At 43.6% G+C, this 60,948-nt stretch overlaps 1 long non-coding RNA gene and 1 pseudogene across 1 annotated transcript; one reads left to right on the top strand and one right to left on the bottom strand.

Annotated features, from left to right (window-relative positions):
* Positions 1-465: 465 nt before the first annotated feature.
* LOC143998295 (uncharacterized) lies at positions 466-34,022 on the top strand. Its single transcript, XR_013277831.1, has 3 exons — positions 466-568; positions 27,003-27,099; positions 33,633-34,022. It is a non-coding gene; the product is annotated as an uncharacterized LOC143998295 (long non-coding RNA).
* On the bottom strand, positions 19,769-25,857 carry LOC143998293 (large ribosomal subunit protein bL19m-like; annotated as a pseudogene).
* Positions 34,023-60,948: the final 26,926 nt, after the last annotated feature.

Genomic DNA, 60,948 nt, shown 5'->3' with positions numbered 1-60,948 from the left:
TATTTAAAGCTGGCTCTTCTTTTATTTACATTCTGCTGTAAGTGGGGAATCCTGCTGACAGCAGATAAGTCATGGTTGTTAAGGACACAGTGAATTGTGGTCCCTTAACCAGCTATTCACTAACCAGCTGAAATTTCACACATCCCTTAATATTGTATGCCTGGCCAATTATTTCTTTAACACATGCATTTATTTATTTATTTATTTATTTCCTTTAATGAATTGACTTTAATGCTGTTCTGAGCAGTGTTTACCAAGTGTTTGTGCTCTTTGAGGCAAATACTACATAAAGGTTTAGTGAATTGACATTTTCAGTATTGTATGCAATATTTGGGAAAAAATATGACATGTGACCCAAATACTGTCTGCAAAAACAGAACTAAAAACAACAAATAAGGAAGGATCTTTGCATGTCTCTTCTGCAAAAAAATATGCATGCATGTGCTGAAGTCATGTTATCCCGTACAGGCCAGTTAAGATGGTTGAAGACTGGCACTTATAAAAAAGCAGAGGAGAAGATCCCGGTGCTGATAATGGACCTCACAGGCATAAAACTGTTGGAGTATAGGTGAGTATTCCGGCCTTTAGTTCAAATAAAGTGGAACTAAACCCATTAATTTAGCTATTTCCCAAAGCAGTTACCTTCATTGCATGCCATAAATGATAACTGTTCCATTTTCTTGTGCTACAGGTATTAACCAAACATGTGTTCAGTTATGAAGCCACCAAATGGCTGGCGTCAGAACTGAACACATGTATAGCACCATGGCAACTGCAGATCAAACAGAGGCTAGGATGGTAGCTTCCCTGGCTGTAAAGAATAGAAGGGTTTAGATCCACTTTTAAAACAGATCAAACTCAATGGGGAATGGAAGTAATCAAAAGTAGGCTTGCGAGTCCTACCTGCCACTGCCACCACTGAATGTGTTAGCAGGTACAGTATTTAAAGGGTGCTGCAGCACTGAGTTAGAGAGAGGGGGTTAAGCATTTGGAGAGCAAAGGTGAGCAGGGGTGGCGTTGAGATGCACAAAGAAAGGCATGTAGAAGTAAGCAGAGGTCAACAGGGGTGATTTAGGATGCAAGAGTTAGATTTTAAAAGGGGGTGGATAAGGATGTGGAGATTTGTGGGGAAGAGAGTACTGTACATACCTCTGGTATGCAGCAGTTCTTCATGAATTGATTTTCAAAGAGTGGTTAAGAAGTGGCTGGGAGGCAATATGTTGCCTCCTCCTCACCTGCTTTAACTCTAAAAAGCCTTATCACTTTGCCAATACCTTTTGCATTGCACTAGCCAAAAGTGACAAGGGTGAAATTTTTGCTGCAGCTATGAAGCAACACAGTACAACAGTGGCTCAGCCATCTATCTTTACTGCCTCCTGTCCTCAAGTGCAAAAATGTTTCAGTTATATTGGTCAGTGTAAACTCCCATTTCATTTGTGATCAGTGTGAATGTCCCCGTTAAATTGGAGGTCAGTGTAAATATTCCTGTTACACTGATGGTCATTGTAAATCTTCTCATTACATTGGTGATCAGCATAGAAATCCCCCCAGGCTTCAAAATTCCAGTACTATTGGCAACTATTTAGCTAGGGCCTTAAAAGACACAAATGAAAGTCCCATGGGCTGCATGCAACTCTCAGCCCACCAGTTGGACAGCCCTGATATAGATTTGCCAAAAAATTGAATTCATAAAATAAATGATAGTGGACAAAGATCTTGGTTGCATATTAATGCCAATGCAAGGTAACATGAGTAATTGTGGCTAGTGTGTCGCTAATGGTTCAGGAGGCACGCTGGCTCATTCCCTCCCCTTTCCTGACCTGCATGCTCGGATAATGGTCTGGTATACATTTTGGGGGGGGACCCGACACCTTTTTTTGACATACAGATTTCCTGTAAAATCTATACCAGACCTCAAAGGCCTGTTATGGATTGGGGGGGGGGGGGGGGGCACGCCATTTATTTTTCTTAATTTTTCATTGCCGTCATTTTACTTTTTGTTTTTCTGGTTAAGGTTGCTGGTTCCTTAAAATCTGTATGCCGGGACCACTACTTATTTACAGCAGGCATATTTTTCCTTTTGTGAATTGACTTTCACTCCTGATTTGAGCGGTATTTACCAATCCTGTTTGCTTTTGGTAAATACTGCATAAAGCAATAGTGAATTGACATTTTCAGAATCGCTATGCAGTATTTGGGAAAACATCTAAATAGTGCATGCAGTCTGGTTCTGTGAATGGAGCTCACCATCCCATTTGCTTAGATTTTTACTGGGTCATTTCTACAGCAGTTCTTGTTTTACAACCAGTAAAAAACATTTTACACACATTCATGGCGAAAGGCTGCTGCAGAAGTTGTGGATGCAAGGACTAGGCAAGAATATATGAGCATTGGTAAAAGTGCTAGCGGGCAGTAGATAGTAAATCGGTCTGTGTTTGCTGTGGTAATACTTAAGGATTGGTACTAGGCCAAGTTCTTTTCAATGACTGGGTATATTTATTGGGACCTATGTCGATGGGTTTGAAAGGGCAAACGCAAAGTGCTTTTGACATCAGTTTAGGATGCTTCTGAGATCATTCAAAATTTACTGCAGGTGTAACCTGCTTCAGCTGTTTTTGCATCCCCATAGACACTATCCTGAATAATGTGAAATAAGGATCTTGGCAAAATGACAACATAGGTGGTGTAAAGGCAAATTTAATTTAATAGGGATAAATGTATGAATTTGCATTTCAGATGTACTAATGAATTTACCGACAACAGGTTTGATCTTATGTTGAATTTGTATGTAAGTTGGAATAGGTAAATTTTTTAAGTGTAGCTCCAGCCAAAACAATAATTTTTAAGTTTTTTGGATAGCATAGGGAAGGGTTACCAGCCCTGTAACATTTCTTTTGCTGTCTGTGCCCCTGTTCAGAAGATTTTGTTCAGATAATTCTGTAAATTAACCACTTAACGACCAGCGCACGCCGATGTACGTCCTATTTTGAAGAGGGATATCTCGGTAACGGCATCTCTTCAGGCGCCGGTCGTCTGTATGAAAACGTTGGTCTCCATGGCAGATTCGCCGCGAGATCCCCGCTATCGGCGGCGGGAGAGGTGCCACCCCCCTCCCGCCATCCTCCCGCACCTTCCGCCACTTACCGGAGCCGTCGGTAGCGGCGGAGGCGATCAGGTCCTTTTCCTAGCTGGGTATGGAGACGAGTGAGGCTAAGATGGCCCCCACTCGTCTCTATACCATAGGAGGGCGGAAGCGACGTCAAAATGTCACTTCCACCCATACCTCTTAAAGGTATATATTTTTTAAATGTCATTTTTTCTTTTTTTTTTTTTTTGCATTTTAGTCCAAATATGAGATCTGAGGACTTTGTGACCCCAGATCTCATATTTAAGAGGACCTGTCATGCTTTTTTCTATTACAAGGGATGTGTACATTCCTTGTAATAGGAATAAAAGTGATCCATTTTTTTTTTTAGACAGTGTAAAAATAAATAAAATCAATTAAAATAAATAAGAAAAAAAAAGGTTTTTAAAAATACCCCGTCACGTTGAGCTTGCGCACAGAAGCGAGCGCATACGTTAGTAGCGCCCGCATATGAAAACAATGGTCAAACCACACATGTGAGGTATCGCCGTGATCGGTAGAGTGAAAGCAATAATTCTAGCACTAGACCTCCTCTGTAATGCAAAAAATTCAACCTGTAGAATTTTTTTTTCCACGAGCGGGCGCAGTTTTGAAGCGTGACATGTTGGGTATCAATTTACTCGGCGTACCATTATCTTTCACAATATAAAAGAAATTGGGCTAATTTTACTGTTGTCTTATTTTTTTATTCAAAAAAGTGAATTTTTTCCAAAAAAAGTGCGCTTGTAAGACCACTGCGCAAATACGGTTTTAAAAAAAAGGATTTCAATGACCGCCATTTTATTCTCTAGTGTGTTAGAAAAAAAAAACAATATAAAATGTTTGGGGGTTCTAAGTAATTTTCTAGCAAAAAAAACTGTTTTAAACATGTAAACACCAAATCTGAAAAAGAGGCCTGGTCCTTAAGTGGTTAAGGGAATTCCTTGGGGACCCTCAGGTCACCAGAACTAGTGTCCCAATTGGAAGATTTCCCTTCTATTAGTTTTATGGGGAGTGGGGACAACCAATAAATTTGGAATTTTCTTTTCACTTTCAATGATAATGGAAAACAGGACAAACAGAGAGAGTGAATCTCCCTAAAGGGGACACAGATAGCAATAAAAACCGACAAGCATTCTAATCCCTCTCCTATCCAAAACTAAAGAAAAAGTTTTGCCTTTAGCTATACTTTAATTTATTTTTACTTGAAATAAAGTTGGGAATAGCTGGGAGTGTAATGCAAACATATTATTGTCCCTGTACAAATCAGCTATAATACCCTACATTGAATATGTTAAATAGTTTTGGGGATCACACTGTAAGAATGATTTTGAAAATTTGGGTTAATTAATATAAGATATGGGAGGTATCATGCAAAATGGAAGGGTAGACAAATTAACTTGTTTCCTTTGAAAAAATATACATAATGGCAAATTATTATGTATACATTATATACTGTAGCCATAGATTAGAGATCCAATAGACTAGACTGATTACATTTTTTCCCTGAACACTGGACATACAACAAAAGGATATCAGTTAAGAAAAAAAATAAGGTTTTACCATAAAATAATTGGATGCTTTTTTTGTGGTAAAAATGTTTGGGCTGTGAAATGGCTAACCACAAGAGAACTTAATACCAAAGTAAGTAAAATAAAAAAATAGGTTTGGATGATTTTCTTAAATGGAATCCAGAGTTGTAATTACTAAGAAATAAACTGTAATATTTTGATCTCTGGAATTTCTTTCATTCCTTGTGGCGTCAGAAAATAACTGTTTCCATCCCAAGGGGCAAAAGTGATTATAGTAACTCAAAGAGTTTTGTTTTGTCTTCCTCTAAACCAAAACTGCTAAAATTTTCATGCAATGGATATTTTTTCCCAACCTAATTAACTCATACAACCAATTTCACATAGTTTTTAAAGCATTATAGCAATATTAACCACTTCAATACAGGGCACTTATACACCTTCCTGCCCAGACCAATTTTCCGCTTTCAGTGCTCTCTCACTTTGAATTGCTCAATCATGCTACACTGTATTCAAACAAAAAATGTATCATTTTTTTCCTTACAAATAGAGCTTTCTTTTGGTGGTATTTAATCACCACTGGATTTTTTATTTTTTGTGAAAAAAGAGCAAAATATTGAAAAAAACACCCTTTGTTAGTGTCTATTAATAGAAATTTAGTAATTTAGTAATTTTTCTTCATACATTTGGGCCATTTATACTGCTACATATCTTTGGTAAAATAACCCAAATTATTGAATATTATTTAGTCTGTGTGAAAGTTATAGAGTCTACAAGTTATGGTGCAAACCACTGAAAATTGATCACATCTGATCACACCTGATGTACTGAAGGCCTATCTCATTTCTTGAAACACTAACAATCCAGAAAAGTACAAATGCCACCAAATGACCCCTTTTTGGAAATTAGACAGTGCAAGGTATTTAGTAAGAGGCATGGTGAGTTTTTTGAAGTTGTCATTTTTTCCCAAAATATTTGGGAAATGAAGAACATTTTTTTTTCACAAACATATCGCATTGACAGGTTATTTCTTGAACACAGCATATGCATACTTGCAACTACACCCCAAAATAAATTCTTCTACTCCTCCTGAGTATGGCGATACCACATATGTAAGAATTTTACATAGCTTGGCCACATACAGAGGCCCAACATTGAAGTAGCACCTTCAGGTGTTCTACAAGCATAAATTACACATCTCATTTCTCAACCATCTATTACACTTTTGTTTTTGGATCAATCGCTGATACACTGAGCGCAACATTGGGTGAACACTTTTAGCTGCAGCTTCACCCTCTGAGACCTAAAGAGTGAGTAAATGTCAAACCAAATCAGTGTTCGTCACCCACAATCATGGAACTCCAATTAGCCCCCAGAGGGCGGGGATATACAATGGCCAATGTGTCAGAAGTTTCTGGCTGCCTTACAAAAGTGTCAAAAACCATGAATCAGACCGAGACAGAAGTGCAGTTAAATCACACTTGTTTATTAAATAAAAATAAATAGGTAAATAGAGTAAGTGTAGTCAAAGCATAGCCAGAGTTCAATAACCAGATCGGGTAGTCAGCCATGCTAGAAGTCAGGGATCCATGTGGAGGAACAGCAAGCAGGATAAGGCGCCAGAAGGAATGTCAGCAAGCCAGTCTTTAACCACAGGAGATGGTTTCTTGTGATGTGATCAAGGCGAAGGCAGAGATGAAGGGAGCTGGACAGCTTTAAGTAGGCAGGTCAGACAGGCAGGATCAGGAACATTTAGGTAACTGTGGAGAGAGATGAGAACTGACAATTAGCCAACAGCTGAGCAGCCAGCCCAGAGAAGGAAGGGCTAAACCAGCCCTGACAAACAGATGGGCAAAATTCCAGCTTGACTGGAAGATATCCATCATAGGGGAGCTTCTTAGTTTCTATACCCCAGATCTCTAGACTTTCTAACTTCTGCAAGGGCAGGTGTTTCAGGTGTTTCACAGTAAATCACAGTAAATTAAAGTCACTTGGGTGCCAGAGTCTAGAATGACTTTTGTGTATACACCTTCCACCTGAACTGCCAATATAGGAGAAGAACCCACCAGCTCATCAGGAACTTGCTTGGCTGTTTTGGTGCAGCTTGCTCGGCTGTTTGGGCTTGAATCCCTCCTTTGGTCTGTGCCCTTTTCCTTTTCCATCTGGACTGATGGTTTTGGGTGTGGTGTGCACCAATCTCCCAGGATCTGGGACCCGACTTTGAGAATAGCTTGGGCAGCCTAACTGAGGCTTTTGGTGAGGCTTGGTACAAAGGTTTAGGCCTTATCCGCTCTTTCTTTAAGACTTGGGAACTGGAGTGAGTTGACTAATATGGGCACCCGGCTGGTTCCCTCACCAGGGCCCACCAGCTTATGATGTTCTCTTCATGGCTTTGGTGGGCTGGGACAGTCACGTTGATAGTGACCAATACACCCCACAATTATAGCAGACCACTGAACTAGAGGGTTCTCCAGCAGGAAAATTCTGTGTTGCCCCTGTCCTGTTTGGTTTCAATGTCTTTTCCCCCTATGGTATGGCAATCCTGGCAGACAATGATGTCATCAACTCCATCATCTGTGACATCTGCGTTTTCAAAGCCATTACTTCCGACTGGACTTCCACTATGCCCAAGGTTCCTACTTCTACAGGGAAAGTTGCATGTGAAGCATTAGCAGTTTCTTTTAGCCTTAATCAAAGCCTCTTCTTAAAGGATAGCTTTGACCAATTTGGAATAAGTCAATGGCTCGTTCTGATCTCTAGTTTAGAAATTTCAGCATTATGGGATAAAGTGGGAGTGCTCCTTTAAGAATTTGATCCAACAAAGCTTTGCTTGCATGTCTCGGCTCTATGCCCGCTTTAAGAATGACCTGATGAAGAATTTTATCCAACCGCCAGGTATAAGTCGATAACTCTTCTCCTATATTTTGATAGGTGTGTAAGAACATATAAATTAGCTCAGCACAGTCCTCCACCCCTTCAAAAATCTCTCGTAAACTTCTAGACACTCAGTGGCTGTCCAGGCCGGCTTGTCCCTTTTTAGGGTTCTGATTACATCTGAAGCGGGAGCTCTTAGGTTCCCAATTAACCTGCACTGCCTAATCTATCCAGGTTTCAAAGTCCTCTTCCCCAGATTGAATAGGGACCTTCCTGGAATAGAATCACAACTTGTGATATCCATAATTGTCAGATGTGGCTACATTTTGGGCCAAAGTTTTCACCAACTTTCCCATAGAATGTAGCAGGAGGGAACCTTGTAGTTGGGGTGAAAGTAGTAGCTGATATTCCTGGTCCTGATTTTGTTGAGCTAGCCTTTTAAGGGCGATCATCCAGCATACTTGGCTGTATAAGCTGAGCTTCGAGGTCCCCTGGTAACTGTATGCTAACTCCCTGGAAACAGGTCTGGATCCCTCTTTTCCATTCTAGCAAAGCATAAGTGCGAGAGGCTGTCTGATCAACTTTCAGGTTCAGTATGAATGTTTTGCGATCAGGCATTAAAACTGACACTACTTGCTGGACCTGATTCTCAGTCCAGGTAGCACCAGTGAGACTCATAATTACACAGAGCCCCAACCTGCCATTTTGCTCTTCACGCCACTTGGCAGCAATGACAGGGTCCATCACGGTGACTTGACTGATAGAGGTAGTCATCATTCTGTGACAGGGACCAGAAGGTATCCCGGACGAGAACCCCCATGTGTAGCACTACCCCCACAAGGGCCCGCTGTAATATATGGGGGACTATATATATATATATATATATATATATATATGATGACTTGCCCTCACTGGGATCCAAATAACACTAGTACATCATTTAAACTTTTATCTGGGCTATATTACAACTCGCAATAAGCCCTGGAAAGAGATAAACTGATTAACAAGGTACCAATATTAAATGCAATGATTTAATACAACCGTTCAGTAAAATAAAACAGGATTGGTGTTCATTCACTTTAACCGCCAATGAGAAGCCTTGCCTGACATGCACTGAGTGAGTGGTTGGCGAATACTGTCAGTTGCACAACACAAAAATATGATGTTCTTTAACCACTTGCCGACCGCCGCACGACGATATACGTCGGCAGAATGGCACGGGCAGGCATAAGGGCGTATATATAAGTCCCTGCCTTCCCGCGGGTGGGGGGCCCGATCGGGCCCCCCCCCCCGTGCCTGCGGCGGTCGGCATTCGCTCGGGAGCGATCCCGGACGAGGGGACGGCCATTCATTCATGGCCACCCCCTCGCGATCGCTCCCGACGAATGAAAATCCTCCGTGACATCACTTCCTCTCCTGTAATGTAAACACAGGAGAGGAAGTGATGTATTCTCTCCTCCGTGTCGGTATTTTTCGTTCCGGCACCGAGGAGAGAGCATCGGTGAGTTGCACCAACACACCACACATACAGTAGAACATGCCAGGCACACTCACACCCCCCCCTTTACCCCCCGATTACCCCCCCAATTACCCCTGCCCCCCCCCCCCCCCAGTCACAGTGACACCAATTGCATTTTTTTTTTTTTTTTTGCATTGGTGTCATTTGTGACTGTAATAACTGTTAGGGCAGTTAGGGTTAGCCCCCTTTAGTTCTAATGTACCCCCCTAACCCCCCCAATAAAGGTTTAACCCCGTGATCACCCCCCGTCGCCAGTGTCACTAAGGCTGGGTTCACATTGCAGCGGTTTATGAGAACGAATGTGATTCGCACCGCACTGCAGTGCAAATCACATCCGATCTCTGTGCGATTCGAGTTCAGCCATACAGATAGTATGGCTGAATTCGCGCCGCACCCGCCGCAAATTCGCACGGGACCCTTTTTTTGGTCCGCAGCAGAATTGGATCGCATGGGTGTTCACACCATGCGATCCGAGTTTGCAGATCGCACTGCGATATGCGAACTGATCTGGGGGTGTCATTAACATTTCACTGACACTCCCAGCAGTTCGCATAGGGCAGTGTGAACTGCCGCCGGGAGGCATGCGATGCGGGAACCCGCCACGGATTCGTGGCGTTCCCGCATCGCTCCAGTGTGAACCCAGCCTAATAAGCGGTCATTTTTCTGATCGCTGTATTAGTGTCACAGGTGACGCTAGTTAGGCAGGTAGGTATTTAGGTTCGCCGCAACTTTTTATAGCGCCAGGGACCCCCATATACTACCGCATAAAGCCCCCTGATTGCCCCCTAGTTAACCCTTTCACCAGTGATCACCATATAACTGTTACAGGTGACGCTGGTTGGTTAGTTATTTTTTTATAGTTTCAGGGCACCCGCCATTTATTACCTAATAAAGGTTTAACCCCTTGATCACCCGGCGGGTGTCATTTGTGACTGTAATAACTGTTAGGGCAGTTAGGGTTAGCCCCCTTTAGTTCTAAGGTACCCCCTAACCCCCCCCAATAAAGGTTTAACCCCGTGATCACCCCCCGTCGCCAGTGTCACTAAGGCTGGGTTCACATTGCAGCAGTTTGAGAACGGATGTGATTCGCACCGCACTGCAGTGCAAATCACATCCGATCTCTGTGCGATTCGAGTTCAGCCATACAGATAGTATGGCTGAATTCGTGTCGCACCCGCCGCACCCGCCGCAAACTCGCACGGGACCCTTTTTTTGGTCCGCAGCAGAATCGGATCGCATGGGTGTTCACACCATGCGATCCGAGTTTTCAGATCGCACTGCGATATGCGAACTGATCTGGGGGTGTCATTAACATTTCACTGACACTCCCAGCAGTTCGCATAGGGCAGTGTGAACTGCCGCCGGGAGGCATGCGATGCGGGAACCCGCCGCGGATTCGTGGCGTTCCTGCATCGCTCCAGTGTGAACCCAGCCTAATAAGCGATCATTTTTCTGATCGCTGTATTAGTGTCACAGGTGACGCTAGTTAGGCAGGTAGGTATTTAGGTTCGCCGCAGCTTTTTATAGCGCCAGGGACCCCCATATACTACCGCATAAAGCCCCCTGATTGCCCCCTAGTTAACCCTTTCACCAGTGATCACCATATAACGGTTACAGGTGACGCTGGTTGGTTAGTTATTTTTTTATAGTTTCAGGGCACCCGCCATTTATTACCTAGTCTCACTAGTGTACCCCTAAATTTAGGGGTGTCTACTTTCCAAAATGGGGTCATTTGGGGGGGGTTTGTGCCATCTTGGCATTTTATGGCCTTCAAAACTGTAACGCCCTTAGAAAGCCTGAAGGCGGTGCTTGGTTTTCGGGGCCCCGTACGCGGCTAGGCTCCCAAAAAGTCCCACATATGTGGTATCCCCGTACTCAGGAGAAGCAGCAGAATTTATTTTGGGGTGTCATTTCACATATGCCCATGGCATGCGTGAGCAATATATCATTTAGTGACAACTTTGTGAAAAAAATAAATAAAAAAAAAAGTTTGTAATTTTCCCGCAACTTGGGGCAAAATATAAAATATTCCATGGACTCAACATGCCTCTCAGCAAATAGCTTGGGGTGTCTACTTTCTAAAATGGGGTCATTTGTGGGGGTTTTGTGCCATCTTGGCATTTTATGGCCTTCAAAACTGTAATAGGTAGTGAGGAGTGAAGTCAAATATTTACGCCCTTAGAAAACCTGAAGGCGGTTCTTGGCTTTCGGGGCCCCGTACGCGGCTAGGCTCCCAAAAAATCCCACACATGTGGTATCCCCGTACTCAGGAGAAGCAGCAGAATTTATTTTGGGGTGTCATTTCACATATGCCCATGGCATGTGTGAGCAATATATCATTTAGTGACAACTTTGTGAAAAAAAAATAAAAACAAATTAAAGTTTGTAATTTTCCCGCAACTTGTGGCAAAATATAAAATATTCCATGGACTCAACATGCCTCTCAGCAAATAGCTTGGGGTGTCTACTTTCTAAAATGGGGTCATTTGTGGGGGTTTTGTGCCATCTTGGCATTTTATGGCCTTCAAAACTGTAATAGGTAGTGAGGAGTGAAGTCAAATATTTACGCCCTTAGAAAACCTGAAGGCGGTTCTTGGCTTTCGGGGCCCCGTACGCGGCTAGGCTCCCAAAAAATCCCACACGTGTGGTATCCCCGTACTCAGGAGAAGCAGCAGAATTTATTTTGGGGTGTCATTTCACATATGCCCATAGCATGTGTGAGCAATATATCATTTAGTGACAACTTTGTGTAAAAAAAAAATAATAATTTTTTTTTTGTCATTATTCAATCGCTTGAGGCAAAAAAATAAAATATTCAATGGGCTCAACATGCCACTTATCAATTTCCTTAGGGGGTCTACTTTCCAAAATGGGGTCATTTGGGGGGGTTTTGTACTGCCCTGTCATTTTAGCACCTCAAGAAATGAGATAGGCAGTCGTAAACTAAAAGCTGCGTAAATTCCAGAAAACGTACCTTAGTTTGTAGATGTGACAACTTTTGCGCAAACCAATAAATATACAGTTATTGACTTTTTTTTTTACCAAAGACATGTGGCTGAATACATTTTGGCCTAAATGTATGACTAAAATTGAGTTTATTTGATTTTTCTAATAACAAAAAGTAGAAAATATCATTTTTTTTCAAAATTTGCGGTCTTTTTCCATTTATATCGCAAAAAATAAAAATCGCAGAGGCAATCAAATACCATCAAAAGAAAGCTCTATTTGTGGGAAGAAAAGGACGCAAATTTTGTTTGGGTACAACATTGCATGACCGCGCAATTACCAGTTAAAGCAGCGCAGTGCCAAATTGTAAAAAGACCTCTGGTCATTTACCAGCAAAATGGTCCGGTCTGAAAGTGGTTAAATTGACCAGCATACAAATACCGTCAGAGGGACGGGCTTTCCTCTTACATTTAATGTCAATGAAGCACTGTAAATGGTACCTTTTGTTACATTTAATCAATGTGACAAAAGCTTGCATCCCTCTGTATTGGAAACAGGTGGCAGCACCACCCATTAGTTACCCATTAGTCTATGGTTCGCTAAGCTGAATGAGATCCACCAAATGGAATCACTTGTAGCAGTCAACCAGCAACACTGTTGTAAAATATGGTTCTACTAGACTGAATTTACCTGCTCTTCTAAATATCGAGATGTTGTAGGCTCACAGAAGTAATTGTGTGTTCTGGATCTTTTGCTGGAGTGGGATAATATCTTCTTTTTTTAAGAATCCAGGCCTTGCACACTCCCCAATGCCAGTCTTTTCCCTTTCGTTTTCCCTTCTTGCCTTATCCTCCCTCCATCCACCCCCTTTTTTCAAGAGTTCTTGACCTGGGCCTGGTGCCTGACTGGCTATGGTGTATTTTGTGAGATTTCCATTTGCTTATCCTTGGGCACATGTGATTGCTTCCTTCCTTTATATATTGCTAGATGGCTATATCAGGTACAGAATACTGGTTTGACAACCTATACTATACACTGTGTTTTCTGGATATGTTGAGACTTTATTCTCCTGTATGTTTTATTGGAAAATATAAATAAATAATAATACAAAATACAAAATCCTTAAAAAATGTTTATTGGAGGAAAGAATGCATATAGTACAGTACTCTTTCTGCACTGGAATGCTAAGGTCTTTGACCTCAATTCCATTTATTTAAAGCAGCAACATGCTACAATAATAACAAAATGGCCAGATAATGGTATGAACTTTTTCAGAGAGGAGATGTAAAAAAAAAAACATGTGTTTAATCACTTTAACTCTGGAAGATTTTACCCTCTTCATGATCAGGCTATTTTTTGCTATTTAGCATTGCACTAGTTTAATTGCTAGGTCAGCAGCGCTGTACCCAAATTAAAATTATGTAGCACACCCCACATAAGAGATGCAAATGAACAGGGATCCTCCACTCCTGGACAGCCAGGCACACCAAATCTTCATAGGCATGCAGAGTCAGGAAACAGTCTCTAGCTTTGAAAAAAAAAAACAATATTTTTTACTTTTTCTATAAAACAAAATATACAAAAAGGAGGTATAACCTGGATGACTCTTAGCACCACATCCCAATATATATGGAAAAACACAACAGGGGCAAGGGATCTAACCCTTAGGGACTTTCAAGGTGCTGATATATCATAATAGAAACAATATCAAGTGGAAAAAAATTGCGTAAAAATAACACACATTTTTATTATACACAAAAGATACAAAACAATATAAATCATAAAAGCACTTAATCACATTGTTTGATTAAGGATTTTGATAGAGTTTATGGAGCATATAAAATATACCACTCAACATGTTTCGCTCCGAAAGTGAGCTTCCTCAGGAGTAGTTGGTATATCTAGTAGATAAACTGTAAATGAAATAAATACATACATAAATCAAAATAAATTGGATGCATGCATGGATATAATTCATGCTAACTAGCACTAAGACAAAATAGTTTGAAGTTACAGGATACAATAGAGTATATACAAAGGTCAGGAAAAAAGCATTGAAGCACATGTTTATCGTATAAACAATATATGTCCAAAATGTGATCTCACCTACACATCATATTAGTAATACAGCTGCGCGTCCCATTCGACTATGTTCTAATATGTTGGGATCAAGGTCAGAGCCCAAGAATTGATGCATAGGCGGTCCATATCGGAGGTCATAGGAAAGCTGCCAAAATAGGACCTAAACAAACATAAAAGGTCTAAGTATGTGTATGCATATAAATCGTACCCCATTCAAATATAGGCAAATGTGCTGTTACCTAAATCTAGTAGAGCAATAGGGTCAGCCAAGGCTCAGCTTATAAGAACGTGCTGGTTAAAATTCAATAGTTGAAAACGTGATTTGTGCAGTGAAAAACAGATGGACAGGAACCCCTGCAATATTGGTTGAGTAAATAAAAAGATGAATCAATAAAAAGGAAACAACACACAAAAGGAAGATATTGTCCTAGGTACAGGGTATTCACCCATATAGGGGACACCAACTACCTATTAAACATACCTGACAATCAGTGCACAAGAGTTCTGCTGGGAGCACAATAAAGTCTGCTGGGTCACAGAGTTCAATCTCCTCCAGTTGCAAAAAACAGACAGGCAGAGCAATGGCGGCCTGAATGACCGCATTTAAGCAGCCTGATCAGCCCGGCGGCGTCTGACGTCACCACCGGGCTGCGGACAATTATTAAGGAAAAGCTGTGTGGGGAGGATGGATCGAAATGGCGTCGGAACAGCGTCGAATACACATATAGTAAAATATGTTCAAATAGTGTCGAGCAATATCGAATAATTAAATAGAAGAGTATGGCAAAATCTATCATAATGTTTCGCTCACGAGGTACAAGAAGATGGCGCCTAATCTGCGCCAATGCCCGGAGTCCCCATGTCTTAAGTAGCCAATCGAAAAAGTAAAGTGAGAAAATCACACCGACAATACCGATACTGAAACGAAACGTCAACTGCCAAAGGAACAGCCTACCCCAGAAATATTTAGCATATATACCAAAAATCCAACGATCAAAGCGAAAAATAAAAACCAAAAGACCCCTAAAAAACAGATCACCGTTCTAACCACTCTTAAACGAATTAAAAAATTTGAATCTAGCTAGGGACTATCCCCCTGCCCATATTGAGTTACAACAAAGGTGTTCGATTGGTCTTTTGTTATCCAGCCATAGATCCCAATGACCTCACCTAACAGACTTATCCCTATTAAAAGGGCAAACCGTCCAGAGAAATGGTTGACCCCTCATTACCTGACAGAATGCCTGGGTTGTCCGTATGACCTCACATTGAAAAAAGGACACATACCCGCATCAATTTGAAAATATAGGAATGTAAACTTAGAATCGGCTATTCGGTGGGGTATATAGATCACATTAAGGAAAAAAAAAAGAAAAGAAAAATTCTCTACAAAAAACATTTGAAACTCATCACACCATTTAATCCAGGATATTGCAAAGCAGATAATTCATATATCCATTTGGTTTCTCGTTGCAGCACAATTCTGTCATAGTTACCCCCTCTGGGGCCCGGGGGAACATACTCTACTGCAAAGAAATGCATTTTCTTACTATCAAAGCCATGGTTCATGCCAATATGGCGACTTATTGGTGTTTCCATGCATTTTTTGGCTATGAGAGAGACGTGGTCTCTGATTCTGCAAAAGAATTGTCTTTTAGTTTTACAAACATAAAATGCGCCGCATTCACACTGCATTATATAAACAATGCCCGTGGATTGGCAATTAACGGAAAAATTGGGCTTAAATCTGCGACCATTGGGTAAAGTATAGGTGCTTGCTGCATGGATGTACCTGCAGAAACTGCACCTATGGCACGGTCTTGAGCCTAGACTTGAGGTTGAAGCCCTTACCTCTGAAGGAGAAAAATGGCTCTGGGTCAACTTATCCTTCAGGGACCGAGATCGTCGATATGTAATCTCCGGATATGCATGGAAACACCAATAAGTCACCATATTGGCATGAACCATGGCTTTGATAGTAAGAAAATGCATTTCTTTGCAGTAGAGTATGTTCCCCCGGGCCCCAGAGGGGGTAACTATGACAGAATTCTGTTTCAACGAGAAACCAAATGGATATATGAATTATCTGCTTTGCAATATCCTGGATTAAATGATGCGATGAGTTTCAAATGTTTTTTGTAGAGACGTTTTTTTTTCCTTAATGTGATCTATATACCCCACCGAATAGCCGATTCTAAATTTACATTCCTATATTTTCAAATTGATGCGGGTATGTGTCCTTTTTTCAATGTGAGGTCATACGGACAACCCGGGCATTCTGTCAGGTAATGAGGGGTCAGCCATTTCCCTAGATGGTTTGCCCTTTTAATAGGGATAAGTCTGTTAGGTGAGGTCATTGGGATCTATGGCTGGATTACAAAAGACCAATCGAACACCTTTGTTGTAACTCAATATGAGCAGGGGGATAGTCCCTAGCTAGATTCAAATTTTTTAATTTGTTTAAGAGTAGTTAGAATGGTGATTTGTTTTTTAGGGGTCTTTTGGTTTTTATTTTTCGCTTTGATCGTTGGATTTTTTGTATATATGCTCAATATTTCCGGGGTAGGCTGTTCCTTTGGCAGTTGACGTTTCGTTTCAGTATCGGTATTGTCGGTGTGATTTTCTCACTTTACTTTTTCGATTGGCTACTTAAGACATAGGGACTCCGGGCATTGGCGCAGATTAGGCGCCATCTTGTTGTACCTCGTGAGCGAAACATTCTACGCTGTTCGACATCCTTATGGTACATTTCGCCATACTCCTCTATTTAATTATTCAATATCGTTCAACGCTATTTGAACATATTTTACTATATGTGTATTCTACGCTGTTCCGTAGCCATTTCGATCCATCCTCCCCACACAGCTTTTCCTTAATAATTGTCCAAAGCCCGGTGGTGACGTCAGACGCCGCCGGGCTGCTTAAATGTGGTCATTCAGACCGCCATTGCTCTGCCTGTCTGTTTTTTGCAACTGGAGGAGATTGAACTCTGTGACCCAGCAGACTTTATTGTGCTCCCAGCAGAACTCTTGTGCACTGATTGTCAGGTATGTTTAATAGGTAGTTGGTGTCCCCTATATGGGTGAATACCCTGTACCTAGGACAATATCTGCCTTTTGTGTGTTGTTTCCTTTTTATTGATTCATCTTTTTATTTACTCAACCAATATTGCAGGGGTTCCTGTCCATCTGTTTTTCACTGCACAAATCACGTTTTCAACTATTGAATTTGAACCAGCAAGTTCTTACAAGCTGAGCCTTGGCTGACCCTATTGCTCTACTAGATTTAGGTAACAGCACATTTGCCTATATTTGAATGGGGTACGATTTATATGCGTACACATACTTAGACCTTTTATGTTTGTTTAGGTCCTATTTTGGCAGCTTTCCTATGACCTCCGATATGGACCGCCTATGCATCAATTCTTGGGCTCTGACCTTGATCCCAACATATTAGAACATAGTCGAATGGGACGCGCAGCTGTATTACTAATATGATGTGTAGGTGAGATCACATTTTGGACATATATTGTTTATACGATAAACGTGTTTCAATGCTTTTTTCCTGACCTTTGTATATACTCTATTGTATCCTGTAACTTCAAACTATTTTGTCTTAGTGCTAGTTAGCATGAATTATATCCATGCATGCATCCAATTTATTTTGATTTATGTATGTATTTATTTCATTTACAGTTTATCTACTAGATATACCAACTACTCCTGAGGAAGCTCACTTTCGGAGCGAAACATGTTGAGTGGTATATTTTATAAGCTCCATAAACTCTATCAAAATCCTTAATCAAATAATGCGATTAAGTGCTTTTATGATTTATATTGTTTTGTATCTTTTATGTATAATAAAAATGTGTGTTATTTTTACGCCATTTCTTTCCACTTGATATTGTTTCTATTATGATATATCAGCACCTTGAAAGTCCCTAAGGGTTAGATCCCTTGCCCCTGTTGTGTTTTTCTATAAAACATCAAATATATTTTTTTAACAAAAGTAAAATTTCTTCATAAATTTAGGCCAAAATGTATTCCCCTACATGTCCCAAAATGTGTATTAATTATTTGTGTGAAAGTTATAGCATCTACAAATGATGGTGTATGTATATTGGAATTTCTTTAAATTTTTTTATACTAATAATGGTAGTGATCACCGAATTATAATGGGACTGTGATAGTGCGGTGGGCAATCTGATACTAACTGATGCTGGGGGAGGAACTGAATGGCTGACTCTGACATCACCAGTGACACTAATGCAGTGATAAGTTATATAGTAATATATACTGTCACTGTACTAATGACACTGGCTGGTAAGGGGGTAACATTTAGGGGCCATCAAGGGGTTAACTATGTGCCTAATAATGTTTACTTTGTGCTGTTTTTACTAAGCAATGTGTCGGTTTTTGCTCTTTGCAGGGAGGAACAAAATGACACAGCACTGCTGTCTGTAGAGAGCCCAGTGTTGTTTACCAACACAGGGCTCACTTCTCTTATTCGCTCAGCCAATCAGCAGGTTCCAGCCATAGATTATGGGCCAGGAACCGCTGATTGGCTTGTGCTGTAGAGAATGACAGTAGGACAAGAACTCTGCTGCTCCAGGCCTCAGACTGTTTATGTGATCTTCAGCTACTTACTGGCCACACCTCCCCAGGGATTGGTTGAAGTTCCATAAATATTCAGACTGCTTATTTGACTTTCCAGCCCACTTGCTGTGCCCCCCCCCCCCTCGGCTGTCTACATGTACACAGACCGGAGGAGGGACACTGCTGTGCATGCTGAGCTAAGGTCTATACTGTACACTATTGTAGATGGAGGAGAGGCACAGAGTGTGTACTGAGGGAGGGGGCTCCGTACTTAGTGGGGGAGTCTGGACTTTGGGAAGGGTGTCTGTACTAAGCGTAGGGGGTCTGGACTGGGGGAGGGGGTCTGTACTTAGTGGAGAGGGGGGTCTGGATTGGGTGAGGGGGATCTTTACTTAGTGGAGAGGGGGGTCTGGACTGAGGGAGGATGTCTGTACTTAGTGTGGGGAGGGTCTCAACTGAGGGAGGGGTGTCTGTACTTAGTGTAAGGGGGTTTGTACTTAGTGTAGGGGGGTCTGTACTGGGGGAGGGGGGTCTGTACTTAGTGGAGAGGGTATGGACTGAGGGAGGATGGTCTGTACTCAGTGTATGGGGGGCTCTACTTGGTGTAGAGTGGGTCTGGACTGAGGAGGGGGATCTGTACTGAGGTAAGGGGGGCCTATACTGAGGGTGGGGGTCTGTACTTAGTGGAGAGGGGGGTCTATACTGAGGGAGGGGGTCTGTACTAAGGGGGACTTTAATAATGAAGGGGATCTGTACTTAGTGGAGGGGATCTAGACTGAGGGAGGGGGCTGGTCTATACTTAGGGTTGAGGGGAGAGAAGGCCTATACTGAGGCAGGAGGTCTGTACTTAGGGGAGGGGTTCTATGGTGAGGGATGATGGTCTGTACTTAGTAGAGGGGGTCTGTACTGAGGGAGGGGGGTCTGTTTTATTATTATTATTATTATTATTCACGATTTATATAGCGCCAACAGTTTACGCGGCACTTTACAATGTATAGGGGGACAACACAGTTACAGTACAATACAAGAGGTACAGGAGGGCCCTGCTCGTAGAGCTTACATTCTAAAGTTTTTTTTTTGTTTGTTTTTTTAGCAAAAATAATTTTTATTTTTCATGTATTCATACAGCACTGAATTAGAAATACCATAATAAGCTTTTTTTATTTTTCATAACTGTCCTCAGCATCCTAGTCCTATTTGTTAGCATCCAGTTTGGCTTTAGATTTTGCCATTTTCTGGTCTATGTCTTGCAATATGTCTTGCTCGATCTTGGTTGGTTGTATCATATTCCTTCAGCATATCAAACTGTTCCCAAGGTTCAGCAGACTTCTTAGCTCTCTTGATGTGTTTCTCCAGCAGATATTGTTAAAACCGAATGCCTTTAATGTTGAACTTTTCCAGCGTTTGGACCACGGTCGGGGCTTCATCTGCACCTGCATTGGATTGACAGGAACTTCAGTGCCCAGTAACATGACTGGCTTCATGTCAACATCAAACTTTCTGTATTCAGAAGGTGTGTCACGCAGATACATCAGGTTGCTGTCCAGTCTCTTCTCCAGTTTGAGGACTTGGATTTCATGCATCCGAGGACTGTACAGATTGTGGAGAACAAAGGTGGCACCAAGTCCTTTTCCTGACCTCTGGATACAAATCGCCACAAATCTATGGCATTTTCCCCCTGCATGGGGATCAGACATGGTCACAGCAAGAATGCTTCCTATGTAGAATTCTGGAATGTTGAAGGTTTTTCATCTTTCACTCATGTCATCCCTTTCAATCTGAAAATAAAGTGGATCTTTGCTACATCGGCAGGGTATAAATTCTGGGCTCAAGAACCTTCTCTGAGATTTCGGCAGTGTTTTCTTATCTACAAACACTGGCTTCACAGACGGCTGTAACTTGGTAGACTCTCCATCAGAAAGGAACCTGGCCGGCATCAGGAATTCTTTCTGGTACCGGGCCAGCAGCACTGACCTCCTGCACGCCGCCATGCTTGTCCCATAGGCAGAGCTCTATTCCATTCTATTCTAGTCTATTCTATTCTAGTCTATTCTGAGGGAGGGTGGTCTGTATTTAGTGGAGGGGTTGTGTACTGAGGGAGGGGGTCTATACTGAGGAAAGGTGGTCTGTACTGAGGGGTACTATATTTAGTGGAGAGGTGGGTGTATATTGAGGGAGGGTGTCTGTACTTAGTGGAAGGGGGGTCTTTACTAAAGGAGGGGGGTCTGTACTGAGGGAGGGTGCTCTGTAGGGATGAGCTCGGTGTTCGACTCAAACTCATGTTCGACTTGAACACGGGCCGTTCGCCTGTTTGGCGAATTCAGAACTTTGTGGACTGTTCACACCATATTCGTGTGATGCGAATGACCCACATTGCACTACGCCATCGCAGTGCATTGCTGGCTCATGATTCGCCAAGCATGCACTGTGACCCTGCATTCTTAGCCAATCACAGTGCCGGCAGCGAGGAGAGACATAATTGGCCACAGGCAGGATGCCTGTGGCCAATTATAGCTCAGGGGGGTTTAATACATGCCCTACACTATATAATACTGCCAGCGCGGCAGCCTTGTGTAGTGTGTTGGCGTGCAGGGAAAGAGCAAGATAGACAGGGACAGTGTCTTTTTGCTTGGGAACCTAGCGCTGTTACAGTGGGTGCTGTGTGCCTCCTGCACAGTATACACCTGAAGCTACCCTTAATTGCTGGTGTTGTTCTGTTTCTGTAATACAGGCATCTGCAGCAGTTAAAGTGGGTGTTGTGTGCCTCCTGCACAGTATACACCTGAAGCTACCCCTTATTGCTGGTGTTGTTCTGTTTCTGTAACACAGGTATCTGCAGCATTTACAGTGGGCATTGTGTGCCTCCTGCACAGTATACACCTGAAGCTACCCCTTATTACTGGTGTTGTTCTGTTTCTGTAAAACAGGCATCTGCAACAGTTAGAGTGGGTGTTGTGTGCCTCCTGCAAAATATACACCTTAAGATACCCCTTATTGCTGGTGTTGTTGTGTTTCTGTTATACAGGCATCTGCAGCAGTTAGAGTGGGTGTTGTGTGCTTCCTGCACAGTATACACCTGAAGCTACCCCTTATTGCTGGTGTTGTTCTGTTTCCGTAACACAGGCATCTGCTGCGGTTAGAGTGGGTGTTGTGTACCTCCTGCACAGTATACACCTGAAGCTACCCCTTATTGCTGGTGTTGTTCTGTTTCTGTAAAACAGGCATCTGCAGCATTTACAGTGGGCGTTGTGTGCCTCCTGCACAGTATACACCTGACACTACCCCTTATTGCTGGTGTTGTTCTGTTTCTGTAACACTGGCATCTGCAGCCATTAGAGTGGGTGTGGTGTGCCTCCTGCACAGTATACACCTTATTACTGGTGTTGTTCTGTTTTTGTAATACCGGCATCTGATGCAGTTAAAGTGGATGTTGTGTGCCTCCTGCACAGTATACACCCTGATCCTGCAAGGCCTGCAGAAGGATCCTCGTATTCTTCGGATCAAGGAGAGGGACCATTACTGGCTGGCCACTCTCCTTGATCCACGGTACAAGGGTAAGGTTGCGGACCTTATCTTGCCGTCGCAGAGGATGAGACATCTCCGGGAGGCCTTGCAGAAAGGTCTGTGCAAAGCGTTCCCAGAGACTGGGAGGTTACAAACTCCTGGTCCTGGACAACATATTGCTGAGGCTTAGGTCAGTCACAGAAGGAGCGGTAGAGAAGGTGACTGTCTGACTGATGCGTTCAGACAATTTTTTAGTCCGCAGCCCCAAGGTATGATCGGTTACAGCAACCATTGCCAGCGTCTGATTTACATGGTGCAGGAATACCTAGGGGCAAGGTCAGACTGGGACACTTTTCCCACCGAAAATCCTCTGGCTTACTGGGTCTTGAGGATGGATCACTGGACAGAGCACGCACAGTATGCAATTGAGCCACTGGCCTGTCCTGCATCCAGCGTTCTTTCGGAACGCACATTCAGTGCTGCTGGAGGCTTTGTAACCGATCACAGGGTGTGCCTGTCCACCGATTTGGTTGATCGACTTACCTTCATAAAGATGACTCAGTCTTGGATTACCACCAGCTACCAAGCACCTGAAGCTGATGTAACCGAATAATTTTTTTTTAAATGTCAAATCCCTTCAAGACTGCCTATGCTGATGCTGAGTGACTGTCCTGTTATGTTGACTGACTAACCTTTTCCTCCTCAATGATCTTGCTGTTAGCTTGGAAGAATATTTTTGGTTCTGGGTGACGCCACCAGTGGCTAAGGCCCAATTTTTCAGCCCCTGTTTAACAGGGGTGTGTAATTATGATTTTCGATGCAATGCTTTGCAGCAGGGCTCATTTCTGCACTCCAACTAGAGTATCTGGGAGTGGTTGCAGTGTCGTGGCACCAGCACCAGTGCCTAAGGCCCAATTTTTCAGCCCCTGTTTAACGGGGCATGCAATTACAATTTTTGATGCAGTGCTTTGCAGCAGGGCTCATTCCTGCACTCCAACTAGAGTATCTGGGAGAGGTTGCAGTGTCGTGGCACCAGCACCAGTGCCTAAGGCCCAATTTTTTAGCCCCTGTTTAACAGGGGTGTGTAATTACAATTTTTGATCCAATGCTTTGCAGCAGGGCTCATTCCTGCTCTCCAACTAGAGTTTCTGTGAGGTGTTGCAGTGTTGTGGCACCAGTGCCTAAGGCCCAATTTTTCAGCTCCTGTCTAACAGGTGCATGTAATTACAATTCTTGATATAATATTTCACAGCAGGGCCCGTTCCTGCGCCCACCAAGAGTAACTGTGAGGACTTAAAGTGTTGTGGCACCACCACCACAACCACCAAAGGCCCACTTTTTCTTCCACTGTTCAACAATGGCATGGAGCTACACTTTAAAAATGTACCAGTTCAAAATTACAAACAGATTCTACTTAACACAACAAACCTACACAGTCCCTGTCTTGTTTGCACCGCCTGTATACTGCTGTTCTGAGTATATAGGGCCTGGGGGCCCCACGCCTTTACTTTTTGTTTAATTTGGGTACGGGGTTCCCCTTAATATCCATACAAGACCCAAAGGGGCTGGTAATGGGCAGGGGGCTGCCCATGGCATTTTTCTCAATGATTTTCATCCGTATTGCCGGAACCAGACATTACATTAAAACCGCAAAAGACAGACTTTAGAAATGGAACATGTTTCAAATTTTTCCGACAGAACTCTGCCGGACCCAGAAATCCGCTCGTGTGTGTGCTAGTCTGACGGACTAAAACCGACGCTAGGGCAGCTATTGGCTACTGGCTATGAACTTCCTTATTCTAGTCCAGTCATACGTCATCACGTTCTAATCCGTCGGACTTTGGTGTGATTGTGTGTGGCCAAGTCCGTTCATTCGGAAAGTCCGTCAGAACTCTGTCAGAACTCCGTCAGAACTCCGTCGAAAGTCTGCCGGACTTAAGTCCTGTCGTGTGTACGCGGCATAAGGAAGAAAAAGGGTAAGAAAATAGAGAAAAGAAACACAGAACTCAGTTACAGCTGAACAATGTCAGGATCAGCTATGCAGGCACAATTGGCATAGATTAAGCAATGTCATCACTATTTGAAAACAATACAAACAAAACAGTATTGCCAGTAACAACAACTATTGTTGGCAATGCTGAAGTACTGTCTAAATCTGAGTATAACCAGAAGCTATCTAATATTTACAAACTTCTTTACTGCTCTCCTTCTTTTCCAGTGACTTTGCACAAAACAACATTGTTGATAAAATACAACAGTGCTTGGAACCAGATGCCTACAATATTTGCTTCATGTTTCCGTTACAATAAGACATTATTCAACATGATAAGTATTCCTTGTTAAACCTTTCATAAACAATGAAACGCATTTTATGTTTTTTATTTACCACACTATCTTGTGATAGTATGACAAGTAATTTTTAGAAGGAACAGCTTTGAAATGCATTATTCTTTGTTTCCTAAACAGTCCTGACAAGGAATGAAGAAAGATTAAGATTAGCCAGGTTGACTGTGACTTATGTTGCTTCCAGGATAAATACAATGTGATGTTAAAATCATTTTAATGGCATTTATTATAATTAAGGATAAGCAAATCGATTTACAAGGTTTGGAGGCACACAAATCGAATTTGCTTCCGGCAGACAATGAAAAATTCTTTATCTGTGCAATACATAGTCCACTGGCTTGTTTCTTTTTCATTTTGTTTTAATCAAACAATGCATTGTATTCACACTGCTGGAAATCTCACAACTCATTATATCTCTTTATGAACCAATACCAGAATTGCAGGTGCCACTTGCAGCTCCGACAGGTCCTCTTCTATAAATCAATTGCTTGGAGTGCAGGCAAGGAGGGAGCTCGTCCCAGCTCCAAATATTGATACAGAGGAAAAAGTATTCTATAAGCCACACATCACTACAAAACCCTCTTTATAGAGTGTGAAACAGCTTCAGCCCGGGCTCCAGCCAGGCCACATTCCCAATGTGTTTTGCCCAGGGGCTTAGTTATGGGGACCAATCCTTGGGAGCGGGGCGAAACATGTTGGGAGTGTAGCCTGGTTGGAGCCCAGGCTGAGGCTGTTTCACACTCTATACACAGGGTCTAGTAGCAATGTGCGTCTTATAGGACCTTTTTTTTCCCCTCTGTATCAAACTTTACATCCCTTGCATTGCCGATACCATAATACAGCACCAAATATGCATGGACCAATAAATTTTTCTGGCAAGCATGAGATGATCACTATGTTCTTCTGCCCATTTGGTGCAACAAAATGAGGAACAATGGATGGGTAGGTGCAATTTTATGGCACGGTAAGTTGCTTCCATTCCCACTGTGGACTGGTAAAGGGATTTCAGCTGTCATGCTTATTCATCTAATGCACAGAAAAAAAGTTAAATAAAAACATGAGCTTTAAGGGTAAATCATTCAAGCAAGAAATACAGGTTCTTCTCACTTTTAATGACCAGGTCATTAAACAAATTGGTTGTTAAACGAGGAATCACAAGTAATCAATATTTTAAAGTGGTTGTAAACCCTTACAACACACTTTGACCTACAGGTAAGCCTAGATTAAGGCTTACCTGTAGGTCCAAGAAATATCTCCTAAACCTATATGCGCGGGAGTGACGTCATTGCGGCTTCGCCGAATGACAGTGGCGGAGCTGCGAGACCCCACCGACAACATGGATGTGCCGGACTACAGGGGACAGCGGTGACATCGCTGGCTCCTGTGTCAGGTAAGTGACACATAATGGGCTACTATGCGATGCATAGTAGTCCATTATGCTTTGCCTTTGCAGGGAATGAAAGAGGAAGTAAACTCATCAGGGTTTACTTCCTCTTTAAGCATACTGTACTGTATTGTGAAAAAAAGGTCTAAACACACAACTCCAGCTCAGTAATGTTGTTTTCATTTGCGTAAGTGCAGAGCACAAATTAAAATTCTGTACTGTACTGTACATTACAATTATATATAGCGCGTCGTTCGAGTGGGGAGAGCTGGTCGTAAGTCTAAGTGGTCATTAAACAGGTAAGTCGTTCAAGGAAGAGTATCTGTATGTAGGCTGCCAATGCCCACTCATTCAAAAATGCTAATTGCCTTGGTGTCATGCTTTTGCTTTGACTGCCATGCTGGCAGGAAATTTAGATGTAAGGATTTTTTCCTGGGTGGCGTGAATTGGCATCACATTTTGTCTCTATTTAAACACAGTAGTTCCCCTTATCAGCACAAAGCTACTGAAGAAACGTCCTCGGTCAAGCTACATTTTCCATAACTTGGTAATACTTTCTCCTTTATACAGAGTAACATTTACCATCCTTTAATTTTTGTTCTGATACAGTTGTTGCAGGATTATACTGACTTCCTAATATTGGTATTACACATTTCACTATACTGATTATTTATTAACAGCTATTCTGGCAGAGACATGTAGATAAGATATATTTACTTAAGTTGTATCTTTCTATAAACTGGTTTTATTACAAAGACCCAGGTCTTATCAGACTCTGCTTGCATGGTCTTAAAGGAGTAAGAGCATAATATTGTGCATAAACTGTAAATAGGGTATATGCCTGTAGCTTTGTGTATATCATGTGTTAATGGCAAGGAAATATGTTTGATTTTAAGCATTCTTGAGAAACAAAATTATATATATGATGTAAATATATTGAAGAGATCAAATAACCATTACACAATACAGGGAATTCAAGCGCTTTTAAGCTCAAATCTGGCTGTATTTTTTCATATGGGCTGTAATTGGGTATTACATTTACCCTTGTGCACTTTATGCAGCTGATTCTGTCCCTTGGATTTATTATCTGTTAACACAGGTCTCTCTTTGTGTGTTTCCACCTCTGTTCAATACCTGAAGGCATTTAATATTGAGGACCCTGTTTCAACGGATGTGTCTCTGAAGCCATGAGTCAGGTAATTGATGACCATTTGACACCCAATGTTATGAATTTGATGTCCTACATCAAGGACACAATTCATTTTTACAGATTTTGGAAAATTTCAAAATTCCCAGTTCAGCTTTGTTGCTCACGATTGATGCTGAGTTTGTTTACAACAGTATTCTGCATGATTTGGGTGTGGTGGCTGTTGGAAGAGTTCTCCAGCAGAGATTAACACATGAATAGAAATACAATAAATTTATACTCACCATGTTGGAAGTTATTCTAAAACATACTTTGTTTTTCTTACAAAGGCTCCCACTACCTCCAGGTACAAAGTGTGGTTATTGGAACATGCTGTGCCCTCTCTTACGCCAATCTGTACCTGTGGGAGTGGGAGAAGGAATTTTTGGCCAGTGAGGAGAATTCTATGTATACACAACATATCGTCATGTGGCAAAGATACATTGACGATTTGTTATTGATACGGGATGGTCCTGAAAGTAAATTAATGAGTTGCCTCAACCATATGAATCGTAACAATCTTAATCTCTTTTTTACAATGACCCATGATCTTCAGGGTTTATTTTTTGGGTGTCAGTATTCTAAAGGACAGAGAGGGCAGAATTATCACCAAAATATTCAGGAAAGACACTGCTGGTAACACGTTGTTGCATGCTAACAGTTTCCATCCTGTGTCTTTAAAAAAATCTATACCCTTCAGCCAATACCTGCGCGTTAGGTGTAATTGCACCACAGACATCAACTTCCAATTGGAAGCCGAGGCACTTACATTACTTACACTTAGATTATTGGCTAGAGGCTATACAAAAACTAGCCTAAGAAAAAGCATTCAATCATGTCAAAAACATTGAAAGATATGATCTTATCTTCAACATAAAAGTAAAAAAAAGTAAAAAGGGAAAGGATGAGGAAAACAATACAACCAGGATAATTCTACGATACTCCAATGAACATGATAAAATTAGATGGATTCTCACAAAATACTGGCCAATTCTGACTGAAGATCCCATTTTGAAGAGTTTAGTAACCAAGAGTCCACAAATTATAAAAAAAAAAAGGTTCAATTGGTGAAAAACTTGTCCAAAGTGAATACAAAGGGACTTGAGGGGGGACCCTTGGAAGACCTGGGGAACCTTCCCATGTGGGTCATGCTCCCAATGCCCTGTAATTGGAAGAAGGACACATTTTTCTTTGCCCAATGTTGATTCTTTTTGAATGAAGCACTTTGCCAATTGCAAGACAGGTTTGGTGTATCTTATGCAGTGCCAGTGTGGGGCGTTCTATGTGGGCAAAACTAAACAAGAACTAGGTCAATGGGTTACCAAACACATGCATAGCATGAGTATTGGTAATCTATACTTACCACTTGACCGATATGTGGCCAAGGAACACAATTATAGGCTGCCCAAAGTTAACTTTACCGTTCTTGATAGAGTACATGTTTCAGCTCGTGGAGGGGAATGGAACAAGATACTACCCCAGCGAGAAATACGCTGGATTGGATTCCTTAAAGTGGAGGGCCACCCTGAAAAACAAAAATACATAAAAATTTAGAAAAAAATCAGGAAAAAAATTAATTTTTTTTTTTAACTTACCAGAAATGCCTGTTGCTAGGCACATCGTCCTAATCTGCCTCTTCCTCCTCCGCGGTGATCTTCTGTCTTCTCTCCTCTGTGCGGCATCTTCTGGGTAATGGTTCGCGCTGTGTTCTGGAAACTGTGTGTCCCAGAACACAGCACGCCCCATTCACAAAGAGCTGCGCGACTCGTGCATGAGCAGTAGGAAACCGGCAGTGAAGCCGCAAGGCTCCACTGCCTGTTTCCCTTAGCTAAAATGGTGGCGCTGGGACCCGAGAGCCGAAGGACGGGTCAGCCTCGGGCGGCCGACATCGCGGGCTCCCTGGACAGGTAAGTCTGCTTATTAAAAGTCAGCAGCTACAGTGTTTGCAGCTGCTGACTTTAAAAAAAAATTTTTTTAAAACTGGCCCTCCTCTTTAAGGCAACTACACCTCCAGGCCTCAATGAGTGTGAGAGTTTTAGACCTTTTCTGGATGGGTTTTCCTCCGGAAAAACTGATTGATGACCATACATTGTGAATACATGTTTCTGCATTCTTGTGCCCCCTTGTTATAGAATACCATATACATACATGGCTATATCCTTTCATCTTTATTTCATTTCTGTTTTGTTTTTGCTCACAATTATGGTTTAATGACATTTATTTAATTTCTATTTTGTTTTTGCTCACAATTATGGTTTAATGTCATTTGGCCTAAATGATGAGCAACATATGGATTCTGGGGGTTTCTTTCTTGTCCTAACTTTCTGTGTGGACTTTCCATTAGTGCAGGGGTGTCCAAACTACGGCCCTCCAGCTGTTGCAGAACTACACATCCCATGAGGCATTGTAAAACTCTGACATTCAAAGACATGACTAGGCATGATGGGGATTGTAGTTCCTGAACAACTGGAGGGCCGTAGTTTGGACACCCCTGCATTAGTGGGTTGCCTATTTTGAACAAAATGACTCATCTTTTTGGGTTTTTCCAGAATATTTGTATATATTATGTATAGCATGTAATGGCAGAAGCCCTTTTCCTCTTGGACTATAGGAGACTCTGCATGTGTAACAGGGCCTTTGGTTGGTTGCCTGTTTCCATTTTTTCCTCCGCTGTAATTTTAGGAACGCTTACCGCCATGGTTGCTGGGCCCCCTCCTCCCCCCCCCCCCCCTTTTCAGGTTTTCTGAGCCTGTTGTGGAGTGTGGGGTGGGTGCAATGGATGTGTGGCTGTGCATGTGGTGGTGGGTTGCATTTTTTCGCTCTTGCCCCTGCGTTGTGCGGACCCAGAATGCCGGTGGTGGACTTTTTTGAGTCATACCAATCATGGCTGCTATGCTGGTCTCTGAATGTTTGTTTTCTGGAGACAAGAATGACGGAGGTGGAGGGGACATGGTCGCTTTGGGTGGCAGCCCACATCAGGCAACCAATGGATGCTAATTTGCTAACTCTTTGGAGGTCTTCAATGGTTGATGTATGGTATTCTTGCCACCTGGAGGAGTGCTTCTGCTAAACATATTTTTACATTATAAGTGCATGTGGATGCCCCCCCCAAATCTAGGCCTCCCATCCTCTCACCTACCCTTTCCCATTCCTGCTCCCTGTGGGACACTCTTCGTGGGTTACCGTCATTGGTCTCTGCTGTGCGCCCCCTAGCTCATATCTTTCGCAATCCTGCTTTCCCTCCTGGCCTCAACATTATCGCCTTCAAATGGTGGTTAAATAAGGGACTATACCGGATAGGACACTACTTCATCTCCAAGGGCCCAGTCCCTCTCTCCCATTGTATTGAATACTTGGAGCTCCCTGATTCGGAAACATTCCTCTTTCAGCAAATATCACATTTTTTTGCACTCGCAATGCCAGAATAAGCCCCTTCCACCTGCTTTTACTGAATATGAAACTTGGTGTGGTAGGGTTGGGGAGCAGAGGGGCGGCATATCGGTAATCTATTCGGCCCTCACTGGCCCAACGGGCAAAACTCCCTATATGACAGCTTGGGAGGCCGACCTCCAAATCACAAACAGTCTGGAGACCTGTCAGGTGGCCCTGACTAGATCCTTTCAGGGGATCCAAAACATATCACTTATGGAAGCTAGCATCAAATTGATAACCAGAGGGTATCTCACTCCCTCCAAATTGGCTAAAATTTACCCCACGGCAAACCCTTTATGCTTTAGAGGGTGTCAACACCGTGGCTCCATGATCCATATTTGGTGGGAGTGCCCCAGGCTCCGATCATTCTGGAGCAAAATTTTCAACATGATCCTCAGGGTAACAAGCTGCCAGGTCCCCAGGACTCCGGAAGTAGCGCTGCTAAACACTCGTGTTCCTTCACTCCCCAAAAATGCCCAGAAACTGACCCACTTTATTCTCCTAGGTGCCAAAATTGCAATAGCGACTGCATGGAAACAACCCTGACCCTCTCTCCTTGCAGCTAAGAGGAAGATATCCTGGATTATGTCCCAGGAAAAATTGTCTGGCATCCTGATGGACACCACACCAAAATTTTGAAAGGTGTGGGAACCATGGGCCAGGTACATAGGAATCTTCCTCGTACCAGGAGTGCCCCCGGGCTCCCCCCGGGCATTAAGATCTAAACAATAGATGTGACAATCACCAATTGAGTGGTGGTTGATCCAGACCTCTACCTCTCCCCCTTATTCAGGGGTAGCTTTTCCTTCCCCCAATCCTTTGTCCTCTCTCCTCTCTATCTCTCTTGATCTCTTTCTGATGATTGCCTTAATAGGCAGATAAATAACGCGATCATAATGCAGATATAATGCATAATGGGGAGCTCCTCCTTTGCTGCCCCTCGGATACCCTCATCCTGACACAGCAAGATCCCTTTTTGGGGTGTCGGGGGGGACCCCTGGTCTCTTCCTTAGTTAGCCTCTATTCATGGGCCCCAGATAGGGTGACCCCCATTATTGTTCATCTGGTTTTTGCCCTCTCTGAGAGGGATGATGTCTGTATCTCTAGCTGCTATTGTTTATGGTTGCACTTTTGATTGCCTGTAGTATACTTAAATACTGGCAGCAGGCCTGCCTTACTGCCAATTGTTTGTTAATGTACCCATGTATTTGTAAGTGCCTATTCAAAAAAAAAACTTTTGAAAGAGATAAGTGCATGTGGATGATGATTTACCGGCGTATAAAATGTGCCTGCGTATAACACGCACCCCAATTTAACAGGGAAGTTTTAGGGAAAAAACTTTTATAAATAAACCACTTTGAAGCAAAATAATGGTCAGTGAACATCAATGTAGCCTGATTAGTGGCCAATCTGCAGCTTCAGTTCAGCCTGATCTGTGCCCATCTGCAGCCTGATCTGTGCCTATTGATCTGTGCCTATATGCAGTCTAATCAGTGCCTTTATGCAGTCTAATCAGTGCCCATCTCCAGTCTAATCAGTGCCCACCTGCACTCTAATCGGTGCCCACCTGCAACATTGCTCAGTGTCCATCTGCAGCCTTGCCATTGTATATGCTGCCATTGAGGGATAGGTGGGGACGAGCGCTACCAAAATAGATCCGGATATCCTGTGTACTTGGACGGCGCCACGCCCAGTCCCACCCCTTGGCCCAGAGCCTATGATGGACATAACGCCGGTCCAATGCCACGAAAACCATGCTAGGAGTCATCCAGTGGGTGGGACTGATCGTGACTGCGAGCCGAGCCGAGTACACATGAGAACCGGCTCTATTTTGGCAGCGCTCGTCCCCTCCTTCGCCTCGGTTGCAGCCTATATCAGCGCATAACGCGCACACGCGATTTTCCCTCTATTGTAGGGGGGAAAAGTTGCGTGTTATACGCTGGTAATTATGTATCAATGGCTCACTAATTTAAGCTGTTTTTTCAGAAGTGGTATTATTCCCCGAAGAGTCATTTATAACAGTATAGTTTGAAACGCGTTGGATACCCCCTCTGCTGTATTCCTCGGCACAATCAATGAAAGGGAACAGTAAGCAGATGGGGACTACCACTTCATGGTTAACAATCAATTGTGCAATATTGATAATATCATTAATGCAATATTTTGTAATTTCAATTTGAGATTTTTAATGTAATTTTTCTACAATAAATATCAATTTTATATATATATATATATATATATATATATATATATGTATATATATATATATGTATATATATATATATATATATATATATATATATATATATATATATATATATATATATATATATATATATATATATATGTGTATATATATATATATATATATATATATATATATATATATGTGTATATATATATATATATATATATATATATATATATATGTGTATATATATATATATATATATATATATATATATATATATATGGCATTTACTTTTAATTGCCTATAAAATCCCACATCTTTGAGGTTTATTCTAAGGACTCCTTTTCCTTCCTGTGTGTCTTAAACTGAATTTGGCAGGGAAGAAATATACCAGCTGTCATTGTGGCCCTGTTTTTGAATTGTTATGAATATTCTGGGGATGTCAGTCTTAGCACTGCTTTACAATGTTATCCCTGAACTGGATATGCACAAGCATATTCATTTTTTAAAATCACTATGTAATAATAAAGGGATGAAAGGATGCATTAACAAAAGATAGGCATTACACTTTTTATCACAATACTTCTGACACTAGCCCTTCTGATCTCAGCTCCAACAGCTATATGGTTGCATGCAGCTGCTATGTACTTGAGTCCTTTTATATTATGTTAGTTTGCAACTCCTTTGGGTGGTTTGACTAGGAACCTTTTTCTGATGGGTAGTAGTGTACCACAGTTATTTTCAGCATCACCAGGGCCTTTTATCCCTGTGTTGTGTGACCAATGACTGCTCCTAACCAGTTTGTGCAGTTACATAGTCAGTGTATCAATTTGAGATGAAACAGATTTAGATACTGATTTAGATACTTGAATAATATGAATCTGAACTTGTGCATTAACTATGCTTTTTCTCTCCCAAAGGCTCACTCCATCTTCCATGATATACGGGCTGGGTCCCTAGGATTCCCTGTGCTGGTCCAATATTGGGACTCTGTTTACCAGGGAAAGGGGTTTAAGCACACATGCTCCTTCACTACCGGCGCCTGCCATTGCCTATGCCAAGTCACCACCGTTTCTTGCCCGGTCGACTTCGTGGATGCCTACTGTATGCACTTGACACTAGTAGTCATTGGCAATGACAATATAGCCTCCTCTGAAAGCTTCACTGTGCATTCGACATATGTACTGTAGCTATCTCATTTTGTCCCCAGTAACTTCAGACCAGGCAACGTTAAATATCAACAAATGTTATTTTACTAAAGTTGTTTAAGATTAATATATGAACAGTTCAACAAATCTGTCTTCAATACACATTCCTTTACATGATCTTCTAAGTGCCCCTTCATTATTTTTCTGGTGCTTCCTGCCCATGGGGTAGTCATACCCTGAAAAGGTGTGAAAAGTCATTAAAGCTAAAAGTATGAGTCTATACCTCTGGAACCCTGGCTGTGCTCCCACAGAGGGTGGTTAATTGCAAATGGTGGATGACGTCCTTTGCAGAATACTTGTTCCTTGGATGGGGAGACCTGGAGCCAAACCTCCAACTGTCTTACTAACTGCGGCATCCCCAAGAAGTGGTTCTTTCACTTTTATGTGTTTGGCCCAGCAGAGGATGATAGTTCCCCAAAAGGCACCTGGAAATCCTGGCTTATGAGGTTACCCTTACCTCCCAGGGAGTACCACCTCAGTAGGGTAAACACAACTAAACAATGCAACATACTTACACTATAATACAGAAATCTAACCACATAGCTAAATTAGGAACAGTAAAACATTTTCAATAAAACTTAAAAGATTTGACATTCACCTGCTTACACTATATGTGACTGATTGCAATAACCTGAGGAATATATTATGTTATTTCAAATGGCCCTTTATTTGGACCTTGCAGGCTGTGATTGGTAATGAATAATCACAGGTACATTACCTAAACTTTCTCCTATATGTTCCTTTAGATTATCGCTATAACAGTTCTTAAGTGTAAACTACATATGTTACAGATTTGTAGCCTGTAATCACTCTTACCTTCTTGGAGACTTTTTTTTTATTGTGTACTTCAGCAAGAAATCTTACAAGAAGCAGATGATAAAAAACTCAGAGGTGTAGCCATTAACACTGTACAATCAGAGCAGAATGAATCACAACGTACTGCAAATACAGAAACTATATATGAGAATAAAGCTTATCCAGCATGTAATACAAGAGCAGCAACTAGACCAAAAATATTTACCTATTGGGAGAAAAACCCCTTTAATGTAAATGGCTGTCATAGCAGTATGCCATGTAGACATACGATTTCAATAATTCTTAAACAGAGTCTTGCTTACATACTTAGTATTTTCCAAGGTAGAATTTAAAGGGTAACTCCACTTTCATGGGGAAAAAAAATAATATAATTGTGACACTAATCATATTGTAATTGAATGTTATTAAAAATCGCCTTTCTTTTTAAATATGCAGCCACTGTAATTTTCTGAGAATGCATTGCAATATGGCTACCCGGAGTTGTTCTGTACACAGATTATGTACTGACCACCCACCCCCCCAGAAACATAATTTCCCGCTTGTGTGATTGGCTTACCAATTTTCCAAGAAGTCTGCCTAAGATATAAGTCAGATTTCAGGCATCCCCTGCAACAAAAATTTCATTTTTGGAGAGATACTGACAATAGCAACATGTCTAAAGGGATGCAGACCCTGCAGATTTCCTCATTAGTGCTCTGTATTTGCATACCAGACATTTAATTATGAAACCACTCCCAATAGACTCCCATGAAACACAGAGGGATTTCTTCAGAATAACAAAAGGTAGTAATCTGCAATAAAGTTTATTATAATCCTTGTAATGTATATAGATCACCCCAAGGGGAATGTTTGTTTCTCGACAAAAGTGGAGTTACACTTTAAATGTATAAGAAGAAAATAAAAAAGAAAGAAAAACCCAACAAAGAACGGTAGCACTACAATAGAGCTTTGAATTACTAGCAGGTTATTTGTCTACTGACACACATCAAGTAGTGTGTCCTACAATTTATGGGTGTTCTTGGAGACCTTTTAACATGTCTCTCTGGTCCTGTTGCAGGCCCTGGAGTTGAGAAATTCTATATCATTATCCTGGTATGACAAATACAGACCAATTAGTAACATGCAACTTTTCATTTGGATGTTTTTTTGTATATTTTTGGACACAGTAGATGTTATATGCTGTTCTTTAATTCTTTAATATGGGTAGTACTCACCCATATACCCCTGAAAGAAGCAGAACGTTTTCTGAGAAACTCATTGTGTATACCTGCCCATCTTCCAGCACTCATCACACGTTAATGGAAACTAGTGGATCTGTAAATTGACCATGCTAGATATTTATATAGTGGGTGATTCAGGCAACTCATATATACATGTTATTACAAGCATGCTTTATGCATTTTTAACTATAACAATATTTACAATATTTGTGCCAAGTGGGTGCCCTAAAAGTCTACATACTTTTCTCAATTTTACCTATAGATTTAATAAACAGTAGTGCAAATATTATTTGACTATAAAAATTGGAACTGCCCCCATTTTATTCCACATGCCCTGTAAAAAAGATTTTTTTGTGGGTTATAAGTAATCTTCAGGTATAAATGTGCATTTTGCCATGTGTACAAAAAAAAAAAAAATACAAAAGTTTAAAATAGTGATAGGCGAATCATCCTAGGTTCAAGTTTCCAAGGTGTTTGGTGAATTTGATCAAAACTCTTTTAACCCAAATATAAAGACAAATTCAAGTGAAGAAAAAAGGTGTAAATCTTGTAGTTTAAATCTAGTCTTTTTAAAAGGCATCCTCCTGTAGAACAAGTCATGGAAAACTGGGTACTGTCATGGAGGGCAGCCAAGGAGAATATATTTTCATCCAGCTTTGAGGACAACATTGAATATACAAAAATACTTTAAACAGGGGCGTTGCTAGGTAGGAAAAACCCCTCCCACATTTTAAAGTAAAATACGATTTCCTACTTTTTTTGTGCATTATTATCTGTAAATAATACATTTAAATTATTATATCCATTAGTTTACTACTAGATTTATGTTTTACCACTTGGAGCCCATGCACACCAAGCCTAAGGCAATCTATTGCAGTGTTTGATACCTGTTATGTTGCATGTTTGCATGTATTGTTGAGGTGCATTGGGGTGCCATTAAAAAAAAAATCTTAAATGTTGATTCTTGCACGTTCTCCTTCCACATAAAATTCTATTATAAAGACAAAAGCAATACAGTACAAAAAATTATAATTTTCTGGTTTCAGCATTTTCAAGCTTTAAATTGTTTGTGCATCTATTCTGCTTCATAAATTTACCTGTGTGCTAGTGAGCCGGGCAGCGTAGTGTGTGACACTCCCACCTTCTGTTCTGGCCCTGGGCCCCGGGGTGGCTGGGCCTAGTAGTACTACACAGATCAAAAGTGCAGGTCGGATCTCCCACCCGGTATGGCTGCATGCCCAGTGTCACTCCCACCTTCTGTTCTCTGGGCCACCCACAGCACACACACAGATCAAGAGCACGGTCACCGGTCGGATCTCCTTTCCGGAGTGGTGTCACTCATGCCTTCTGCCTGGCCTGGGCCTACTCAGATCAAGAGTGAGCACGGATCTCTGAATCCTACCTGCCGCTCACACACATGCAGTGTCACCCCTACCTTCTGGATCCGGCAGTGCCTATAATGGATGTCACACGTCCTGGGGTAGCAGCATTTTACCAGTGTGATGTCCATCATAGGCGCTGCCGGGTCCAGAAGGCAGGATTTTGTGTATTTCACTCAGCCGCTCTCTGCGTGAGTCAGTCAGAGACAGAGTCTCTTTGTAAATGGCGGCTCAGGGCTAATAATACAGTTATAATTGCCCGAGACCCGGGACTTTTTGGGGGCCCACTCGGGGCTATAGCCACCCTCAGCCCCCCCTCCTTCCGACACCCTTGACTTTAAATAATATAGCCTTCAAGCTGTGTGTGGTGTTACATGACATTGCAACTGTTATAGAACAGTAACATTTTTACATTTTCAGTAAAAGAGTACACTTGCAGTACATATTTGGCTATCAAATTGATTTTGTTCTTTTACAATTAGCATAGCATACATGGGCGTCCGCAGAACTTTTTTCGGGGGGGGGGGGGGCATCATCTTAGGGTCACCCATGAGCCGCACCTTTTTGACAGTGTCATTATCACATTATCATGGTCAGAGACTCTAGACGTAGTACACTCCCTAGGATAAGTAATGGATAATGGCTGGCAGGAAGCTGGGCAGGGAACCTAGTGAGAGCCGCTGTCTCTTCTCCTTAACTGGAGAAAGGGGGGTGAGAAACACCGCTGAGTTCTCTGCTGGACTGAGCAGGGAGAAGAGCCTGCAGTCACACTACACTGATCGGGGGCTTGACAGCACCTTGATGGTGTCACCTGACTGGCAGGTGGCACCCGGGTGCGGGCTGCCCAGACCCATATAGCGACGCCACTGTGCTGAATTTAACAGTGCTGATCCGATCCCTGATTCCAGGGGGCAGAGTTGCCAACCCTCCGAGGCTAAATTTAATGGCAGGATGCCAAAAATTTACAAACGCCACCAATTTTTTACTGCCACTGCAAAAAAGTACCTAAAATTTCAGTTTTCAGTGCTAAACAGTGCAAATATCAATATTTAAACAATAAACATATATCTAGTGCTATTAGTAATGTGTTTAAGTTTAACAAAAGTAAAAAAACTTATATTTCTGCATTGACATGAAGGTCAGGTTACTATAACCCAGCTAGCACAGAGTTCCCCCATATATCAGAGTCTGCACAAAACTTATGTAAAGGGGAACACTGCAAATCATGATCTAAGGGGGAACTCTGATGTAGAGGGGGGCTCTGGTGACCAGAGTCCACTGTGTTCCCTTTACATCAGAGATCCCAACTGCATCAGGGTCTGCAGATTGAGTTCCCCCTTGCACTGTAAGGGGGAATCCTGCAGACTCTGATGTAAAGGGGATCACCAGGCACTCTGATGTGGGGGGCACTCTGGTAACTAGAGACCACCTTCCATACAGTGAATACACTAAAGTAAGGGGGTTACTAATATAGGGGGGAAAACCTTTATATCATTGCCCCCTTACATCAGTGACTCCCCCTCAGATTGGCCTGGTGGCACTGTTACTGACCTCCTCTCAGGTGGACCGTGTAAGGCTCAGTCCAATGGCTCTAGCTTGGTGGCTCTGGGTTTTTTCCTACAGGAGACAGTCAGAGACTGCGGATATGCTACAGGAGACGGTCAGAGACTGTGGATATGCTACAGGAGATGGTCAGAGACTGCGGATATGCTACAGGAGACGCTCAGAGACTGCGGATATGCTACAGGAGATGGTCGGAGACTGCGGATATGCTACAGGAGATGGTCAGAGACTGCGAATATGCTACAGGAGACGCTCAGAGACTGCGGATATGCTACAGGAGATGGTCGGAGACTGCGGATATGCTACAGGAGATGGTAGGAGAGTGCGGACATGAGGAGTGCTCACTACTACTTATTCAGATAAAAATATATGAATAAACACCTCAAGACCATCAAGCACAATACATAATTATATGAGCAAACAGTACACACAAACTATACAGACACAATATACAGCAGCATTTTTCATCAGAAAATCAGCCAAATCATATTGCTGCTGCTGCCTCCCCTCTCCTGGCATGCTGGGATTTGGAGTGCCCCAGACACATGAGGTGGTAACTCTGGAGAGGACTCAGGAGGCTGTGACTGGACTGGACTGGTGAGCACTGCAGGCAATAGTTAGAGATTGGGGAGATCTCAGAAAACTTCCTCCATAGTTAGTTTAGAAGCAAATAGCAATGCAGATCTGACACACAAAAAAAGATGTACTGACTGTACACAACAAGCCTGCTACACAGCCCATTCTCTGCCCCCCTCCTCCTGCCTACTAAGACAAGGCAATGAGAGACATTTAACTAATCACTAGCTTACCCTCCTCTGCTAGGCTGAAGACAGTCCGTCCGGCTCAACTGCAGGCTGACTCCTTCCCTCACCCTTCCAGCATCTCCTGTGCAGAAATCGAATAAGGCATACTGTGGAAGGAAGGGGGGAGGGAACAAGACTAGTAGCAGGCACAGCAGTGTCAGAAAGATCATCGGGATGCATCAAAGACTCTCGGCATGCTTCGGAACTGCACATGCGCAGTTCTGAACCAGGACTGTCATATTTTTTACTACTGTCGAGATTTTTTATTCACGGATTTTCACGGGCATGAAAAAATAGCCCCGTTTTTACGGGCTGCCCATAACCACGGATGGTTGGCAACACTGCCCGGGGGGGGGCAGTTGACCCCCCTTGACCCTATCTGCGTACACCTATGATAGCATACATATTGCAGAAGCACACTAATCTTATTAATTTCAGTTTGAAAAAAATGCTTTTTTTTCAGTTGGCTTTAAAACATGTCTTTTCATAAAATGATCATAGGCCCGCCCCCTTTGACTAACTGATAAATATTGGCAAGTACTTTGCTGTGGCTGTCCTTTTCCCACCTAATGCAAAATTGTCCTGCTGCTAGCCAATTTCTTTCAAGCTTTCATTGGGTGTTAAGATACTGCAAATGACACAACAGTGTAAAACTGGCCAGGAATGGAAATTTTTAATCAGGGATAATAGTGATAACTGGTATATGCCTAACTTTTATTTTATTTATGTGGATAGGGGGCAGCATGGAATGTGAGCGATATAATGTGAAGTGGTTTAGGTGCAAGATATTCTTGCCCTTAGATATTGTCCTTGATGCTGTTGTACTAACAACAGGCAAGTTAAAGACTTTACTGGTTGCTTAGTCCTCACCCCATTAATTTGCATTTTTGTATATTAAACCTTTTAGTTTTCATTACATGACTTATTTTAGTTTAACTACTGGACCTCCAGAAGATTTACCCCCCCCTTCATGGCCACATTTTGCAATACAGCACCACATTACTTTAACTGACAATTGTCCGGTCATTCTTTTGGTGGTATTTAAACACCACTGCGTTTTTTAATTTTGTGCTATAAACAAAAAAAGAACGACAATTAAAAAAAAAAAAATATATATTTTTTCTTTCTGCTATAAAACATATTAAAACAATCAAATTTCTTCATAAATTTAGGCCAATATGTATTCTGCTACATGTTTTTGGTAAAAAAAATCCATAAAGCTTCTACTGATTGGTTTACACAAACTTTATAGTGCCTACAAACTATGGTATATACAGTACTGTATACTGGAATTTTTATTTTATTTTTTTCTAATGTTAATGGCGGCGATCCACGACTTATAGTGGGACTGAGATATTGCAGCGGACAATCGGACACAAACTGACACTTCTGACGCTTTACAAAAACTAAAAATACAGTGATTAGTGCTAAAAATTTGCACTGTCACTGTACTAATGACACTGGCTGAAAAGGGGTTAAACCTCTAGGGTGATCAAAGGGTTGCCTGTGTGCCTAGCCAGTGTTTGTGTTTACTATGTGTGCTGCTTTTACTAGGGGAAAAGATAGATTTTAGTTCCTGCTTTGCAGGAACACAGAATCCATTGCTTACCCCTTGTCAGAATAGAATTCTCACTTGCTTACATAGCCAGAGCTCTGTTCTGAGTCCCTGCCTGATGATTGGTGAGTCCCAGCATCCGCAGGCCGGCTTCTGATGTGAATAATTACAGGAGAAGCGGTGCACCCACTTCCCCTGCAGGCGCAAGCGGAGAATCAGATACATATAGGTGATCCAACGCACAGTTGCTGCCCTTTAGTAGCAGTAAGACTGCTATAGGGCAGTCGGCAAGTGGTTAAGTCATGTCATTGCTGAAGAGAGAGGTCGATAGGGGGATGTGCATAGCCACCCCTCAATACTCCTGTTTGTCCTCAGCCCTGATGTAAGCAATTGCCTATCTCTTAGGAGGAGTTACAACATGCAAACAGGCAAAAAAATTGTGCGAACACATGAACACCATTAAAGTCTATGGGACGCAAATGTGAAAAATTCTAAAGTGGTAATTTTAAAGGCTTATATATAAGTTATTGCCATAAAAAGTGTTTGGGGACCTGGGTCTTGCCTGAGGGGACATGTATCAATGCAAAAAAAGTTTTAAAAATGGCCATTTTTTTCAGGGGCGGTGATTTTAATAATGCTGAAACAATAAAAATGAAATATTCCTTTAAATATCATGCTTGGAGGTCTCCTTAGTCTCCCTGTAAAGTAGCACATCTTTCCCATGTTTATAACAGTACCATAACAAAATTACATTTCTAAAGGAAAAATATAATTTAAAACTGCTTGCGGCTGTATTGTATTGTCGGATCCTGGGAATATAGATAAAAATCATTGAAAAAAATGGTGTGGGTCCTCCCCCCCAGTCCATTAACAGGCCCTTTGGGCCTGTTCTGAATATTCATTCATAATTTTTATAAATGTGAACCTATCAACGTAGTCTGTGGACAGGTGCACTCTTTGATCTGTTACAAGCCCTCCAGCAGCACTGAATGTGCGCTCAGAAAGCATGCTGGATGCAGGACAGGCCAGTAGCTCCAATGCATATTAAGCAAGTTCTGGCCAGTGGTCCATCCTCAAGACCCAGTAACCCAGTGGCTGCTCTGTTGGAAAGGTCTCCAAGTCTGCTCTTGCCCTTAGATATTCCATCACCATATAATGCAAATGCTGGCGATGGTTGCTTGAACCGATCAGACCTTGGCGCTGAGGACTGAAAAATTGTTTGAATACACTGATCAGCGGCCACCTTCTCCACTGCTCTTCCTCTGACTGAACGAAGCCTCCACAACACGTTGTCCAGCACCAGGAAATGGTAACCTCCCAGGGTTGGGAAATGTGTTACACAAACCTTTCTTCATGGCCTCCTGAAAATGTTTTATCCTCTGCTCCCTCTGCGAAGGCAGAATGAGTTCTGCAACCTTACCCTTGTAATGTGGATCAAAAAGGTTTGCCAGCCATTAATGATCCCTCTTTTTATACCACAAATCCTAGGGTCCTTTAGCAGGCTTTGCAGAATCAGAGAGGCCATGCAGTGTAAGTTTGCAGAGGCATTCCATTCTGAGTCCTCTGGGTCACTAAGGATCGCATTATCTGTAACTACCTCCTCCCAGCCATGTACAACTCCTTAGGTTTCTGGGGACAACTATCCCTTGAAGACTTGTACGCTGAAGGAGGAGTTTGTATCACAGTCCCAAATCTTAGCCAATCGGTTTAACCAAAAAGGGTATACACAATCTTCAATCAATGCAGAAATTGAGAGCGTTAGACTTATTGATAGAAAGTCTATTGTGGCTGATAAAACTACTAGTGCTGAAGCTGCCGACACCTCCTTGGGTTTTAAAGTTGTGATGGATTATAGTATCCAAACAAAGAAATTGGAGAGAATTATAGCCAAACATTGTCCCATTTTGAAGTCAGACAGGATCCTTGGACCTGTTCTTCCAGATCGGCCAGCATTTATATACCGAAAAGCGCCCTCCCTCCGTGATCCTTTGGCACCTGGCATTATTGACCCACCCAAAATTGCAGACAATAAGTTATTTAACTTTTTGTCTGGCTTTTATAGATGTGGAAGGTGTGCCACTTGTAGGGATGAGCTTCGTGTTCGACTCGAACATCGGCTGTTCACCCGTTCGGCGAATATGGAACGTTATGGGCTGGTCGCGCCAAATTCGTGTGGCGCTTACGGCCCACAATGCACTGCGCCAGCGCGCCATTGTGTAGTGTGTTGGTGTCTGTAGGAGTTAGTGGGTGGTCTCTGTGTACCTTCAACACAGTATACACTGTTCATTATCGGCCGATTTTGCGTTCTTGCTCTTCTGTAATTGAGCTGTTAGCAATCTGCAGGAGTTTGTGCATGTTGTCTGCGTGCCCTGACCGCAGTATACACCATTATATCCACCTACATAGCTAGCTATATTGCTCTTTTGTAATAGACCTTGCAGTCAGTTGTAGGAGATTGTGCGTGCTGTCTGCGTGCCCTGACCGCAGTATACACCGTTATATCCACCTACATAGCTAGCTATATTGCTCTTTTGTAATAGACCTTGCAGTCAGTTGTAGGAGATTGTGCGTGCTGTCTGCGTGCCCTGACCGCAGTATACACCGTTATATCCACCTACATAGCTAGCTATATTGCTCTTTTGTAATAGATCATGCAGTCAGTTGTAGGAGATTGTGCGTGCTGTCTGCGTGCCCTGACCGCAGTATACACCGTTATATCCACCTACATAGCTAGCTATATTGCTCTTTTGTAATAGAGCTTGCAGTCAGTTGTAGGAGATTGTGCCTGTTGTCTGCGTGCCCTGACCGCAGTATACACTATTATATCCACCTACATAGCTAGCTATATTGCTCTTTTGTAATAGAGCTTGCAGTCAGTTGTAGGAGATTGTGCCTGTTGTCTGCGTGTGTCATGGATCTGCCACCTAGGGGTTAAAATAGTGCAGACTAATTTCAGTGATTGGTAACAGGCTGCCTTATTTAAACACCTCAGCAGCACTGTGTCTTTGCTGTCTGGTCTGCAGCTCATACCTGTTCCAGTGACTGCCTTTTCGTGTGATCCAATTTGTTTCCTGTGTTTGACCCGGCTTGTTTGACTATGATTGATCTCTGCTATCCTGACCCTGGTCTGCCTTGTAACCACGCTCTACTCTACACTGCTTGATATCCTGTTGCCAAACTTTGCCTGTATCCTGACCATTCTCTGCCTGTCGTCTATATTTACATCTGAACATCTGTTACCAAACCCGGCTTGTCTGACTACGTATTCAGTGTCTTCCCAGCTTACCAACCTGCTTCCTGTTTCCTGCTGCACCAGCTGAACTGACAAGACCAAAGACGAACCAGGCACCCATACACCGCCAGGCTCTTGTGGCCACTGTTGCAACATCGGTGGCCCTTGGGCCAGGGTTGTACGAGACAGCCTTCCCACTGCACGTCAGGCTCACCCAGCAGGTACGTAACAGTACCAGACAACCATGTCTGAGCCTGCAAGTAAGAAGTCGGCCATGGATGACATCTGTCAGCATCTTGCAGCCCTTACCCAAGCAGTTAAATCTCTACAGGAGGGTTATACACAACTGGAACAACGTGTACAGACTATAGCTACACCAGCAAGCGATGCTGCGCCTTCTGCTTCAGGTACTGCCACTGCAGCAACCTCAGTGGTGATGTGGCCCCCTGAACCCAGAGTTCCAGCACCAGAGAGATTTTCAGGTTCCCGGGGGAAATTTCGATCCTTCCGTAATGCATGTGAACTGTATTTCGCCTTGCAACCTCGAACCTTCTCCCTTGAAGCCACCAAAGTAGGATTCATCATATCACTGCTTCAGGGTGGGCCCCAGTCCTGGGCTCATCGGATGTTGAAGAAAAACAATGTCTTTTTACAGTCCATGTCCGCCTTCTTCGGCGCGATCGCCGAATTATACGACGACCCACAACGAACCACCACAGCAGAGTCTGCCCTTCATGCACTCCAGCAAGGCCGCAGAACGGCGGAAGATTATGTTATAGACTTTAGACGCCGGAGTGCAGACACACAGTCGAATGACGCAGCCCTGCGACACCAGTTCATCTTGGGGTTATCAGAAGGTCTGAAAGACGAATTGGCCCGTGTCGGAGTCCCAAATACCCTGGAGGCCCTTATCACACTGACCATTCAAATTGACCGTCGGCTCTGTGAGCGACGATCCGAAAGATCAGCCCAGCAGCCACGCCCGGTCTGGATGATGCCCCGGATCCCAGCTCCTACTCACTCTGCACCTTTTAGCTTCACTCCAGTTCAGCCAGCTCCTGTTACTATTGCCGCCGAAGCACCAGAGCCTATGCAAGTTGGCCTAATACGCCCCTCTCTGTCTCCGGAGGAACGCCTGCACCGACGACAGAACAACCTCTGCCTATACTGTGGGGAAGCGGGCCACTATGTACGTTCCTGTCCAACCAAGACACGTAAGTGGCGGATGTTTTCTTCTGTTAATAACTTTTCTTCATCTACCAACGTCACCAACCTAACCCTTTCCATCTCTTTCCAGCTGCTAGAAAGGGAAGTGCCAGTTACCGCGATCATTGATTCCGGGGCCTGCAGTTGCTTCATTGATCTAACCTTTGCAACACAACAACGTATCCCCTTAAGACCTAAAGCACAAGGACTTTCTGTTTTTCTAGCTGACAGGTCATGTATCAAGTCCGGACCTGCGACCCAAGAGACAGTTCCCTTACCCATGTTGGCCTCCTCCCAACATAAGGAAGTCCTAAGCCTCGATGTCATCTCTTCCCCACTATTCCTTGTTATTCTGGGCCTACCCTGGCTGCAGGTGCATAATCCACGAGTTAACTGGGCCACAGGGAGAATTGATTTCCACTCAGCCTATTGCCAGGAACACTGCCTTCCAAGAGCCCCAGCTTCTTCTACAACACTACTTTGTGTGGACTCTGAGTCTGATGTGCGGCAAGTCGTACCTGAACCTTACCATGAGTTCCTGGATGTCTTTAGTAAGCGAGGGGCTGACACTCTTCCCCCGCATCAGCCATACGACTGCCCAATTGAACTGCTTCCAGGGTCTGAAATCCCCTTTGGTAGAATCTTCCCCCTCGCTGAACGAGAGCAGGAGGCACTAAAAGAATATATCGAAGAAATCTTAAAAAAGGGGTTCATCCGACCCTCTACCACCCCAGCAGGAGCAGGAATATTTTTCGTTGAGAAAAAGGACCACTCCCTACGACCTTGTGTGGACTATCAAGAGCTCAACAAAATTACAGTTAAAAACCAGTATCCTCTCCCTCTAGTACCTGAACTATTTCAGAGATTAAGGTCAGCAACCATTTTCCCCAAACTAGATCTACGGGGGGCCTACAATTTATTCCGCATCCGTCAAGTGGATGAGTGGAAGACAGCTTTTCGCACCCGATTCGGCCACTATGAATACCTTGTGATGCCCTTTGGACTATGCAATGCCCCGACTACCTTCCAACACTTTGTCAATGACATTTTCCGAGACTTCCTGGATATATTTTTGATTGTTTACCTAGATGACATTTTGATTTTTTCTATTTCCCTAGACTCTCACCGAGATCATGTCAGAAGGGTGCTGAGCCGTCTCCGCCAGCACGGACTCTACGCTAAAGGTGAAAAATGCGAGTTTGAACGAAGTAGCATCCAATTCCTGGGACTGATAATCTGACCTGAAGGCATTAAGATGGACTCTGAAAAAGTCTCTGCTATCTTAGACTGGCCTGCACCTACTGACAAGAAGGGGGTGCAGCTCTTCATAGGATTTGCCAACTTTTACAGGAGGTTCATTAGGGGCTTCTCCGCTATCATAACCCTTATCACACAGCTGACTAAACAGAACCTCCGCTTTCATTGGACACCCGAGGCACAAGCCGCATTTGATACCTTGAAGGGACTGTTTACTTCAGCACCTGTTCTTAGTCACCCAGACCCGTCTCTGCCATATACACTAGAAGTAGACGCATCTGAAGTCGCTATTGGAGCAGTCATCTCCCAACGCCAAGGCCCTAAGGATCTGATGCATCCAGTAGCCTTTTTCTCCCGCAGGCTGTCTCCAGCAGAGAGAAACTATGACGTTGGGGATGAGAATTGCTGGCCATAAAGGCAGCTTTAGAAGAATGGAGGTGCCTCCTGGAGGGAGCAGCGCATCCCATATTGATCTATACTGACCACAAAAATCTTGAGTACCTGAGGACTGCTAAACGCCTTAAGCCACATCAAGCAAGTTGGGCCCTGTTCTTTTCCCGCTTTGTTTTCCACATTACCTACCGGCCGGGTTCGAAGAATGTCAAACCAGATGCACTGTCTCGTATGTTTGATGACCCCAAGGAACCACCAGTGGCAGATACCATCTTGTCTGAAAATAACTTCTTACTTTTACAGGGCAACCTTCTCAACCAAATGAAGCGTGCTTCGACAGATGTTCCTAGCCTTCCAGGGATCACGCTGACACTCCAGAAAGGATTGCTGTTTAATGGAAGCAAGGTATTTGTGCCTGAATGTCTACGTATAACCATTTTGGGGGGTCTGTGTCATGATCATCCCCTAGCAGGTCATTTCGGTGTGCATAAGACGCTTGATCTCCTGAAACGCATGTTCTGGTGGCCAGACCTGGAAGAAATCTGTAAGAGATACGTAAATTCCTGTGCAATCTGCAACCGGAGCAAGGGTACAAAGAACCGATCCTGGGGTCTACTTCGGCCACTGCCAGTCCCTGACAGACCATGGCGAATGATAGCCATGGATTTCATTGTGGAACTTCCCTCATCAGAAGGATGCACAGCACTCAAGAGGGGCGGGCACAGGACGTGTGGTCGCTGTGCGCGCCTGAGGGGAGGGGCTGACCTGCGCTGTCAAGCGGGGAGCTGGGGATGGACGCCGCGTCCACATCAGAGGAAGCGTGCGGCTCCGACCGGAGCGAATACGAGCACCCCCCGCTACAACACGCCGCCTATGCTGCATCCCCCGCTCCGCTACCAGAAACGGACCGTCCGAATGAAGTGCCGCCGGCCGGCGGTTCCCCGGTCCTTCTACACCCCCTCTCCGTACTAGCAGGGAGCCTTGACGAAACCCCGGAGAACACATAGGAATCCTAGAGAACCAAGAACAACAAATGCTGGGGAAAAACAAACAAAGGACGGTATTTTACCCTTTAGAGCAATAGTATTTAACTGCTTGTTGTCTGCACAGTCGAGCATGGGGATGGGATGCTCCCTGAGAGTGTAGAGTGTGGGGAATAAGGTACTGTTTCCCTAGTTGAGCATTATAACTGCTTTATTCCGACAGGACTGTGCACCAGAGGTGTGAGACGGGGAACTCCCCCCTTTTTTTTGCTAAGGACTCTTACTCACAGATAGGCTCTCTAGCTATAAATTAAGATATAAGCTCAACGTGATACATCCTGAAACAACCTTGCATTAATCCTGCTAAAGCACGAATAGCTATCTGTGTTTAGTTCTTATAAATCTCTGTGTACATGAATACCCTGCAGTGAATGGGAAATAGGGCCCTTCTTCCCCGTTTGTCTTTTCCTTATTTTTATTTTTTTGAGAACAACTTATTGTCAGCCGAGACGAGTATTACAACAGCCCCATGCTGCCAGAAGTGAAAAGCGAATAACTTGCGAGCCCCAGAGGCGCATGATGGTGAATCTTCCCCGTTGCCAACGATTTTCTCTCACAGATATGTTCCTCATCCATAAGTGTGGTATAATCTAAACATACATTATCCTGCAGAAATTCCTTACAAACTCTGATTAACGTGGTAAAGTAAGAAAAGCCACCTGGGCTTAGTTGCTATAAATCTTTAGATATACCCAGCAATAACCCACTATCAATACTGTTCAAGCAGGTAAAGCACGAATAGCCATTTGGGCGCAGTCCTGATAAACTTACATGTATAAGCATATGTCTTTCCTACAGCGAATGAGAAGTCAGGATTAATACTGGCAAATCATATTGGACATATCCTGGTCTGTTTTAACAACACGAACGGGACACTTCTTTCTTGGCTTTTTTTTCTCCTTTTTCCTTCTTTGTGCCCCAGGTGCTCCGCATATTTGCAGGTCCTGAAACGCATACTGAATACAGTTAGCAATACAGTAACGTCAATAGTGACTGTATTATGTGTAGGGCCAGATAAGTAGATCTTTCACACAAAGGTAATGGTGCCTCCATAGTTACGATCATAAAAGCTCTCCCAGACTACCATCAAAAGAGAGGACAGGTCTGTAAGGAATTTCAACACACAGGAGCCCAGCACACTGGTAAACCTGACTCTAATCGAGGAAAGAGTAAATGGAGTAAGTCTTATCAGAATAACTACAGCTATCAATCAATACTTATAAACATCTACATTCAACTACAAAGCGAGTACCATAGCGTCAAAATCACGGGCAGTCCACTATTAAGCGGATATATAAGGCCTGATTAAAGGAGGAGAGGAGAGGGGGGCAAGGAGAAGAAGAAAGCGATAATACAAGAAGGAGGTAAACGACCGCACAAGACACCATGAGCAAATCAGCTAATAAAGCCGCTAAAAGCGGAACTTCGCGGTCCTCTAAAGAGAAAGGTTTAGATACTACCATTCAACAATACTTAATGCAAGGAGGAAGCCCCAAACAGACAGGAACAGGCAAGAAACAACACTCTGACCAAGAGCAGAGAAAAGGTTTAGGTAAACATAAGGAGGATACTACCTCGTATCAAGGAGAGGATATCGGGATAGACAGTGATATTGATAGCAGCAAAGTGGACGAGCCAAGGGTAATAGACCTCCCCCCTACAAAAGGAGAAATGCGGAAGATGCTCCTGAGTCTTGAAAATGCAATCAAGGTGGATATCCGTGGGCTCCGAGAAGATCTCGGAAGCCTGCTAGAGAGAGTAGAGGCCACGGAGAATCGCATTGAACAACAATCCCAGGAAGTAAGCAAAATGCAGGAGCAAGTAGAAACAGTAAGACGAGAGCAGAGGGAGTTATGGTACAAATTGGAAGATCAGGAGAACCAAAGTAGAAGAAAAAATCTACGGATCCGATCCGTCCTGGAGGAAAAGGGAGAAGACCTGAGAAAAATATTTGAAAGCATATTCGCCGATTACTGGGGAGACGGGAGAGAAAGCCCCCCAAAAATTTACAGTATTCACAGGATAGGCAAAATACGCCAACTGGTCACAGAGAGACCCAGAGATATTATTGTAAGATTTACCTACTTTGAGGAAAAAGCAACACTCTGGAGAAAGCTCAGAGGGAAGACCATACTGCAGTATAAGGGTCGTGAGATACAAATCTTCTCTAATCTATCATATGCGACTTTAGCGAGAAGACGGCTCTTGAAGCCGCTGTTGGTAGAGATGAGTGCGCGAAACGTGAAATATAGCTGGGGCTTCCCAGCATGTTTAATGGGTTTTAAAAATGGTCAAACAGCGAAGCTGAGATACCCGGAAGACCTGGCAGATTTTTGCAAGAGATTAGATCTGCGCATCCCGGAACTTCCAGGCTGGGCATGAGAGAGGACGGGTCCATGACAATCTAGAGGAATTATGACATAGAATCCGGCTAGGGGGGAGTAGGGGGGAAGAGGGGGGAGAAGGTGGCTGGTGGGGATGGCGGAAGGAGGGTGGGGGATGTAGGCGATGTTCTCTCTCATCCTGTCCAAATAGGAGAGGAGAGAGGAGGCGTAGGTCAAGGAGCCTCAGACCCTCAGAACAAGTCGTTTGGGAGATGGTATGGGCTTACACGACCATCTACCAAACAAGGGCCGAGCTTTGGCCGCAGGGAGGGGGGAGGTGGGGGAGGGGGGTAAGGGAAGAGGGGGGGCGGGTACGGGATGGGTAGAAGGGTGAGGGGGAGGGGATTGTGGGAGGAGGGGAGACGGATAGGGAGGAAAAGTAGATCATTTGAAAAATATAATATTATTATTACCCGAGCAGGAGAAGGGAGGCGTCAGGGAATTAGGAAGCTATTTGTTAAATGAACGGTATACATTTTTTAACATACAACGTAAAGGGATTGAATACCCCAACCAAGAGGCACAAGATCTTGGCAGAGTTAAAGCGATATGAGGCTGATGTGGTGGCTCTCCAGGAGACACATATCTCTCTGACATCAAATATTAGATTATATTCGAAGAACTTCCCTAGTTGGTACTACAGCGATACAATATCTACCAGGAGTAGAGGGGTTGCGATAGGCTTTTAAAAAAAAATGAAATTCCAATTAGCGGATAGGATGAGTGATGTGGAAGGGAGATATCTGTTCCTGAAGGGTACACTAGATGAGATGGATTGCACAATAGTTAACATCTATGCTCCTAATGTTAACCCTATTAGGTTTTTAAAGATGATATTAACCAAGTTAACCAAGTTTAAGAAGGGATATGTGATAATGCTAGGAGATATTAATTTTTGCCTCAATCCGGGATTAGATAGCACGTCCGGGATACAGAGGATGAGAAACGATCAGCTAAGAAACATTCAGCAAAAATTATATACTGACCAGCTGGTAGATGCCTGGCGAGTCATGAACCCAAAGAGTCGAGATTATTCGTTCTACTCCCCGGTACATGCGACATACTCCCGTATTGACTATATCTTTATAGACCACGGGCTATTAGATCAGATAGTCGAAGCTAGCATTGAAGTAACTACCCTCTCAGACCACGCTCCTGTCAAGATCAAAATAAACAATTTAAGCAATAAGATAAGATCCTCGACATGGCGGATCAACGAAGATCTGCTATATGATGAAGAGGATAGAGTTAGGATTGGCAAAGAAATTGAACACTATTTTGCACTGAATGATATTCCGTAAACTGCAGGCCAAATAGTCTGGGAAGCACATAAAGCCTATATAAGAGGAATATTGATCGCAGTAGGGACAAAAAAAAAAAATGAGAGCCTTGAAAACTAAAAGATTAATGGAGGAGATTTATAACTTAGAACAAGAGCACAAAAAAAGTCAGCCCCAAAGGGATATAATATATAAAAAATTAGTTAACACCCAAGAGGAATTAAAGGATCTCCTGGAACAAGAAACCAGGAGGGTCTTCAACAGCCGGGCCCGTGAACGTTACCTCTGGGAGGATAAAACGGGTAAATATTTAGCTAAGATGGTGCAAAAAGAAAAAACTAAAAACTTTATTGGCAAAATAATGAATAAAAATGTTAATATGGTATTTTCAACGAAAGCAATCGCGGAAACTTTTAGGAAATATTTCGAAGAGACCTATTCAGACAGAGAGCAAAGGGTACAGGGTGAGGTACGTGAGAAGAATATTGCAGCTTTCCTAAAAAAAATTAGATTACCCAAAATCAGTACGCTGGAAAGGGAGACCCTTGATCGGCCAATCTCGGTCGAAGAAATAAATAAGGCGTTGACAAAATCAGCTCCGGGAAAATCTCCTGGACCGGATGGTTTCACAACACTCTACTATAAAATATATAATGAAATTTTAACACCAAAAATATGCCACTATTTCAACGGGCTGGGGGAGAAATATAGTATGAGCAGTGAGGGCTTATCGGCCACAATCACATTAATTTATAAAGACGGGAAAGATCCAGCCCAATGCACCAGCTATAGGCCAATTTCGTTGCTTAACACAGACACAAAATTATACACGAAGATCTTAGCAGAGCGATTAAGGGATCTGATGAAGAGCCTGGTCCATCCAGACCAGGTGGGGTTCGTACCAGGTTGGGAAGGGAGAGATAACGGTTTAAGAACCCTATTGCTGCTCCAACAGATGCGACGGAGGGAGACCCCCAGTCTGCTTCTGTCTACGGACGCACAAAAGGCCTTCGACAGAGTGGACTGGGGGTTTATGTTCCAAACAATGGCTAAGATGGGAATAGGCCCGAAAATAATACAGAGGGTGAGAGTTTTATATAACCAACCCACTGCGCGGGTAAAAGTTAATGGACAGGAGTCCGCTAAACTCGAACTGAAATGGGGGACAAGACAGGGATGTCCTCTGTCGCCCCTCCTGTTCATGATGTCAATGGAACCCCTCCTCGCATCAATTCGAGATAGTCCGGATATAACGGGGGTAAAAATTGGGAAGGAGGAACATAAGCTATCAGCCTTTGCAGACGACATACTATTTTATATATGCAACCCCAAACGGTCTGTTCCAAATTTAATAAGGATACTAGAAAAATACGGAGAAATGTCCAACCTTAAAATAAATCGATCAAAATCCAAAATATTAAATATAAATACCAATAAGACAGAGGCGCAAACAATTCAACAGAATTGGAGCTTTCCGTGGAGAAAGGAGCTTAAATATTTGGGCATAAAATTGGCTAATTCTGAGAAGAGACTCTACCGGATCAACTACATACCACTATTGAATGAAATCCAGGCGGAGTGTAAGAGATGCAGTAAAAGGTCGATATCATGGTTGGGGCGAATAAACATTGTGAAGATGATAATATTTCCAAAAATCCTATACCGTTTTCAGATGCTACCGATAGCGTTGTCTAATACATATTTCGTTAAACTTAAATCAGTACTAAATAAATTTATATGGAAGCATAAAAAACCCAGAATAGCCTTTGCTAGCTTGAGACAACCAAAAGATATAGGTGGGCTGGCGATCCCAGACATCCAGATGTACTATAAAGCGGTGGCTTTGTCTAGGGTGAGCGAATGGACCAAAAGGGACAATAAAGAAAAAAAGTGGGTAAAACTTGAACACGAAAGCTGTGGAGCACAATTAGGTAAACAAATATGGAACCCCCCACATAAGAGGCAGAAGCTAGGGATAGGAAACAATTTAACACGTAACACTTTTCGAATATGGGATATGGTATACAAGCACGTTAACGGAAAATATAACTCACCTCTTATGGCACTAAAAGATAATAAATATTTTTTGCCAGGTTGCATGGAGATAGGAGACAACTGGGTAAAGAAGGAAGCACAGCTTAAAGATGTAATGAGGGCAGGTAATATAGCACCTTTTCACGAAATAAAACAAAAAATAGACATAATGGTGATTGACGAGTGGAGGTACTGCCAGCTCTCCCGCTTTATAAAAAAACTACCGCAACCGATCAGGGCGGCTGACGAATTGACCACGTTGGAACAACTATGTATAACAGAGAATTCCAAGGGGATAGTTTCTAGGTGGTACAAGTTGTCAGTGGGAGAGTCGGGAATACCTCCATTCGTTAAAAAATGGGAAAGGGAATTAGGCTCACAAAAGGACAAGGTAATGATAGGCAAAATATTTAAATTGGCCCATAGCTCAGCCATCGACGCTAAAACTGCAGAGATGAGTTATAAATGTTTGTCGAGGTGGTATTACACCCCAGATGGAAAGAGTAAATTTCAATCAGACACGTCAGGGGAATGCTGGCGCGAATGTGGGGGAACAGGTACTATGGCTCACATATGGTGGGGGTGCCCGAAGATTAAGAGCTATTGGAACCAGATCCTATCGCATATTAAAACCATAACCAGTTCGGTGGTAATCGCAGACCCCTGGGTAGTCCTGTTTCATGCTACAGAGGGTAGCGTAAAACAGTACAAGATGTCCTTGATCCCACATTTATTAAATGCGGGGAAAAAACGAATCCCAAAAAAATGGCAAGAGCCGGAGGCGCCTATGATATGGGAGTGGGTGGACGTTGTAGAAGGGATATATAAGATGGAATGCTTGGAGGACAGCTCGGTGGGTAGGAGTAATAAACACACGCTGGAGAAATGGAAAAGCTGGCAAGAATTTAAAAGGAGATGGAGTACCTCAGAAGGATTAAGGGTACAGATTTAAACGGGTATAGATATGTTTAATGGTTAAGTTTAAAACGATCTACTAGGTAGGATAGGGGAGGTGGGGGGGCAATAGTTAGTGGAAGGTGGGGGGGATTTGTGGGTAAGGGAGATGTTGACTAGATAAATGCGGGAATGTATTAAGCCACGTGAGCTGTTTGGATCTAGCATACCATATATATATATATATATATATATATATATATATGTATAAAAAAAAAAACTGCCACCATGATGTAAAGCGATGAGAGGTAACCTGAGCAATCAGCGGATGTGAGGACTTGGTCTCCCTCGAAGATCACTGGTTTTACTGAGTCGGCAGAAGAGAAAAAAAAAAAAAAAAAAGAAAAGAAGGATGCACAGCCATCTTCGTGGTAGTGGGCCGATTGTCCAAAATGGCCCATTTCTTGCCTCTGAAGAGTACTCCCTCTGCCATGGAGACAGCTAAAGTGTTTATCAGGGAGATTGTTAGGCTTCATGGAGTCCCTATGAACATTGTCTCTGATCGGGGGGTTCAGTTAACTTCCCGATTCTGGAAAACTCTGTGTGAAGCCCTCAAAATTGAAAGATCCTTGTCCTCCGCCTACCATCCCCAGACCAATGGACAGACAGAGAGGACCAATCAGACATTGGAGCAATATATCCGATGCTTCACAACTTTTGTCCAGGATGACTGGGTATCGCTGCTACCACTAGCGGAGTTTGCCTACAATAATGCCACTCACTCAGCCACAGGTCAGTCACCCTTCTTTGCAAATTATGGTTTTCCCCCATCCTTCTTGCCCGACTTTATTCCAGAGACCACAGTCCCTGCTGTCCAAGACACAGGGGATTTCCTCAACTGCAACAATAAGTTACTTCAAGAAGTGGTTACCAAGGCACAAGCAACAAGCAAGAGCGCGTTTCACAAGAAAAGAAGGGGTGAACTGATTCTCCACCCGGGAGACCAGGTATGGCTGTCTACTATGAATCTCAGATTGGCATGTGCCTCAAAGAAACTGGCACCTAAATTTGTGGGACCATCCCCAGTCAAGAAGAAACTTAATGAGGTTGCTTATGAATTATCTTTACCTGATTCACTTAAGATACATCCTGTCTTCCATGTTTCTCTCTTGAAACCCGCAGTCTCTGACTCTTTCCCAGATAGAGTATCCTGGCCACCAGAACCTGTGACCATTAATGGCGAAGAGGAGTACGAGGTAGAGGCCATCATAGACTGCAGGAAAAGAAGGAATCAGGTACAGTACCTAGTTAAGTGGAAAGGTTATGGCCCAGAGGATAACTCTTGGGAGGCTGAACAGGATGTGCACGCCAGAGACTTGATTAATGCCTTTTTTTGCAGTCACCCACAGAAGAGAGACCTGTTGGGCACCCGGAGGTTGCCCGTAAGAGGGGGGCAATGTCATGGATCTGCCACCTAGGGGTTAAAATAGTGCAGACTAATTTCAGTGATTGGTAACAGGCTGCCTTATTTAAACACCTCAGCAGCACTGTGTCTTTGCTGTCTGGTCTGCAGCTCATACCTGTTCCAGTGACTGCCTGTTCCTGTGATCCGATCTGTTTCCTGTGTTTGACCCGGCTTGTTTGACTACGATTGATCTCTGCTATCCTGACCCTGGTCTGCCTTGTAACCACGCTCTACTCTACACTGCTTGATATCATGTTGCCGAACTTTGCCTGTATCCTGACCATTCTCTGCCTGTCATCTATATTTACATCTGATCATCTGTTACCAAACCCGGTTTGTCTGACTACGTATTCAGTGTCTTCCCAGCTTACAAACCTGCTTCCTGTTTCCTGCTGCACCAGCTGAATTGACAAGACCAAAGACAAACCAGGCACCGCCAGGCAACATTGTGGCCCTTGGGCCGGGGTTGTACGAGACAGCCTTCCCACTGCACGTCAGGCTCATCCAGCAGGTTCGTAACAGCGTGCCCTGACCACAGTATACACCGTTATATCCCCTACATAGCTAGCTATATTGCTCTTTTGAAATAGAGCTTGCAGTCAGTTGTAGGAGATTGTGCGTACTGTCTGCATGCCCTGACCGCAGTATACACCGTTATATCCACCTACATAGCTAGCTATATTGCTCTTTTGTAATAGAGCTTGCAGTCAGTTGTAGGAGATTGTGCGTGCTGTCTGCGTGCCCTGACCACAGTATACACCGTTATATCCACCTATATAGCTAGCTATATTGCTCTTTTGTAATAGAGCTTGCAGTCAGTTGTAGGAGATTGTACGTGCTGTCTGCGTGCCCTGACCACAGTATACACTGTTATATCCACCTACATAGCTAGCTATATTGCTCTTTTGTAATAGAGCTTGCAGTCAGTTGTAGGAGATTGTGCCTGTTGTCTGCGTGCCCTGACCGCAGTATACACCGTTATATCCACCTACATAGCTAGCTATATTGCTCTTTTGTAATAGAGCTTGCAGTCAGTTGTAGGAGATTGTGCCTGCTGTCTGCATGCCCTGACTGCAGTATACAACTTTATATCCACCTATATAGCTAGCTATATTGCTCTTTTGTAATAGAGCTTTCAGTCAGTTGTAGGAGATTGTGCGTGTTGTCTGCGTGCCCTGACCGCAGTATACACCGTTATACACCGTTATACACCGTTATATCCACCTATATAGCTCTTCTCTTCTCTCTAGAGCCATCTGCCATCTGCAGGAGTTAGTGGGTGTTGTGTGCCTCCAGCACAATATACACTACCCAATTGCTGGTTTTCCCATCTCCCTTCAAGCCATTACGATGTCTGGAAGGCCAACAAGGAGAGGCAGACAGGCACGAGCCGATAAAAGAGGGCAAGCAGGCTCTGTGTTTAGAGACAACAGTGCTGGTCGTGGACGCTGTGCATCGTCATCATCAGCACGTGGCCGTGGGACACGCTTGCCCTTCTTTTCGGCAGCTGGACATGTTGAGCCGCATCATGCCGAAGACTTGGTAGAGTGGATGACCAAGCTCTCTTCATCCTCCTCATCCTCTCTCACCCAGGCTCAGGGTACTAGCAAAGCAGCTGCCAACGCATCGTCTTCCCTCTTCTCAATGTCATAATCAGTGACTCCTTCCCTAGACCCACCATGTCCTCCTGAGGAGTCTCCTGAACTCTTTGAGCAGTGTTGGGTACATGCTCCAGCAGGATGCCCAGTGTTTTGTAGGCTCTGATGATGATACTCAGCTAGAGGAAGGCAGTAGCGTGAGCGCAGAGAGAGGGGATGCTCAAGAAGGACAGCAATCTGGCAGTCATGTTCCACAAGCTGCAGCATACTGCCAGGTTTGCTCCAGCGATGAAGAGGGAGGGGATGATGAGGGCACTGACTCCACGTGGGTGCCTGGTAGGAGAGAGAAGGAGGAGGAGGCACATGTCCAACGAGGCAGGATGCCCTCCGGGGGACAGCTTAGGGGCAGCACACCGACTGAATCACACCGCAGAGCTCCGCCTGTACAGGGTGCTGCCTCTGCGCGTTATTCTAAAAGTTCTTTGGTGTGGGCCGTTTTTGAGACGAGTGCATCAGATCGCACTGCTGCTATTTGCAACATATGTCTCAAGCGTATCTCGCGTGGCCAAAACATCAGCCGCTTGGGCACCACATGCTTGACCAGACATATGTTGACCTGCCATGCAGCTCGTTGGCAAGCGTACCTCAAAGACCCACACCAAAGAACAAAGCGGACCTCTCCTTGCTCCTCATCAGCTGGCATCTCCAACCCCACTAGACCTTCAGTCCTCTCTGAAACCTGCTCTGAGAGGAATGAAGGTGTAGAATTAGGTGTGTCACAGCCAAGTGCTTCCGGGCACTCTGCTAGCAGTACACCCACGTCCGATTATAGCAGGCAAATTTCCCTGCCCCAGCTGCTGGACCATCAAAAGAAGTTCATTCCCAGCCATCCACATGCCCAGCTTGGCTAAATTGCTAGCACTTCAACTGCTGCCTTTTCAGTTGGTAGACTCGGCCCCCTTCCGTAAGTTTGTACAATGTGCGGTTCCTCAGTGGCAGGTCCCCAAACGCCACTTTTTCTCACGGAAGGCGATTCCAGCTCTCTACTGTGCTTGCCTCGCTGGACAGGGCGGTCAGCGGTAAGGTGCATATTACCACTGACTCATGGTCCAGCAGGCATGGACAGGGATGTTACCTGTCTTTCACGGGCCATTGGGTCACTCTTCTGGCAGCTGGGAAGGATGCAGGACAAGGTGCAGTAGTGTTGGAGGTTGTTCCGCCACCACGCCTCCAAAATGCTACTATTGGTTGTGACACACCTCTCTCCTCCACTCCCTCCTCTTCTTCTTCCTCCATGGCCTCTTCCAGTGCTCTGTCCTCAGAACCAACGGTGCTCCGTAGGCGTTCCAGGGGCTACGGAGCAAACGATGCCATGCCGTGCTTGCGCTGGTTTGTTTGGGGGACAGGAGCCACACTGGGGCAGATATTTTGTCAGCTCTGCAGGGGCAGGCCGAGAGGTGGTTGACGCCACGCCAGCTTACGCCAGGAATGGTGGTTTGCGACAATGGCACCAACCTCCTCTCCGCCCTCCGACAGGGACAACTGACCCATGTGCCCTGTGTGGCTCACGTCATTAACCAGGTGGTGCAGCGGTTCTTGGGCAGGTACCCGGGCTTACAGGATGTCCTGAAGCAGGCCAGGAAAGTCTGTGTGCATTTCCGCTGATCATTTAATGCCTGTGCTCGGCTGGCTGAGCTCCAAAAGGAGTTGAACCTGCCCAAGAACCACCTTATATGTGACATGCCCACCAGGTGGAACTCAACGTTGGCCATGCTACAGCGGCTGCACACGCAGCAGAGGGCCATCAATGAGTACCTGTGCGACTACGGCACCGGGACAGGGTCAGGGGAGCTCAGTTTTTTCTAACCACGCCAGTGGGGCATGATAAGGGATGCATGCACTGTCTTGTCACCGTTTGAGGAGGCCACAAGGATGGTGAGCAGTGGCAGTGCATGCATCAGTGACACTGTACCTCTTGTCCACCTCTTGGAGCATACGCTGCGTGAAATAACAGGGTACTTGAGGCAGAACAGAGGCAGGAAGAGGAGGACTTCCTTGCCTCTCAAGGCCCCCTTTATCCAGACAGTGTTCCTGCTGTCCCACCCATCACACAGGAAGAGAACGAGGAGAAGGAGGAGGAGGATGATTGTGTCAGCATGGAGGTGGAGGCTGGCACTCAGCATCATCAGCAGCAGCAGTCTTGTAGGGATTACAAGGGTAAGGTTGCTGACCTTATCTTGCCGTCGCAGAGGGAGCAAAGGATGAGACATCTCCGGGAGGCCTTGCAGAAAGGTCTATGCAACGCGTTCCCAGAGACTGGGAGGTTACAAACTCCTGGTCCTGGACAACGTGTTGCTGAGGCTTCGGTCAGAAGGAGCGGTGGAGAAGGTGGCCGTCTGACTGATGCGTTCAGACAATTTTTTAGTCCGCAGCCCCAAGGTATGATCGGTTCCAGCAACCATCGCCAGCGTCTGATTTACATGGTGCAGGAATACCTAGGGGCAAGGTCAGACTTGGACACCTTTCCCACCGAAAATCCTCTGGCTTACTGGGTCTTGAGGATGGATCACTGGCCAGAGCTTGCACAGTATGCAATTGAGCTACTGGCCTGTCCTGCATCCAGCTTTCTTTCGAAACGCACCTTCAGTGCTGCTGGTGGCTTTGTTACCGATCACAGGGTGCGCCTGTCCACCGACTCAGTTGATCGACTGATCTTCATCAAGATGAATCAGTCTTGGATCACCCACAGCTACCAAGCACCTGAAGCTGATGTAACCGAATATTTTTTTTTTTAAATATCACATCCCTTCAAGACTGCCTATGCTGATGCTGAGTGACTGTCCTGTTATGTTGATTGTCTATCCTCTTCCTCCTCCGATGATATGTTGGAAGAACATTTTTGGTTC

This window comes from Lithobates pipiens, unplaced genomic scaffold (assembly GCF_037356315.1).
Source record: "Lithobates pipiens isolate NorthernLeopardFrog02 unplaced genomic scaffold, aLitPip1_a1.2 Scaffold_19, whole genome shotgun sequence".
Lineage (NCBI taxonomy): Eukaryota > Metazoa > Chordata > Amphibia > Anura > Ranidae > Lithobates > Lithobates pipiens.
This window is presented reverse-complemented; position numbering and strand designations above follow the sequence as displayed.